Below are 72,089 nucleotides of genomic sequence, written 5' to 3'. Positions count from 1 at the left end.
CACTTTTCAACACTGAATTTTAAAACAATGTAATTGAAAGATCCCATTGCATCTTAATTTCAAGGGAGTCCCTTGGGTATTCCTACTCGAGAGAAAATTTGGATGAACTCCTTTGCTATCATCTTGGACATCATGTTTCTCAGGGGTATGGCTTCCGGGTGATGAGTAGTGTAGTCTAGAATCATGAGCATGCATTGATGTCCCTGGGCCAACTTCTCCAGTGGGCTATAAGGTCCATCACTATCCTCTCAAATGGGTCTTTAATAATCTGTAGGGGTACTGAGGTTGTGGACCTTGCAATTGGCATTCAGGGCAGGAGGTGCAATAGCGTCAGACCTCCATGTGGACTCTTGACCAAGAGAACCTTCATAGGATTCTGTCTAGGGTTTTACCCACTCCTAAATGTCCCCCAAACAAATGATTCTGGGATAGGTCTAATACTGCCCTTTGGTATCCTCAAGGTACTAGCAGTTGCTCCAGTTCTTGCTCCTATAGTCAGATTATTCTATATAGTAAGTCCTTTTCATCACAAAACATGGCCCTGGGCCTTTGCCTTTCCCCTATACTGGGACCCCACTCACTTTGATGACTTCCTTTCTAATATTGTGGTACAGAGCATCATTGACTTGGTCCTGTCCAAAATTCTTGTATGAGGGACTGATATGTCCAAACTAAAGGGGGGGCTATTTCTGTTTCACCCTCAGTATTGGTCTCAGTTGAATTGGGCCCAGCCTCAAGTTCATTAACTATCTGAGTTGCCTCCCTGCCTGCTGGATGAGACTGCTTACCCACGAACACCACCTTTTGATTCTGGGCCAAGATTTTGGTCCCCATTCTTTTGTCTGCCCTCCTTTCCTGTTTAATCTTCTGGGACTTCCCAGTTGAAAATAAGTGCCGGGCTAAAGGGCTAATAATAGAAAATGAGAAGTGGGCTATTTTATGTGGCCATGATATCAGCTCCACGATTATTGCTTTCCTCCAACCCTTCCATTGGGAGTAGATGTCTGGGAAGTCTTGTCCTCTGAGTGCAGTATATAGAAGATTAGGGATTACTCCCGCTGTCACTTTTGTTGTGTTTCCCTGAACCTCTGTTTGTATGGGAATAGCTGGGTAGTAATTAACTGCCCCATGTATGCAGGTTAATCCCATGCATTTGGCTGGAGACAGCTGGTTCCACCCCACCAGTTTCCCAGAGACAAGTGTAACTGCACTTCCTAAGTCTACTAACACAATGGTCTCTGTACCATTCATTCCAACTGGCCACGTAGATAGTGTGTGGTGTATATGTGTATAGTGACTCCTTTTCACTGTCACCCAGACTACACTGCATGGGCCTCTCAATGTTAGGACATTGAGCTGCTATATGCCCTAGTTCCCCACAAGCATAACATCAATACACAGCCTGGGATATCCTCCTATTGTTTGGGCCATTAGGTCTTATCCCGTGGCCTTCTCTTGCCAGTTCCCCAAGTCCCTTCATGCCCTCAGGCCACTCTTTGGCATCCCTCCTCGCCAACATAATTGTATTTGAACTTCTGGAAGTCTGGGCCTTCGGGACTGGGATTGACCTCTTGGTCCAGCACAGATCTTATCCAGTAGTCCAAGAAAGTTCTCGGGCCATTGAATGCCTCGCTGTGAGGGCGACCAAATCATCATAAGAGGAAGGATCATTTTGGCCAACCCACCCTCATAGGTTTTGGTGGTAGTCGTCTCATGAATCTGTCCAAAATCAAGAGTACTTTTCTATACCGTGGGTCTCGTGACACAGCCACTTCTGCATTAGGTGGATCAGGTTGAACAGTTGTGATCTTGATGCTTTGCTCTCCCAGTACCTCCACTCATGGAATCTCTGGGCTCTTACGACTGTAGTCACTCAGGATCTTGCAAGTATTTTAGTTTTCAACTGGGAGTAGTCTTTAGCAGCTTCCACTGCAGTTTCATAGTAGGCCTTTCCACACAGGAAAGGAGTGAGGATACTGGCTCACTGGTACCGGGGCCAGGCCTCACTTAGGGCTGTTCTTTCAAACATGAGGAGATATGCCTCAATATCTTCTGTCATAATCTTTTGTAGATAACTGCTGGCCTTTAGGGATCGTGTTCCATCATGGCCACCTCCCAGAGTGGCCAGGGCTTTCAGTTGTCTTACTACCTCTTGTAGGGTTGCTCGGTCCTGTGCCTCCTGAATCATCAGTAATTGATTTGTCTCTTGTATTTATACAGATTCCTGCTGAGTGGCCATCTGGACTCTGGTAGCCATTGGTTTTACCACAGTGGCCTGCACCAGTACCCTCATCATGTCATCCATTCTTGAGAATTATCTGTCTTGCTCTTGAGTTAGTCCACGGCATCAAATCCCACTCCCGACACCATCTGTGGCAAGACACCTCCCTTGCCTTGTCAGCCTCAGAGTTTCTCCCTCTGGTGATGGGGGTCTGGAGTATATCAATCCTGCTCCGGAGGTTATTAATTCTTCACTTTGGTTTATTTTTTCAGTATTTACAAGGTGGGCATTAGGGTAGGCCTCTTAAGCAAAAAACAAACAACACAAAAGAAATACATTTCCTTGCCCCCTCCCTGGGGTGTTGCTTTATTACGCAGACTTCTAGTTGCTACCCCTTCCCCAAGCAGAAGTTAACTTGGTTGTTTCCCATATAGGGAGGAGAACAGCCTTCCACCTAGGAGAAGTCTTTTCTCCATGCTGCCCTTAACCGTACTGCAGCTTGTTTTTCATCCCTCCTGCCTCTCATCAGAAGAGGGGGGTTTAAAGGTCACCGGCAGACTCAGGTGTCTCTCATTAACCTGAGATAATCTCTTTTTAGTTCATAGAGAAAGGGGCCTTCACCATTTTAGGGTTGACATACCTGCCTTCCACCACTCTCTTACAGCTGTCAGGTCTGACTTTGGCAGAGACCATAACCTAGTTAAGAAAAGTGGTTGAGGAACCTTAATGACGTTCTGCCAGCTATTGGCCTGATTCACCATTGCATTACTCCAACATCGGCATTGCCAGACTGAAGCCAACTCAAGATCCATCTTGCCCAGGATCCTGTCTCTGACAGTGGCCAATACCAGATGCTTCAGAGGAAGATGTAAGAACTCCACAGTTACCATTGTGGGGTAAACTGACCCCCACATAAATCTCCTCCTGGTCTCTAATAGAGATTGACTTAAGCCCTGAAGTGCAAGGTTTAATATTTCTTCCAAAATGTCCATTAACATTAACTATGGTAACTCTGGATATTCTTTATCGCCATATAAATGGCCATTCCTTTTTTGAATCTTGTCACGGTTTTGGCCTCGATGGCTTTCTGTGACAATGGTTCCAGTTTAATCATAGAATTGAGAGGTCATCTAGTCCAGTCCCCTGCACTCATGGCAGAACTAAGTATTATCTAGACCATCCTTGACAGGTGTTTGTCTAACCTGCTCTTAAAAACCTCCAATGATGGAGATTCCACAACCTCCCTAGGCAATTTGTTCCAGCACGTAGCCACTCTGATGGTTAGAAAGATTTTCCTAATGTCCAACCTAAACCTCCCTTGCTGCAATATAAATTGAAGAACATTGCTTCTTGTCTTATCCTCAAGAACAATTTTTCTCCCGCCTTCTTGTAGCAACCTTTTAGAAGCATTTGAAAACTAATATCATGTCCCCTCTCAGTCTACTCTTCCTCAGACTAAACAAATCCATTTTTTTCAGTCTTCCCTCATAGGTCATGTTTTCTAGACCTTTAATCATTTTTGTTGCTCTCCTCTGGACTTTCTCCAATTTGTCCAAATCTTTCCTGAAATGTGATGCCCAGAACTGGACACAGTACTCCAGTTGAGACCTAATCAGCGCAGAGTAGAGCAGAAAAATTACTTGTCATGTTTTTCTTACAATGCTCCTGCTAATACATCCCAGAATGATGTTCGCTTTTTTTGCTACAGTGTTATACTATGGACTCATATTTAGCTTGTGATCCACTATGATTCCCAGATCCCTTTCCGCAGTACTCCTTCCTCAGCATTCATTTCCCATTTAGTATGTGTTCAGCTGATTGTTCCTTCCTAAATGGAGTACTTTGCATTTGCCCTTATTGAATTTCATCCTATTTACTTCAGACCATTTCTCCAGTTTGTTCAGATCATGTGTTGTGTGAGAAACTATTTCCTTTTATTGGTTTTGAATTTCCCACCTTTTAATTTCACTGACTGTTCCCTTGTTACTGAGTCACGAGCCAGAGAAACAGAAGTTCCTGATCTACCTTCTGTAGACTATTCATTATTTATCATATCCTCGCTGTCTGGCTCTTTTGTAAGGTAACAATCACAATCTTTTCAATCTCATTCAATGAGTTTTTTCATACCCTTGACCATTCTCATTTCCAGTTTTATGTGGTGTAACCCTGTTGAAATCAATGGAGTTACATGGGCTTAAAACAGGAGTAATACAATGGTGAATCAGGCCTTACATTTTTATAATTTTCTTTTCATTGTAATAGTCTCTTGGAAGCTTGTAAAATATTTTCTCCCCCTACCAACTTTATCGTTCCTCTTTGGCCAATATTTTGTTTTGCCAGGGTTCCAGTGCAGGAAAAACAAGTGCGAACTAGCTGCTATTGCAGGGGTCGGCGACGTTTGGCACGTGGCTCGCCAGGGTAAGCACCCTGGCGGGCCGGGCCAGTTTATTTACCTGCTGACACGGCAGGTTCGGCCGATCATGGCCCCCACTGGCTCTGGTTCGCCGTCCCGGGCCAATGGGGGCGGCGGGAAACCACAGCCAGCACATCCCTCGCCCGCGCCGCTTCCCGACCCCTGTGCTATTGTGTCACATCTATTTATGTATTCTGTGCTCATCGCCATAGTCTATGACTGGCCACTCGGACAAAAAGTCACAAATCCTGTCTTAGGAAAGTCAGTGGGGGCTCTGACCATTCACTTTAAGGTGAGCACAACTCTGGGAACAGTGTTTGTTATTTTTCAGTCAGAGATTAAAAATCATCTGGGTGGTTTATTCCTCTTAAATGAATACTATGTTAATATAGTACAAATTCTGGTCCTATAAATACAAATTCTGCTGCGTCCGCATTTTCCTTACGTGGGCATAATTTCATTGTGTTTCCTGTGCTATATATTATTGTCTTCACCAGGGGTCATGTCCAGCCATAATTGTGTGTGTGATGTTCCCTTCACTGCCAGTGGAAGGGTAGTATAGAAGTATATGGTAGGATATGACTGAGTAAACTGGAATTATATACCCAGCTGCTGACACCGGGGGCATTATGGACAAATTATGTGCAGGGGGAAACCTTCTTTTGACTATAATAGGGAACGGTGCAAAAAAAAAAATTCTGCCAACCTATACAGAGCTCATGTGGGAGGAAAGTTTACTTTGTAGTAGTACATAGGAGAACTAGCCCCAAACAATCTGTTTCTAATTCCCACTACTGACTTACCAGGGGCAGCCTGTGCTGCGTTAACTACTGCACATGCATGAATGAGGAGTGAAGGTGCATCTGCCAGATTCTTTTATGCCGACGAAAGAAAACACAGTTTCAGAGCACAGAACTGATAGTGTGTAAGGAAACCCTGAAGTAGATCATGTGAAAAAAGATCCCAGTGGGGAACAAATCCCCGCAGTGCTATCTGTTCGTATCGTAAGGTACATTAAGCAGAGCTTCAGCCAGGGCCAGCTCCAGGTTTTCTGCTGCCCCTCCTTCACTCCCTCTCTTCCTCTTCGGCGGCACTTCAGCGGCAGCTCAAAGAGGAAGAGAGGGACTGAAGGACCCGCCGCCGAATTCCCACCGAAGACTCGGACGGGCCGCCCCTTTGTAGTGGCCGCCCCAAGCACCTGCTTCCTTAGCTGGTGCCTGGAGCCGGCCCTGGCTTCAGCAGAGCCAGCTGATGGGTTTTCCTTTGGCTACCGTGATAATGGTTCTTCAAGGCAAGTAGAGCAAGAATGGCCATCCTTAATGGTCCAGGAAAACAGGTCGTTGTATAGCACACTGATGGCTCAATACAGCTGTCCATACCCAAGCACCACCCTCAGGGAATACATTGGGAATGTTTCCTGAATAAAAATTACAGAGTTGGGCACTGGGTAAACTTTGCAAGGAGAAACTAACCAGTCTGATGACAAAGTTGGATCGCTGGCATTTAAATACCATTCAGCTGGTTCTAGCTTGTCCAGGACTTTTCTTTGATCTTCACTCATTAACTGAAAAAAGAACAGGAGTACTTGTGGCACCTTAGAGACTAACAAATTTATTAGAGCATAAGCTTTCGTGGACTACAGCCCACTTCTTCGGATGCATAATAAATTTGTTAGTCTCTAAGGTGCCACAAGTACTCCTGTTCTTTTTGCGGATACAGACTAACACGGCTGCTACTCTGAAACCACTCATTAACTGAATTATGCTAGATTTCTCTAGAGTCTTTCGTGCTGAGTAAGTCTCAAAAGGCATAGAAAAGCCACTTAATGCAGACTTAAGTCTGTTGAGACCATTTAAGAGAGTGCTACAATTTTGATGTTGCACTAATGACACGAAAACAGATATGAGATATTACAAATTAGCCCAAATGAGTGAGATTTTAACACCTTCTCATTCCATATCTTTTTATATAACTTATTTCATTGCTATTTTTAAAGACATTTTATATTGGTGGACTGAGATGTAAATGAGGACAAAACCGTGGGAGATTTTCAAAAGTGTGTTAAGGGTCTAATTATTTGTCAGGGATTAATACAGCATAATACAGAAAGGAAGGTTAATACATTGCTAATGAATCTGGAAGACAGAAGTGCAGCTGGTGAGACTCAAAGATTTTGTGCTTACCCTGCTTGTATTTATATCTGACTCAGAGAAGCTTCACAATTTTCTCTGTATTACTTTAACCTACCACTCATTTCTTATCTGTCTTCTCTGACACATTTTTTGAAGACACCAAGATGTCAATAATTGACTGTACCTGACTGTACATTTGTAAGTTTTAATGTAGAATACATCTTAAATTCTGACAGGTTTTATACAGCCCCTCCACAAAAACAGGACAGACATTGCAACAGTTTCTTCATTTTGTTTTGATCATAGCGTTCCAAAAGTCAGCAAGACCTTAAAGACATTCTGCACCAGCTATAGCTTGGTACAGAGGGCATGTTAGCTAACTATCAAGAAAATTGTTTGTCTTGCCCTGTCTCTCTGGAATGTCTCTGTACCTAATACTGAAATTAGAACACTTCACATCTCCCCTTGATTTAACATAAGTAAAGAGCATTTTGAAAGGAGCTTAACATAAATGCAATTCATACACAAACATATGTGATATATATAGTAATATTGTATATGATATTGGCTAACACTGTAGATCTTACAGACCTTCTCTTATCTGGTTCTATACACACTTTACTAGACACAGAGGGTTGATGGTAGCCAAATACAGCACAAATACCTAAAGGTTTAATGTGTTGAGTGTGTTTCACAAGATATAGTAGTAATCATATTATATAGGCTTATCATTGTTATTGTTGTTTTTTTTTACTCTTACTTTTATAGTAAATGTAAAGGGGTTTACCAACCTGAAAAGTCTGAGAAACAATGGGCTAGATCATCCGCTGGTGTAAACTGGCACAACTCTATTGAAGTCCATCCAGATGAGGATCTGGCCTTAAAATGAGGGTTGGATTTATCTTGACAACACAACATTAATCTCTCTGCCATCTCTTTTCCTGCCTAGTTTGGTCTCTGGGCTGCCTGGCTGACTTGGCTGGGAATTACCATTTTGGCCTTCCTGAAGGTTTATCACAACTACAGGCAGGAAGATCTGCTAGACAGCCTGATCCATGAGAAGGAGCTGCTGCTAGGACGATCCTCTTCACGAACCTTTTTGCAGGATGAGAAAAGTGGCATGATCTAATGTGTAAGCCACTCGACGGTGCAGGTTGTAAATTTTATAATTCATTATCACAAGCTGAAATCAAGAGAATTGGTGAGTGTGTGAAATCATTGCTTTCCTGAACTGAAATTTAATTTAGAATTACAGTCCTTTAATGAGAAATTGTCAGAAGCCATATTTCTGTTAGGATATAGACAATGAACTGTATAATACAGTAGACTTACTTTCCTGTACATACTGGGAGCAGAACTAACTATACCTGTGTATGAAGATGGTTGTCGCTGTCAGGGTTCTAGCATGCTTTTCCTGATTATTGAGGGAAGGATGTTTTCTGAGAACTGTGGTAGCAAAACCTTGCTAAAGACCACCCCTGTAATGTAGTTTGTAGCATGATTTTAACATTGTTCTAGCTAGCACTGTTCTGACCTATGTATGGACAGGGCCTTTGCTACCCCCAAATTTGTTGTATACATACAAAATATTGACAGCAATTTTATAATCCCTGCTCCCATTGATTTGATCACTTTAGAACATATGGAGCTGTGTACCTGACTATATACTTAATGTTACATAGAGTGAAATTCATACAATGACAGGTTATTACAGCATCTTAAACATACTGTATATTTTTGGAGGGATCGTAGAGCCTATTTATATTTATGTTTCATCTTAGACTTTGGCATGGCAAGCATTTATTACTGCTTTGTAAAATGTAGTCTAGCGGGCAGTAACTGCAGCTTGCATAATAAGAGATTAATCTTAATATATTATATTAATGCTTGCTCATTCATATATGTAATTTGATCCCTAGTACTATATACTATTCAACTTCAAGTATTAGAGTTTCCTTGTGCTATTTATCTCAAACAGGATATGTTAAATTATTATAAATAGCTGCATAGACTGTAGATGTATGAATGTCTCTATCAGTATAGTAAACTGTAAAAACTGCTCAGTAATCATATAGCTGGTTCTTTTATGAACTGGGCTATTTTCCCCCGCATTGGCCAGGGGCCTTTAATAGCTGCTCCAATACTCAGTATTGCTACCGTGAAAAGGGAAAAGAGCCATTTACTTTATGAAGTCCACTAGGGACTTTGCTATTGCTCTTGATTTTACACAGAAAGTGCTCAGATGCTAGGATAATGGGTGAGATTATAAAACCCTACAATATATCAAACAATTAGGAACATAGATAATTCAAAGGGCAGTGGAATTATTATGCTTAAGAATGAATGCCTTGCTAATATATAGAGAGACAAGATGGATGAGGTAATATCTTTTATTGGACCAACTTCTGTGGGTGAAGAGACAAGCTTTTGAGTTTACACAGAGCTCTTCTTCAGGTCTGAAAAAGCCTGAAGAAGAGCTCTGTGTAAGCTTGAAAGCTTGTTTCTCTCTCTTACCCACCTTGTCTTTCTATTATCCTGAGACCAGCATGGCTACAATAACACTGCAAACAATAATTGCTAGTATATAGGACTATAGTCATCAGGTACAATAGGAATCTGAGGCCCCAGTTTAGCAAAGTGCTTAAGCAAATGCTTAATTTTAAGCATATGATTAATCCCACTGACTTTTGAAAACTGCTGAATCAATTTGAAGGCACAAAAATCACCCAGTTACAATAGTTCTGTTGCACAGATTTTGCTGTGTTTTTGAGCATCTAAGATTTTATGTATGGACTAACGGCCAAACGGTTCCCATTTGTGGGAAAAACCTATGTAGGGGATGTGAAACTCTGTGAATTGTTCAATCAGGGGAGCTGGCTCTTGGAACCTGCACATCATAGAGTTCCAGACCATTTCCAGAGGCCAGATCTGTCTGCAAAGGGTTTCTAGAAACAAGGTCCATCTACATAGAGGACCTGTTTCCATGCACTGGTTCCTACCCACAAAGGAGCAAAATTCCTGCAAGACCCATACTGCCATGGCATTCTCCAGGTGTGAATTCACATCAGAGGAGGGTTTTAAGAAGATGGAGACCAAGTTAGTTAATGCCAGTTTAAGGTTCAGCATTAAGGCCCCCATCCAGCAAGTTACTTAAGCACATGGCTAATTTTAAGCATGTGATAATATCACTGACTTCCATGGTGCTATTCACATGCTCAAAGTTAACTTAAGTAATTTGCTTCTTGCTGTTGATGTAGAAAGTAGATGTCTGTCCATCACTTCCCAGCCTAGGCAACAGAGGCTGTCCTGTTGGAAATGCTTCCACTGGTTCTGGAGAAGAGTATGATGCTGTGAAGATGAGGCTGTCCTTCCCTCCACTTTCACACTGCCTGCCTCCCCGCAGGTGCCTGGCTGTCTTGCTCCAATCCACTGTCCCCCCAAAAAGAAGGGAATATGTGGCCCAAAGTTTCTAGTCTGTTTGGTTTTGCAGATAACTTTTATTCTAGGAATTAAAGCCCTTTCACTATCCCGTTTGTTCTTCAGCTCAATAGACTAAATCTGGGATTTTCAAAAGAGACTAAGGGAGTCAGGAAGCCAATAGGAGTTGGGCACCTAACTCCCTTAAATTCCTTTGAAAACCCCAGCCCAAATTAATACAATACAAACAGGTGAGAGAACATATCTATTCATCTGAAGCATCCTATCTTCAAAACTTAGTTTTTGGTACATAATTTCTCCAGAATCTTATTCTACCCTCAGTTGCCTGTTGACAAGAGTTCATTGAGTACAATAAAAGACAGAATTTGGCTCCTAAACTTTTAAGCTAGCTTGTTAATGTGACAAGATTCAGAAGACTACTCTGGAGCCAGCAGGCAAAGGGTTAATTCACTTCTAATATACTCTGGTTCCCACACTGGACCAGGTGGAATGAGTTGAGGTAGCTAGTTAGGATGGTTCATTGGGGGCTTAAAAGCAAGGACCTTTTCAAGGAAAGTTCTCTAGTAGTTAGAAGGAAGAAGATAGAGATTAGTAGCTATGAAGCTAGTTTAAGAGAAGGTACTTCTGAGCTAGATTGTCAGAAGTAGTTTAGTTTTAATCTAGCTGGGCCTTTTTGTTTGAGAACAGTTTTGCTCTAGTTTTCAGTCAGTGAGAAAGCTCTCTGCCAGCTCATATTCTAAAACTGAAACACCCAGACCAAACTACTTGTGCCAAAGTGAGGGCTAGGGCAGAAAATATGGCCAGGGATGAGAATGTGAACTTGTTCTTTTATATTTTGCAGCATACAAGTTAGACTTTCTAGCTGTAAATTACCAGGCCATTGTTGAGTTAAGCGCTGTTATTTATGCATCACCATTCTTTGACCTTTCAGACTCTTCTTTAATTTGCATCCTCCAAAACCATGCCTAAGACCCTAGTAGTTTAACAAGGTTGTGCATTTAATGTAACAAAACTCAGCTTTTTAGGATTGTAAGGGGGAAGTGTTTATTTTGCTAATGGGCATATTGATGTTTAAATCAGACTCAGAAGACCACCTTTTTGGCCTACGTAAAATGGCTGATAGTAATGAAGGTAGCGTTTACATGGTGCCTTATTTATTAAAATGCAAATAGATGCTGTTCTGTTGAATTGCTACAACACCAACAAGGTATTGACACACAAATAACCTGCTATGTGAGATACATTCCAGATCCACCAGTGCCCTTTTCCTGTTAGCAAAACCACTTGAATTAAGGAGTTATGGCCACTGCTGACAGGACATAGTGTTAGACAAACCTGATCCAGCTGAGAAACTGTAAAAATCTGGCTTTGTTTTTTAAAACCAAAACTTTTTTTAAGAGAACTCCAGTAAAACAATAGTTTGGAGCAAAGTGTTTTTAAAATGGCAGAAAAGCTTGTAAAGTCCTGTCCCTTAAATATTCAAAGCATCTTACAGTGTTTCATCCCTGAATCTCCCACAGGCATCACGTAGGCAGCTTTGCTTTGGGAATTTAGGGGATTGTGCTTGTTGATGCTGCTGCTGAGAAAAATGTGTATTATAAAAAATGAAAACTCAGATAAGCATGATTTGTTGATGGTGTTCAGTATTAAAGAGGTGGTGGGTGTGTGTGTGTGTGTGTGTGTATATACACATATAGGTACACACACACACATATGCCATGCTAATGGAATTGTTAGGATAATCCCCATTATTAAACCATGATTTTGATGTAAAATCCCCTGTAGACAGTCAGAGAATGTCAGAATAGCTTAAATTTCTACACTGCCTTTTCTTTTTTTTTTTTTTCTTCTCCCCTTTCTTACTTATCTGCATGATGCCACTTAGGATATGGTTGCCTCTATGTGTTATCAAACAATTTCACTGTTAGGAAGTAGTAATCAATCACACTATCCCTCAAGGTTTATCCTCACTTACAGAGTATTAGGGATTACTGTTTATACTTTGTATAATCTCCTACCTTCATCTAACTATGCTATCTTGTTGAAGTGTTACATTTTGTAGATTGAAATACATTGGAATCCTACATGACTGGAGGATGACATTCCCTTTTAACAAAGTTCCTAATGTAACATAAATGTGCATTGACTCTTTGATGCATATTAACTCTTTGATGGAAGTGTTACTATTAATTAGGACATAGTAATTAATGCTTATTCAAAATAGGTGACAAATACCTTAAAGTATATTTTCTTAAAAGCCTTAATCCTTCAATTGTCAAAACTGATTCTTCTTCTGCAACAGCCTAGCAAATGATGTAAAACCCAAAGCAATTAGCATGTTAAAAACAACAACAATGATCCACTGATTGGAGAAGAAAAGTAAATGCAAGGAAGGGAAGAAAGATTTGTATAATCTGCGATTACACACTGGTAGGACTGTAGAGGGGAAAATTAATTTTAAAACCCATTGGTTTTATTCAATTAGATGAGAATCAGAAGCCAGGTCCCCAGCTGGTGTAAATTGGTGTTGCTCCATTGAAGTCAATAGAGCTATGTTGATTTACACTAGCTGAGAATCTGACAACTTATATTTAAAAGCATTTGAACACTTGTTTCCCCCTTCAGAGCCATATATGCAACTATCTGGTTAAATTGACAAGGGCTTTGGTACTAAGTCACTGAAATGGATGAGGAAGCTGGTCAGTCTCTGGTGGCCAATTATATGGTATCTGGGATATCAGGACCTTTCTGAATGTATTTGTTTTTCTTAGAGTACTCATTTAGGGCCTGATCCAAAACAGAAATCCACTGGAGTGTTTCTACTGCCTTCGTTGGGCTTTGGATCAGAGCCTGATCCTACAGTCTCGGTGCACTCAAAACTCTCATTGATAGAGAAAGATAATTGAGTGCACAAGGAGGGCAGGATTGGACTCCGTTACACTGAGCCTCTATTGAATTTCTAGTCACAGAACTTCTTGCTTCTTTATACAGATTTACCATACTCATTTCCCAGTGCTGCTGCTAGCAGTTAGCCTCTACTGATTTTTGAGATGCAAGAAATCAATGACAGACTGACATTGTGTGAAATATTGATTTTCTGCATTGTCTTTAAACACATCAATCCACATAAGTTTTGTAAAGTACAGTTTAAAATGAGAAACCTCCAAACCAGAATGATCTGCAGACTATTTAATACAAATCACGTGCATTTTGGTGTATGGGGTGGTATGCTGTATACAAACACCTTGTTTATAACTCCTCTCCTAGAATGTTTGCATCCCAAACATTCTATGTAAATCACTCACAGCTGCTTGAATGGGTTCTCCTTTATGTATAACAAGAGACAATTTGGCTGATCATACAAATGGGTCAGAATTACATTCTCTTATGCAGATTTAGTTTGGGGTTTCATTAAACTTTGTCTCTATTTCCAAATCAGAGCCCTGGGAGTGAACATGCTTGAACTCAGAGGAAAGTTTATATTTGGATGAAGATCTGAAATCTGCAGCTAGGGCTGCCCAATCACTAATCTTTGCTGATGGAAATGTTCTATTTTGTCTAATTAGGCTGTTTGTTCTACAGGCAAAAACCCTAGAGACTGCAGTGCCCTTTTTAAAGTTTGTCCTAAGAGGAATACCAGTTCATGCACATTCAGTTTCTACTTTGCACACAATGAGAAAAGGCACATGTACCTAACAGTGTTGGAAATCTCGTTTTAAAATGATTTTATCCCTGATTTCCTCAAGGCCAAAATGCACTGCATTCCCATGCTTTTCCTCCTTTAAAAAGAGTAAACTTCTTCTGCATCATATTTCAGCCTTCACAGACAGATACACAGCTCATAAACACTTATATTTTTTTTAGAGTGACCAAACCCTGATAAATTATTTTGATCCTAATGCTTTATGGAGAAGGACAACCCTCTGATTTATTCCAGGCACAAAAGGATCAAGCAATCATTTCAGTCACTCAAAAATCCTAATCATGGTGTCTGAAATGCATAACCTGCAATGTACATTCACCTAATTTATTGCACAATGTATGTATTGCAATGTAGCCATAAAGCTGGCTGATTGATAATGCCTCTTTATCAGTGTTGCAAGTGGAATCCATTTCTTACTGGTATGGGGGGAGGGGTACCACGGGGGGCACGTGACCTCCTCATGTGACTCCTCCGTGCCCCGCCCCCAGTCTGGGGCCCCCATCCCCTCCCCATGATCCAACCCCCTTACCGCAGGAGAAGCAGATGGTGGGGCCACCCAGTGGCCCCATGCCCACAGCTCCTCCAGTGCGGCTGTACTGCCCTAGTCCTTCCATGCAGGGTCTCATCCGTTTGTTCAGCAGCCAGCCCCGCTGGAGGACAGGACTGGGGTTGGGGGCAGTACAGCAGCTGCTCCGGAGGAGGTGCTGGCATGGGGCCACCCTGTGGCCCCACGTTCTGCTCCTTTTCCCACTGCGGTTCCCAGGAGAGCCTGGCAATTCAGGGCTCTCCCAGGAACTGCAGCGGGAAAAGGAGCAGAATGACGGCAGCTCATCTGGCGGCTGTACTGCCTCCAGCCTCACCCCCCACAGCCCTGTCCTCCAGCATAGCTGCTACTGGGAGCCGGAGGGGGGACAGTTCCACGGAAGGGCAGGGGGCAGAGGTGGGGGCTTTGCTCCTTTCCCCACTGCGGTTCCCGGGAGAGCCCTGAACCGCAGGGCTCTCCTAGGAACCACAGCAGGGAAAGGAGCAGAATGTGGGGCCACCGGGTAGTCCCACACCAGCAGCTCCTCTGGTGCAGCTGTACCGCCCCCAGGCCGCCTCCAGCCCTGACCTCCGGCGGGGCTGCTCTACGGACTGAGGAGACCCTGTGTGGAAGGGCTGGGGGCAGTACAGCTGCACCGGAAGTGCTGCAGGCGTGGGCCACTGCACGTTCTGTTCCTCTGTCCGGTACACTGTACCAACTATAAATATCTTGCTAGTACAGTGTACCGGACCGGGCCACCCTACTTGCACTGCTACTCTTTATGCTAATATTGGGAGAAGTATTTGTACAATAGTGCTTTCTCGTAGAATTCTGTTAAATGAAGCTCTTGAGTATCTTATGTCTGGACAAAAGATTGTGTTTAAAGTGATATTGAATTAGTGTGAATGTAAATACCCCGACTCTTAAATATTTCTACCTCTAATAGCTACTATAACTGTTTAAAGTATCATGGCTCCAATTTTCAAAAAGATCCAACTAAGTCCTATTTTTCAAGATGAGTTAAATCTCATTGACATCCAGTGAAACTTTGGCTCCTAAGCCAGTCACTTTTGAAAATGAGGCATACGCTCCTATTTCACTTAGGCTCTTTTGAAAAATTCCCCAGTTCTTTCATAAAAGCCCCAAAGCTGTTCTTATTGAAGTTAACTGTAAAAAGCACATTCATAGATCCATTGGGGCCAAATTCTCTGCTGGCATACCTCCAGTGAAGTCAAAGGAGTTAGGCTAGTGGAATAGTTGACCCATCTATTTTGGCTATGTCTACACTATGAGCTAGGGGTCTGATTCCCCTGCTTGTGTACACATACTCACACTAGCCCTCATTGAGCTCGCAAGAGTATTTAGTGTAGCTACAGTAGCATAGGTAGTAGCAGCGGAGGCTGGGTATGTACTCGGCACGGCTAAGTCATGCCTACGCTGCCACTACTGCTACCTGTACTACCATGGCTACACTGCTCTTAATACGCTCACTAGCTCAATGAGCAGGGGAGCCACACCCCTAGCTTGTAGTGTAAACCTAGCCTTAAAGGTTCATCTAGCATGATCTCCTTCATCATGAAGTCCATAGAATTTCACCCTGTAATTCCAGCAGGAGAATCAATTATTCTTCCCTACTAAGTACATGAACGCTATCAAGTCCAATAACTTGTGCACGAACTAAAGCATATCTTTTAGGAAGATATCTGGACTTGATTTAAAGACTCGAAGTGATGATGTATTAGCCACTTCCCTTGGTAAAGTGTTCCAATGGTTTTAACTCTCACGTTAAACATTGACTTCCCTGGTGCATGATCAAGCCCCTCAGAGCTGAATATACTCTTCTTGTTATACCATGGTCATCAAAATCCTCTTGCAAATGACTTTGAACAGCTCCTGCTGAATAGCATCCCTATGGGGAGAAAAGACCGCATTGGAGCTCATAACCACTGCAGAATGATGGTATTGCAAAGGAAACCCATTTAAATAGGGCAGGAAAACAAAAGGGGTTTGGCTGTTGATCCTGAGGATACCTCATGGGTGTTAGGTTGCAAAGAAGATTTGGCTCTACTGCCGTCTAATTGATGTTACTCTAATCAGTGAACCAAACTTATACTTTGTTTCCCAACTGAAACGGTGCAATTTAGAAATCAATAGTGTGATCTACAGCACAGGGCTAAAAGGTTTCTGCAGGTTTATAAAAAAAAAAAACACAATACCACTGACCTCTTCTCCCTGGCTCATTTCATCCTCAAGACATCCCTGCAAACTTTAGAGTGCACAACAGACCATAAAGAGTTGTACTGACATTATAGAACCACTCAATCCTTATTCCTTTGTGTCTATTTGAGACAGGGACCGCTCATGGGAACTGGAGAATGCAGCATCCACATAAATCAGAATGCAAGTGGATAGCAAAGAAAGTTGTTAATGTATTTCACATGAGGAATTTAAACATTCATGTTCAAAGCATGAAGGTCCCAGTTCTTCAGTCTCTAAGTAGCCAAAAGTAAGCAGTCACTTTAGTCTTAGCGTTGCCCATGTGATCAGTGTTGGTTATAGCTTTACATACTGCAGGTGAAACAAGTCTTTTTGAGAAATGTGCTGGTCTACTCTCAGCTTTTGTAGGGCTTTAACTATAGCAGCATGACCCCCTAGTATAGACACAGTTATACTGGTGTAAAAGTGCTTAGGTCAATATAACACCCAATTTTTTTCTGAGTGAGCAAACTGAAATATCTCTCTGATTGATTCTGAAAGCTGTGCCTTTAACTTTGGCATTTCAAAGTATAAGAAATAATGTACGACTGGGCCTTTCCCCTGGGTAGCTGGTGATTTGTGAGGTAAAACAGAGTGAGTGTTCCAAAATCACTGTAAATTTGCCATTATTAAAGGGAGAACATTAACAAGGTCATTGTAGATTTAAAGGGTGTGTCTTTAGTATGTTACTGCCTGCAGAGATTGAAAGTGTACCTTTACTTTTCGTTTAATGCAAAGCCTGAATGCATCTGAACCTCTTCTAAATAGATGTCCTGTGATTTACATATTTGTGAACTACTGTCTCTTCTTTTCTTGTATCCACTTGGAAAAAGCTTTATGAGAGCCTAGATGAACATTATTTTTTCCTGCTACAGAGGTCTGTGCAATAGATTCTTTAGGACACAATTTTAACAGTTTTCATAATTCTTTTAATCTCTAAAACCAAGAGTGGGCCAGATCCTTAACTGGGGTATGTGGCATAGCTCCATTTACATCATTGGAGCCATGCCTGTTTACATCAACTGAGGATATGACCCAGTGTATTTTAAATATTAGCACTCATGCGTTATGCTATCTATTGCTGTGTTTATTAACTGCTGATTTGGGGGATAAACTGCATGCAATTTCACAGAACCGCAGAGTCTGAATAATGTTTATTATTGTTTTTATGCAGTAGTGAAAGGGATGCAGTTTACTTACATATGGAAAATCAGTTACTAGCATTTTAATAGAATACTTTATAAACATTTGGCAAAATGGAAAGAATGAGCCTGATCCTTCTGCCAGCGAAATCACTGGCAAAATTTGCACTGGCTGTGAGGGGAGCAGGATTGGGTTCAGTGTAACTAATGTGCTCCAGTATTATTGATATTGAATGAACGTGTTTTTATATTGAATGCTTTTTGCTGGACCGTGCATTGCGCTTTTATGATTTAGTGCTATACACAAATAAATTATTTGAAAATTCAGTGTTTTCATGCCTGTCTTTTGAACTTCTACTGGAATAATTTTACTGTAGGGCCTTATTCTTAGCTAGTGAGCTCCAAGAGTCAAAAGAGAGATCCTAGTTTATAGTAGCTGAGATTCTGGCCTGCAGAGTTTGCAGCCTATCTGTGTAATCTGCCTGTCTGATAAGGACAAAATGATCCTTGCTAGCAGTACATGTTTTAGATTCCTATTGCTAATATTGTACTCATTCTGTATGTGTCATTTCCACTGTCTGGCTCCCTGTCCTCATTGCGAAGCTTCAATATTACGAACATGCTGGTGACTCCTGTTAGCCTTCCTGACCTATGAGAGTATTTTCATTCCCCCTATAAACTGTTGGAAGCCTTTGCAAACTGCATTACCTGATCTTTCACCGGGACTCATTTCAGCTGAGAAAAACTTGCATCCCAGTCATATAGCTGAGGTAGAAATGCCACGTCCAGTGATGGGGGGCTATCATTAAAAAACAGCAGCATCCAGGATTCAGTCCACCAACCGTGGGTCCTTTCAGTTCCAATCCAGTCATGGGTGCCCTCTAAGTGTAGCTGATGAGGAAAGGATGCTGTGATTTCTATATACCATGGAGGACCAAGCACTTACTAAGTATCATAGTGGTATCACCTTCCTGCTTGAGGCAGGCCCAAAATCTGAACCGTGACAAGTTGATTTTCTCTTTGCGGCATAAAGAAAGTAAATAAATGGGTATGCTGCCCTGCATGGTGTGTTCAATGGTTGCTGAGAGCCAGGGCTATTCTGGGATAGTGAATAGTAAGGAACTAGTCCATTTAAAGAATGCTTGTTATTTACCTCAGCGGTTCCTCAACTGTTATTCACAGAACACTTGATAATTCTTCTGAGAGAGCTGTCCTCTCGCATGGTGCTGGCATCTCTTTCCAAGTGCTAACATGGCATTAAATGACAACTAAAATGACTGTAATGGGCTGCCTGTCCCCCATTAGCTGGGCTGCAAGTGGGTGTGGTTTGAAAGAGAAAGCTGAGAGAACAGGATTAAAACTAAATGTTTGTTTGGTGGGTGGGGTTGCCTGTTACCAGCTCTACAGGGGGCAGGCATTGCTGTGTTACGGCTTGTGATGCATCAAAAGTTTGTTGGATTTTTAGACGATGTGGTCTCATCTCATTCCTTGAGATACTCCCGAGGTCACAATCCATAGGTGTTCTCCTAGTATTATGTTTCCAGGTAAGCAACTGCTATAGTAGTGACATAAGGGATATGCACTCATCAAGGGGAGATCAGACAGAAAGCCTGCTACCCAATCTGTCTACTAACGTGGTCCTAACTGTGAAAAATATTGGGAACCCCTGATTTATCTCGCGAAGCATATTGGTCTATTGGTTACATTGCTGACTTCATGCAATCTCAGCAAGTTCTCACAAGGAATTAAATTAATATGAAAAGTTTTGACAATTTCTGATCAATCACGTATTTTGTTACAATCCTCAAGAGGAATACAACCCATCATGACCTTTGTCCTGTGACTGCCTGGCACCTTTTTAGCTTTTCTGATTTTATGTCCTATTACTCTTCACCTTTTGACACCAATCCATCTAACATTAACAACGAAGATTCCAGTCCAGTTAACAATGGTGCAAGTACATCTGGTGATGAATAAAGAATAGTAAGAGAATAAACAAGTGAGTCAGACAATGTGTGTGTGTGAGAGAACGTCTGAGGGAATGAATGGATTGGGCATCAGCTTATGTGTGAGGAGAAAATAGAAGGGATAACAGCAGAGGGGAAGTATGGTCTAGTGGTTAACCAAGAGATTTGGGTGCCCAAGTTAATGACCTGTCTAACTTTCAGAGGTTCAAATATTCCAGGAGATTTGTGGTCAGGAGATTTGGGAGCAAGGAGTTGTGGGATCAGAGATTCCTGGCTCTGTTACTGACTTGCTGTCTTAACTTGGGCAGGTCATTAGGTTTATCTGAGACTTCTGCTGTAAAAGGAGGATAATACCACTTCCCTCAGAGGAAGTGGATTAGGTTTAAATAATTTCAAAGGCCTAAAATACATACTGAATACAATTTGTTTGAGACTGAGATAATCTGTTATGTATAACTGACCTCAAACATTTTTAGACCAGTTTTAAAGGCGGTTTCCTTCTTGTAAATAAATAACATGCTATTAAATGTGGATTTCATCCCTGCTTCTTGTCCTTTCCAATCCTTATTCTGGAGTTGCCATTTTATCTTCTTAACATTTGTTTAAAGTGTAAAGCATTACATTAGCATATCAGGGTGGTACAAGCTAGCACGTCCCCTCCCAGACCATTGAAGTTGCTGTATGTATTACCTGCAGTACTACGCCATGGCTCTTGCTGAACAAACTGCCCTTTCAAAACAAGCTCCCTGTTTTCAGTGTGCCTCTTCCAGAAATTACAATTCAGCTCCAGAAAAGGTGAGCTAAACAGGGATCAGTCACATCTGTGTAGACGGAGGGAGGGGTTGAAGGTTAGTGCTCATCTCACTAATATACCATTTCCTAACCTTTCTCAAGAAATGTTTTAATGAGTCACTCACATAAAAGTTATAAATCTCTCACCTTATTACTTAAAAAAAGGAAACGGGGAGCAAGGCGATGGTACAACTTACTCCCATTAGACTGAACCACACAATTGGTTTGTGTAAAAAGTCACAGGGATGAATACACCTATGTGAACATCCTTTGACCCCCAAATTGGCAGCTTGTCTGATGCAATTGCCCATGGGCCTGTCACAGCCTATGGTGAGCATCAGATTAGCTGCTGAAGTACCCTCTTTCTGCTTTTGAGGCTCAATACCGTAGTTGGTTTCATCCATTTTCAATTGAGACGAGGCATACATTCCTTAGGAGAAAAGATTGCTTCTCCCTGTTCCTATTTAATTCTTTGCCTACTTTAAGTTGCCTGGAAGATGATGTGCTGTTGCCCCTCAATACCATCTGGAATATTCTTTATCAGTCAACAATAATATGCACAGTGTTTTGTTGGTTGTCACAACAGGGGACTTTGGGATCTTGCAAGCATTGTCTTCCATCTTCTTCACAGGGTTTTTTCTGCTGTTGCAGATTCTCAGGTAGTCTTTATCTTTCTGAATACAGTAGGGCACTTGTCAACATATTTTCTTTTAATTTTACTTGAAAAGAAGGCCAGGCAAAAAAGGATGTTGCTATTTATGCCTATGGAGAAAATAAAGTCCAGGAAGCTAGTGCTCACAGGCCAGATGAATTTGTTGGCCCTCTCTGAGACACACTTGGATAGACACATTGGGGTCCACTTTGACACATACAAGAGGCACTCAGCATTTATTGCACTATCATTGTTAAAATGATCCCCTTCAGAAATATCTTTACTGTAGGATATTAATGGGGGGGCCTCCCAAAACAATGGAGCTTTATCCTTGCTACCTTCATAAACACTCAACTGTAGCATTATGCAAAGCCTTAAACTATAGTTGAGCATGCATGGAATGAATACATGGCCCCCTGACTGAATACAAGCTATAAGTAAATTGAAAAAGTTTGTTGATGTCACAAACCATGTAAACTTGGCTCATGAGGTTTACGGACTGAATCAAACTCATAGGATTAAACTACTGACTTGATAATTAACCTGGGATTCAATTCTGTTATGTGTGATATTAAGCAAATAACCATAGCCTGTTTAAATGAGTTTCCATTCTCTCTTCCATGCCTGGGAGCCCGGTGAAACATTTCCAAGAGCTATCTTTTGCCCACATAGGAGAAAGCTTGAGGGGAAATGAGAACACCATCTGCCAAGGTTTTACTCCCAATCATTTCACATATGTGTAAAATACAGCACTGCAGAGCCCTCGAACACAAGTAGTAATGCTTGCACACATCCCAGTAGCAAAACCAGAGTGGAATGATGGTCTTGTGATTAAGCTACTGACCTGAGACTTGATTGACCTGGGTTTAGTTCCTGGTATTATCTACCTATGTGACCTTGATTGAATCAATTAATCTCTGTGTTTCTGTCCCTTTGCTTTTTCTTGTTTCTTCAGTTTATAAGCTCTCTGAGGCAGGGACTATCTCTTATCAGATATTTATGTATTGCCTAGGACAATGGAGCTCTGATTTTGGTTGCAACCTCTAGGTGTTAGTGTAATATATACAATAATAATAAAAGAAATGGAAAACAAGTGGCTACAGGAAAAGGTAAATGTACAACAGGGTCAGCTCTATTAGTCTTCAAAGGGAAGGCTGGCGCATTCTCTGGTGTTTGGTTTGAGTGGGCTGTGAGCCTTGTGCTGCAATATACGTTTAGATGTTATCTGCTAAGATCTTTGTCTTGGGCCATGCACAATTCCACACGTGTGACACTGTTATTGCCTCATAAACCAAGTCCAGCATTTCAAAGCAACGCGTCTTATCTGAAGAAAGAAGATAACGAGCTGGGATTGAAATTCTTCCAAGACTTTGAAATTCTGCTTCACGCTGCTGTAGTACAGACTCACAGCCAGGATCAGCACTAAACAAAGCGAAATCCACAGGAGCAAAGGCAATCCAGCTGATGGCCTGTCATGTGCTGGGAGAGGTTGGGGAGAGAAAAGAAACAAGCATTATTTTAGTGTTGTCTGAAACAGCTCCCAAATTTGACCCCCACTGCTGCCTTTGTCCTGGTTTTCTGGAAACAGCAGGTTAGGCAGAGCTCTGGTTGTGAGTGCTTCTATATGCATCAGTTAAATGGCAGCAAGTCACACCTCCCTACAGAGGCTACTGAATATAAAAGATGTAATCTAATGGAGCATTTCAAGGGTTTAATTATATACAATAAGAACAGGATTACCATAGTTAATGCATGTTCTCAAATTTCCTCACAGCAATTATTTTTTATACATTTAAGCAAAACACTAGGTTAAATTCTAGAGAATATTAAGCAACCACGACTAATTATTTAATGTTCACAAATGTTCCATAAAGAGAGAGGAAGTAGATGACTTGCCTTTTCCCTGTAACATTAACTTGTTACAGGTCCTGCTAATTAAAATAAAGAAGGAGATGTGCGTGTGTCAACTGAGCAGCACATTTACAATGCTGTCACAGGGCCAGTCTGCCTCTCAAGGTTAAACTTGCTAATCACACTGGAATGTCCACTGTGCTTAATCATAAAAAGGCGTATATTGTAAACATTTCTTCTTGCTTGTAAAAATAATCTGAGGAATTTCAGATCATTGTGGGTCAGGCATACTACGAAATCATTGGGCTACATTTTACAGCTTGGGTGCCATTCTGCTGTCTATTATAGCCGGGCTATGCCATTGCAATGTTCTCAAAGGGTCTGGTCAGGAATAACAGGGGCAAATAGAGATTTAGATATGAGAATGCACCTTTAATGAATCTTTCTGTTACCCCATCATGATACGAGAAGTTAGCCAGTTTTCAGGGTCCTGCCGATTGTTTCCACTAAGAGGAGAAATTGATATGGAGCCAGATATTTCTTTGGGGGCAATCCTGTTTATTTAAGAATATACAAAGTCCAGTTTCCCTGAACACAGCAGGAAATAATTTCTTTGCTCATAGTTCTAAGCCTCTTTTCTACAGCACTCTGCCCAAAAAACTCTCTTACCCCTTTTTCAGGGCCACATCCCTAGTGCTTGTTCTGCTGTCCCCTTGGGTTTCTTCTCCTTCTCTATGTCTGGTATGTGGTGTTTCTTTCTTACACAGGCCCCAGCACCTGCATTTGCTATATCAGTCCCCAGCAAACTCCTTGGTTCACATAGTTAAACTTCTACTCAAGCCTTGCCATGTGCCTGTGTTCTGGGTGAATCTGTTGTTTCTGGTTCCATAAAGGAGCTCATTTGTTTTTTACACTTATCCTGAGTGACAAGCGCTTGGTACACCCACCAGTTTAACCTCACCCATAACTTTTCCATGGTATATCCTATCACTACCATGATGACAGCCCAGGGATTAATGGGGGCATAACCCCCTTATGTCCAACCAGTTGGGGGCCATTGGGCATAATCTCCTTCCTTCCAACCAATTGGGGGCTAATAAGGGAGAGGTGGCATTACAACATCCCTATCCCACTGGAAGATACACTCAGGAGGAATTCTCCACTGGCCAGTTAAGCTGGCACTACAGCAACTTTGCGCCACTAGTCTAAGGGCGAGGATCTGGCATCAAGTGTCTAGGGTTCCCAGACTTCTGAGGACAGGTGCTTCTCATTGCTTAAGAGACCCGTGCAATAGGTTTGTACTGTGCTTCTGTGCCTTATCCTAACCGGAGGAATAGGCTGCCATAAAAAAGATGGAGAAAAGTTGTTCTCTCTTGCCACAGAGGGCAGGACAAGAGGCAATGGGTTCAAACTATAGCATAGCAGATTTAGGTTAAATCTCAGGAAAAACAGCCCAATTGTAAGAAGAGTAGGACAATGGAACAAACTAGCTAGAGGAGAAGAAGCTTCTTCATTGGAGGCTTTCAAAAGGAGGCTGGATAACCATCTGTCTGGGATGGTTTAGACACAACGAATCCTGCATTTTGGCATTACGACCCTTGCAGTTCTTTCTAACCATATGGCTCTATGATTCTAGAGAGCAGCACAACAAAGTGGGAAGGAATTGTACATGCTCCCTGCTGCAGCATGGGTCAGTGCAGTGTATGCAGGTCATGCTGTGTATGGGGGAAGGTTATCAGCAGCAAAAGGAAACTGGGAACACAGACACGGGCAGTGATTAAAGTAGATCAAAACAAGAGGGGGATCTGGCCAGTTCTGTTGGGTGGCGTCACAGGTGTTGACATTAGGTGCAAGATCCTCAGCTGTTGTAATTTGGTGCAGCTACCTTGAATGCAAGGATTGTTACTATTCTATGTGTCGGCATTTCTGTGGTGGGCATCTGAGTAAACTCTGCCTGCCTGACAAGCTGAGACTTGCAACGCCCCAGTGGATCAGAGAAGGGCCAGCCTCATGATACAGGCAAAGAAACAGGCACACCAGGATTAGAGCTAGACTCTAACTATAGAGTCTCCTTTGAGTAAGGGGCAATGCGTAGGGTACTTCCCGGCTCCTCCCCACTTCTCTGGGGTAGGAGTAAGTTACTTCACACCCTCTCCTGGAACAGCTCATTATTCCCTGTGTGCCTGGTCATCTACTGTGGATGGCAGGTTGTGGGGGCTGTCTTGCTACTTCCCATCAATTTCCCTGACTCCCCTGATCATTTGCCAACGACAGGGAGTATGGTGGTCTCCTCATTGCAGCTGGAGTCATAGTCTGAGCAACGGAGTAAGCCAGAGGGCACGCTATTCCTATCTTGTTCTCTGCACTGAAGTAACAAAAGCTTATATGTAGCAACGAAATTAGGTTTATTTAAAGATTACAGCACTCTAATGACAGAAATCAGGGCCTGATGTCCACTGCAGTCTGCCGCTCACCTGGTTGTATTCCTGCAGCCCAGAGTCCCATCCTTCACTATCGAAGGTGACCCCTTTCGGCCTCTGCAGCCACACTCCATATCCTACCACAACAGCAGCTGCACCAGACTCCCTCTCCTTTCCTTGCCCAGCCGAGTAAGGGTTGGGGCAATCTAGTCACACAGGAAGCCTGTGATATATCTCCACTCTCTTAATTCCCAGGCTTGTGTTTAGCCACACACCATCCTTCTTTTACCCCTAAACGGCACGTGTGAGCTATTTCTGAGAGTGTAATGGCTGCTCTGTTGGTCTGCATGGTCATTGCAGAGTCAGTATTATTTTATAAAGCACTCTGAGTATTAAATGTGCTCTCAAACCAAATTCATGCCTGAATAAAAAGCGAGAGTGTGCAACTATTTGCCTGGCATATGCACATAATCAATAAGAAGATAAAAATGTGGTGTGTATTGTTATGGGTAAAGGACTGACATTAGCTGTTGCGTATTTAAATTAGCTTCTATTACCAACCCTGGAATACATAGCAGTCAATTAAGCTGTCATACAGATGTACATAAAGGAAGGTAAAAGTCATAAAATCAAGCAACAAGCACATAATAATGTATCAAAAAGTGTGTGGGGAGAAGGTAGAATGTTAATAGCAATCATTTGAAAGCTCACCAGAAGCCAAATCGATGCTCTATAATAGAGTTGGGTGAATTATTTGCAGCAAATAATTTCTTCATTTGAATGTAGCCCTTCTTTCTGCTTGTAGATTATCTGTGAATAGGCTTCGATTTTTATAAATTTGTCTGTTATTTGGAATTATTCTACAAAAGGTTTATGTGAACATATTTTAGCCTGTGGATTGCTCACCAGCTCTTTCCAGTGAAACTATGTGCTGTTCGATATTTCCAATGTGTGATTTGTCTCTCGAATCACCTGATATTGTTCCTCGTTCTTAACTGGGTGACAGACTTCAATAAAAAGGTCACAGTTAGTCTTATAGTAGTGAAAATGATTTGGGAACTGATTGTGTGAATTGAGAATCACATTTTGATTCAGGCCTTTTTATTCCCTCTCCTCTGACGTTCTTGCAGAGGGTTTATAAATCACACAAATGTTACTCTCTGCCTGGTTTACAAGGGATTCACACTTCAGATATAAATGTAGATATTCGTTAGTCCCCAGTCATGGGGGAAATGCTCACTCCCTGCTTATAAAGTTTCAATGAGGGAACAGAAAAAATTACGTGTGAGGATATGTCTGTACTTTGAGCTGGGGGAGTAATTCCCTGCTCAAGGAGGCATACCCATGTGCTTGAACTAGTGTGCTAAAGATAAAGCGTTGCGACAAGGACATGTGAAGTGGGAAAGGCTACGCCCCGAGATGCTAGGCATGTACTCAGGTCAGCTAACCTTTCCTCCTGTTCACTCTATTTGTAGCATGCTAGCTCAATTAGAGCTAGCGCTGGTATGTTTTCTGTAGCTGGGAATAAACACCACCAGCTTGAAGTAGAGCCAGACCCTGAGCTCAACAATCAGATCCTATGAATAATGAACAGTGCACAGGTATAGTGGAAGTGAATCCTGATAATTGAAAACAACCTTCAGGCTTAACTATGGTTGTTGTACAATTGCAAATAAATTCTTTAAAAAAAATCAGTCTGCTCATGTCTAATTTGGAAACAGAAAAGAGGGCTAAATTCTTGAACTGATTGGTGAAACTTCAAAGGAATTGTTTTCCCTCAGAATATGTAGTTCAGTTTAAATCAAAAAGCTTGGTGAAAATGGGTACATTTTCCCAGAATTTTGTTGTTAAAAATGAAAAAAAAGAAAGTTCTTTTTGGAATGAAATGTTTCAATTTTTTGTTTTGAAATTAAATTCTCATTTCAAAACATTTTATTTTGTATTATTATCATCTAGTGTAGTACAAGAGAAAAAGAATTTTAAAGTGGAATTTGACAACTAGACAGTCTGAGTTTGTTAAAACACAACATTTCGAACAACTCAAAATGAATTTTTTTTCTGAAATTTTCCATCATGGAGAATTATGTAATTTTCAGTTTTCACTGCAATTTGTAACCAAACCAGATTTCAAAATTGAAAAATCCTTTGTGAAATGGAACTTCCATCCTCCACACAGCTCCATTAAACCCATTAGCTGAACTGTTTGTTACAAATAGCATACTCAGCTCCAGAGCCTTTAATAATAAAGAGGCCGTTGGTCTCTGACAGAGGTACAAGACTGGCTCACAAGAGCTCAGGGTTCAATTCCTGGCTTTGACACCGATGTTCTGCGTGACTGGGGGCAAATCACTCCTAACCAGCTCAGCTGATTTAGACCAGCTGAGGATCTCATGCAGCATGTCTGAGTCTCAGGTCCTCATCTGTAAAATGGGGATAATAATACTTCCTTTCTTCTCCCTTTTTTCTAACTTATCTATTTAGATCGTGGGCTCTTCAGAACAGGAAGAGCTCTAACTATGTATGTGTACAGCACCTGGCACAATGGGTCCCAGTTAGGGTTGCCAACTTCCTAATTTCACAAAACTGAACATCCTTGCCCTGCCCCCTTCCCAACCCCCTGCCCTCTCCCTTCTCTGAGGCCCTGCCCCTACTCGCTCCATCCCCCCTCCTTCTGTTGCTGGCTCTCCCCCACCCTCACTCGCTCATTTTCACCAGACTGGGACAGGGGTCTTGGGCTGCAGGAGGGGGTGTGGGCTCTGGGGTGGGGCCAGAAATGAGGGGTTCAGAGTGTGTGTGGGGGGTTGGGGTGCAGGAGGGGGCTCAGGCCTGGGGCAGGGGGGTGGGATGTGTGAGGGGGTGTGGTCTCTGGCTGGGGGTATGGGCTCTGGGGTGGGACCAGGGATGAAGGGATGTGGGTGTGGGCTCCGAGAGGGAGTTTGGGTATGAGAGGGAGCTCAGGGCTGGGGCAGGAGCTTGGGATGTGCGGGGGGGGGGGGGGTTCAGGCTCCAGCTGGGGTGCAGGCTCTGGAGTGGAACTAGGGATGAGGGGTTTGGGGTGCAGGAGGGGGTTCAGGCCTGGAGCAAGGGGTTGGAGTCTGGGAGGGGGTGCAGGCTCTAGCTGGCGCTTACCTTGGGGGGCTTCCTGGAAGTGGCAACATGTCCCTCCAGCTCCTAGGTGGAGGCGTGGCCAGGTGGCTCTGTATGGTGCGTGCTCACTGCCTCCACCCACAGGCGCAACCCCCGCAACTCCCATTGGCTGCGGTTCCTGGCCAATGGAAGCTGCGGAGCTTGCGCTCGGGATGGGGGCAGCACATGAAGCCCCCCGGCCATCCCTCTGCCTAGGAGCCGAGGGACATGTCACCGCTTCCGGGGAGCTGCACGGAGCTGGGTAGGGAGCCTGCCAGCCCCGCCAATGAGACTTTTAATGGCCCGGTCTGCAGTGCTGACTGGAGCCACCAGGATCCCTTTTTGACCAGGCGTTCCAATCGAAAACCAGACTCCTGGCAACCCTAGTCCCAGTTTTGGTTTTGCGAGGGCCTCCAGATCTTCCTGAAATATAGGTCAATAACACTTGCACACAGATTTGTTGGAGTGTTTCTGCAACTTTTGTTTGCCTTGAATATTCTTGCACACACAAGAAGAGAAAACCGATTATTTTAATTATTTCCTCCACATCACCACTGTGTTAATGAACTGCATATTCACCACGGGTAGAAGTCAGCCGAGAGAACTACAGCTTAGCTTACGGGGGCTTCACTTCCCTATCTCAGTGAAAAACCTGGACCCATTTTATTGCCATAAAATGTATTAATTATGTTTAAATTAAACATGGCTCCAGGGACAGAATTCTTGTTTCCTCTATTTGTCTTACCTTCTGTTGGTTTAAAATACTGGAGCAGAACTGATCACCTATTGTGCTTCATGCACAGACAAAAACACTGACAGCATGAAACAATTCCTATTCATGGAGTATCGCTGCATAATTAATCGCAGCAGCAGGTAGGCAATCTCAGGTTAGTGCCAGGGACGGCCCACAGTTATAATGTAAAACTTCAACTTACCAACTCTGTAGTCCCAGCAGGAAATGTCTAGAAAAGAGAATGAAAATGTTCTTACACGCTAACAAAGGCTGCCTCAGGGTAGCAGAGTGAAATAGGAGCTAGGAGGCCTGATGAGAATCTGGGCCCTCTGGCCCACTAAGTGAAAGTTGCTACCTAAAATGGCAAGTGTGAAAAGGTAGAAGCATTTCAGGAAGAAATGGAAAACAGACAGTGATGGAGCAGGAATGTAAGATCCAGAGACTGCTGCTGTTGTGATTGGGATGAGAGGTTTCGTAGCTGTTGCCGAGAAGGAACGCCTCATCTGAATCATTTCCAGCATGAGAATGAGACAGACCAGCAGGCTGAGGTAGGAAGTTAAGTTTAAAACAAACACTATTGTAACATGGATTCCTCATCGAACAATATCCCGGAACCGTGCCTATTTGGCAAGGACAGCTCGAGTACAACCCAGCATGAAAATACAGAGAATGGAAAAATGTCAGTGGCGCCAACAAGCTTTCTCTTACCAGCCTCTAACTGAATTGTATTAATAGCACTGTATGGACAAACAGCAAGGGAGGCTTAATCACAGGCTGTTGCAATAAGGAAAATTAGTTATGGCTCTTGAAATGAAAGACTGGGACTGATTCTCCTCTCAGTTACACTTCATTGTGAGTCAGGAGTAATACGATGGGTTAGTTTGCAGCAAGGGAGATTTAGGTTAGATATCAGGGAAAACCTTCCAACAATAGGGATAGTTAAGCCCTGGACCAGGTTACCTAGGAGGTTGTGGAATCCCTGACAGAACAGAATAAACAAACACCTGTCAGGGATGGGCTAGGTATACTTAATCCTGTCTCAGAGCAGGGAGGATAGACTAGAATCAGTGGTTCTCAAACTTTTGTACTGGTGACTCCTTTCACGTAGCAAGCCTCTGAGTGCGACCCCCCCCCTTTATAAATTAAAAACACTTTAAATATAATTAACACCATTCTAAATGCTGGAGGCAAAGCAGGGTTTGGAGTGGAGGCTGACAGCTCGCGACCCTCCATGTAATAATCTTGCGACACCCCTGCGGGATCCCGACCCCCAGTTTGAGAACCCCTGGACTAGATAACCTCTTGAGGTTCCTTCTAGTCCTACATTTCTAGGATTCAGTGGAAACCAGCATAAGCAATGATATTTACAAATTCATGGATGACAGGAGAGGTCCTGGAAGATTGGAGAAGGGCTAATGTAGTGTCCATCTTCAAAAAGGAGGGAAAGGAGGAGCTGGGGAACTATAGATCAGTCAGTCTAACTTTGATACCTGGGAAGCTACTAGACCATGTATAAAATATTCAATTTGTGAATACCTGGAGGATGAAAGGGTAATTGCTAATAGCCAGCATTGATTTACCAACAACAAATCATGCCAAGCCAGCTTGATTTCCTTCTTTGGTAGGGCAACTGGTCTGGTGGACAGGGGGAAGCGGTGGACATAATATACCTGGACTTCAGCAAGACTTTTGACACAGTTCCACATGACATTCTGATAAGTAAGCTGGAGAAATGCCGGGTTGTCAGAACTTCCATTAAGTGGACACATAATTGGTTAAGCAATTGCAAACAAAGAGTAATTATTGATGGAATGATGTCAGATTGGAGGGAGGTCTCAAGTGGGGCTCTACAGGGATCTGTTTGGAGTCCAGTGTTGTTTAACATCATTATTAATGTCTTGGATGTAGGTAGAGAGAGCATAGTGATCAGATTTGCAGAGGACACAAAGCTGCTGGGGGGGCGGGGGAGGTTGTCAACAATTTGGAGGGTAGAGCTAAAATTCAGAGGAATCTTGATAAATTGGAGAACTGGGCTATGGACAACAAAATGAAATTTAACAAAGACAAATGTAAGGTGCTACACTTAGGGAAGAAAAAACAAATGCACAAATACAGAATGAGGGAAAACTGGTTTAACAGCAGCACGTCTGGGAGTTGTGGTGGATTACAACCTCAACATGAGTCTGCAATGAGATAATGTTGCAAAAAAAAAAAAAGCAAATGCAAATTTAGGTTGTATTAACAGAGGCATAGCATGCAAGTTACAGGAGGTGACAGTACCATTCTACTCAGCATGGGTTAGGTCTCAGCTGGAATAATGTGTTCAGTTTTGGTCACCAATGTATAGAAAGGATGTAGAGAAACTGGAAATGATCCAGAGGTGAGTGACAAAGATGATCAAAGGGATGGAATGCAAGCCATACAAACAAAGGCTGAAAGAACTGGATATGTTTACTTTGGAAAAGAGGAGATTAAGGGGGAACATGATAGTGGGCTTCAAATACTTGAAATGCTGCCATAAAAATGGAGAACAGTTTTCTCTTGTCACAGATGGCAGAACAAGAGGCAATGGATTCAAACTACAGCATAGCAGATTTAGATTAAATCTTAGGAAAAAATTCCTAACTGTAAGAACAGTAGGACAATGGAACAAACGGCCTAGGGAGGTTGTGGAAGTTCCTTCACTGGAGGTTTTCAAAAGGAGGTTGGAAAGCCATCTGTCTTTAGACACAACAAACCCTGCATTTTGGCAGGGGGTTAGACTTTCTGGTCCCTTCTAACCATGTGGTTCTATGGTTCTAAATGAGAGGAGAATCAGATCCTTTAGAATTCCATTCCACACCTCCCAACTTGCACTAGAGAGAAATACTTGTCACTGTTGATATGGACATAAATGCTCAGAGTGAGATGGGGAAGAATAATTTCTCCTCAGACATGTGGTGTTAAGCATGCAAGTGGACATCACAGAACTTAGGGTCAACTTACTGGATCCTTTGATGTGCCAAATTCTGAATGACTAGAAAGCCCTACAGATAACGTGATCCTGGCCAAAGCCCATTGAAGTCCCAGGCTAAATCCCTTTTGCTTCAGAGTGACATGAACAGCACATAAATCTGTCCTAAAGGGTCACCACCTCCATCCCTGGCCCACAGAGGGGGTATTCTGGGATGGGATGAGATGGGGTAAAAAGGGACATGACCAGAACCTACTGCTCTGTCAATCATGAGCTGTTAGAATACTCCTTTAGGGGACTGTTCCAGGAGGTCAGTGAAAATAGCTCTGTGGTTGTTTTAACTTGTGCCAGGGCCTATTTTGCCACTAGGGAAGGCAGAAAGGTGGATCACAGCCACCTGTGCTGAAGATTGAGCTGAAGGACTGTGCCCCAAGAAACTGGCCCAATTTACACAGATAACACAATGAATAATGGTAACAGACATTGGTGAGGAGGGGGGTCTGAAAAGATGTGGAAACACTGGAAAGAGAATGCCACTCTTGGGAGAATATAAATACTTTTAATATCTTAAACATACCATATCCAGTGATCTCTGGCTCACGAAATCGAACCCTTCTCTCTGCTTTTCGCTTTTCGCTCACAGCTTGGTTCACGGGTGGCCTTTTTCTCAGTATCGAAGGCGGACATTTACTACAATTCGTCTAGATAATTGATCAAAGCACAAAATGCCATCGTTCAAACTGGAGCAATGCCTTTTGAATGAAGCTCTGAACTTTCTTTGGCTATATAGTATTTATATGGTGTCCTTCAAAAGACATGATCTGAAACACACTTGTTGCGACATTGTTTACACTCAGATCATTGCAGTATTTACAGTGAAGTAACACTGCACTTCCTTTCAGAGTCATAGATCTAGAGTTCACTATAAAACTTGTCATCACCAGAAGGAATGACAGAACAGAACTTGGTTAAAACATAAAAATGCAAGGATTGCTATTTTTGGAACAAACTGATTTAATTCAAAAAGGGATTTTTCTTAATCTGAAAGTACAAGGTGCTTAAAAAAGCCGCAGCGTCCTAATAGGATAGAAAAACACAAACACGATATCAAATATATGCATCTTATTATAGGGGTGTCTTTCAAACTATTCTTCCAAGTTAAGCAGCTGCATGGTGGATGAGCACATATCATTGTAACAACTGATATGACACACTAGTCTCATGTTTGTGCATCATCCTGATGTGTATGTTATGGAAACTCATATGCTTCTTAAAACTTAGATATACTTATATTGTCTTTCTCACTTTTGCTTGAAAACAACATTCAATCTTAGATCATAGAATCAGATTATTGTGGATCCTGTGGGCAAACAACAAACAAACAAAATAAAATAAAAATCCCAGTTTCCTCTTAAAAATGCACTTTATCATGATGTGGTCAAAGTCTATAAGTGAGTCCCAGGCAGATGAGTTAAGAACTGTGCACTGCACACATGCACCCAGTGAAAGTGGGCGAAGCAGATGTACCAGTCTATATTTTGACAAGGCCTAACTGTGGTGATGGGAGTTTTCCGTGCTACATTATTGCTTTGTGATCGAAATCCAGTGATGAGGATAAATATATTTGCTCACATGTGTCCATCCTTCCTCCCTTGAGAACCTGCTGGGCACGGTGAAGGTAGCGCCTACCACAATGGGCTCCTGGTCTATGACTAGGGCTCTTAGGGTCTATGGTAACACTAATAAAAATAATATTGGTTGATGCTGTTTCCACTGTTGTAGCCTCCCTTTCCTGTTTCATCACTTTGGCCCCTCCATTTTATGTTCCTTTCATCCCCATCAACCAACTCTGTTCTATGCCCTCTTCTTTCCCTAGTTTAATCTTTCTACCCCTCACTGCCTGTTCCTTCTGCCCATTCACACAGATCAAATGCCTCACCCCCCCCCAAGTGCACACACATATCAGGTTGCAGACACTGGGTTAAGACATACTACATCATGGGCAGGGCTGTGTCCCAGCTAACTCTGTCTCCCAAAGTAGAGAGGACATGTATCACACCAGGGTTCACTGGCTTCCACTTCAATCAAAATCCCATATCAACAAATGGAAAAACACACATACAGAGTTTGTCAACATATATGGGTAGAGTTCAGCATCCCTGTCCAAACTGCACAAGTCAGGGGAACGATGTTCGTGTGGAATGATTCTTTTTGGGGTTAGAAAGGAGGAAAAAAGAGCTATAAACTTGCCACCAAATCTTGCCACCAAGTCTTTAATCAGGCCTAACTCAGGTCTTTAAGCATTTAAGCGCATATTTAATTCCCTGTGGTGTCAGGAGGACTTGTGCGGAAGGGCTTCAGTCAAGGGGATTAATACTTGAGTAAGGTCTATGATTGGACACCAGGGTGCTCATTTATAATTCCGGACATGAATCTACCCTTGGATCATACCAGGATCTAGGGAAAAGTCCTATTCACATCATTGGGAGGGAATAATAAAATAAGGGGTCATGATCTGAAAGGGCTAAAGATAAAATGTAGAAGTGTTACCTAGAGAAGATCCTTCTCATAGGCTCATAGGAATCACCATATCAGATCAGACTAGTGGTCAGTCTAGTTCAATAGCCTGACTCTGACAGTGTCCACTACCGGATGCTTCTGAGGAAGATGCAAGAAATCCAGCAGTAGGAATAATCTTCACATAAGGGAAAATCTCACAGATTCATAAGTGTTAAGACCAGAAGGAACAAGCATGATATGCAGGAAGTCAGACTGGATGATCATAATGGTCTCCCTCCTGCATAACACAGGCCATAGAGCCTCACCTAGCAATTCCTGCATAAAGCCCATAACTTCTGTTTGAGCTACATCCAGGGCCGGCTCCAGGCACCAGCTTCTCAAGCAGGTGCTTGGGGCGGCCGTTCCGGACAGGGGCGGCAGTTCCAGGTATTCGGCGACAATTCGGCGGAGGGTCCGTCACTCCACCTGGGAGTGAAGGACCTCCCGCCGAATTGCCGCCACAGATCGCGATCGCGGCTTTTTTTAGATCGCGATCGCGGCTTCTTTTTTTTTTTTTTTTGGTTTTGGCTGCTTGGGGCGGCCAAAACCCTGGAGCCGGCCCTGGCTACATCCTCTCTTTCAGAAAAGTATCAAGGCTTGATTTAAAGACTTCAAATGGTCTAGATTCCACATCATCTCTAGGTAAGTTGTTCCAATAGTTTTCTTTCCACCCTTCATTTGTCAGACTGACTTAAGTCCTGAAGCATGAAGGTTCATATGTATTTTCCAAAATTCTTGAGGTTTCCCCGCCACAATCTTTTCTATTATAACCGTGCATGTTCTTGGTGACTATATAAATGTCCAGTCCTTTCTCTGGAATCTTTCTGAGCAAATGGCCTCAGAGATATATCACAGCAATGAGTTCCACTGACTAGATATGAATATGAAAAAGTATTTCCTTTTATCAGTTTTAAACTTGCTGCCCTTACGCTTCATTGCATGCTCTCCAAGAGAACCACCAGCAAGTGAATAGATATGCAGGAAAAGTGGCTGGAGTAGGTAATAAGTGAATTTAAGATAAGTATGGACATATCCAACAATTCTACTTAGTGCTATTATTGGATAGGCAACTGAAAAGTGAGGCTTTTCTGCTAAGGGGAAAGGAGTTAGATGGATTAGATCACAGACAAATGTCTCTACGTCCATGCATGTAAATAAGGCTGTGTTTTTCATAATGATTGTTGCATTTCTATGATTATTTTGGGCTTTCTTTTTAGAAACCATTCCCAATCTCAAACTCTTGCAAATAGCCCAGCTCTTAATCTTCCTTCTGTTGATAATATGTGGGTGAAAGTCATCAGGAAATGATATAGCTGTGGTGGGATCACATCTATCTCTCTCCAATACAGTTATGCCCTCACGTTACACGTTTCACAAATTAGATCCATTATTATAGTAATAAAGTGGGATTTTAACATTAGAATTTTCTACAGAAATTATAATAAAATCATTGATAGAATTTTAGTTGGGAAGAGATGTGATTCACTCTCAAAGGGGCTTTCACAGCCCCTTGTCAAACAGTGAAGGCCAGTCATCATTAAATATACATTTTTCCATCAAAAACCCCAGTGCTGATCATTGAAATATGATATTTTATTGTTTTACTGCATAAATAGCACAAGCAAAGCTTATTGTTTTGTTTTCCCGGGGCTATTTATCCATGATGGCATGCCTACCTATTCTGCTTTTCTGCTCTTCCATAGGACTTGGTGAAATCCCCACAAAGCAATGCTCCTTAGACCTGGGGCAAATTTATTACTGAGTGGGATGAGTGGGCTTAGTTCTGCTCTCAGTTACACTGTTTTGATAACGAATCTCAGCAGGGGAAAATGGGGCATATGTTGTCCTCTTGTTACCCACCTCACCAACTGGGAGAAGAAGAGCAGCCTCTGCGGAGCTGCTACTCGCCTTCCTGCACATTGTAGCAGGCAAGGGTGGGAAATGGACAGAGTCTTGGCCCTCTCCATCCAATGCACTGGCCAGCATGAATGAGCTGACATACCAGGGGAAGAAATCTGTGCTGGGGCTACGGGTGGTGTTCACATTTTTCACTGAAGATAAAGCTCTGTTGACGTACACCACCTGAGGACCTGCCAAATGTCTGCACCATTTATATAACTATAAACCGTGGGCTAAAAGCATGATGGTGTAATGAACTTTGCTTTTCACTTGCAGACAGGAAAGCAGCATTCAAATTAAGGCAGAAGCTAGTTTTTGATGAGCTGGGATTCTCCACTGAAAGCTGATGTAAATAGAGCAGTTTGAAGTCACTCAGATACTCGCCTTACCTTCTCTTTCCTGTACATTGGAGAGACCGAAGACTCTTCCTCATGCTGCAGCAGGCTAACAGCTGCCGGGCTTCTAAAACTCTGCCAATCCACTCTCCGATGCCTCTTGCAAGGATTTCACTGTGTCTGGAAGTCCTCAATTGCACTGTGTCAACACATTCTTTAGGGGGGAAATTTCGTTCTTAAAACTGTTCATATAAGACCCTATGCAGGCAGGTTGCTGAGGGCTTCCTGGTTCAAGGGACCTCAATTACCAGGGACTTCCTTGGGAGATGAAGTTACCCAGGAGCTCCCCAGAGACCCTCAGCACATCTAAGGATCTAGTTTGTAGGATTTTTACATGGAATTTTAACAGATGCCCAAATCAGTATGAAGCCATATGGCTAGGCTCTGACTTGAGGCACAGCCCTGAACAAGGAAGGGTGCATAAGCTGCATTGTCCCAGAAGTACTAAGTCACAATTCCTCCCTCGGTTCCTCCTTGCCCCAAACGGGTAGTAATTTGCTGCTGGTCTATACCAGCACCCATATGCTGACTAAACTACTCTGGCCAGCAAGTACAGAGGTGGAGCCAAATATCCACCCATTCCCCACCCACCTGCCCCAGGACAGTAATAAGCAGGGGAATATCCTCTCTTACCTCTATACCCATAGTATAGACTAATGTAGCCTATGTAGATGTGTAAAGGGGGGGGGGTATCTTTTATTCCAGCTTATTCTCGTGCACAGATGCATAGGTCAAGCCGCAATCTAGCCCTAGACATTAGAACTGTGGGTAATGATTTCTTTCCCCATAAAAAAATTCAGTGAAAACAAAATTCTTTTCATTATTTACAAAATTGGTGGTTGTTTTTGGGGAGGGGGTCTTCAAAAAAGTTAAAACAAAACATTTTTTGGTTTTCAGTAAATGAAAACTGACAGTTTTAGGTTGGGGGGGGGAAAGGTTTTAATGTTCTCAAAAAATGAAAAAGCAATAACCAGTTTGACACCCTCCCCCCCCAAATTTTAACAAAAAGAAATTTTATTGGCAACAATAAAACAACAATTTACTTGAAAAGCCATTGTTCATTAAAAAAATTAGTATGGTTGCAAAATTGCCAATCAGCTCTAAGAAAGGATTATTTAAAATTGCCACTCTAACTATTCACCTTTAGATGCTTATAACATTGACAGCAATAGTTGTAAATGTTTGAATAAGCAGTGGTTACCTTAGCCCTCGCATTCCAGCATGAAAAAATGCTATAAGCTCAAACTTCATAACAGCAACTGATCCATTCCTGCTAAGTGTTTCTGATTGCAGATTAGTCACCTAAAATTGCATATACATTAAGAATCAAACAGAGTTTAATTTATGATATGAAGGATTTCATGAAAATAACTTCAGTGAACGTTTAAGGTGGTGCTAAGAGAAGAAGTGAGTGCTACCATAGTGGGATAGATTACTTTGTAAAGATCTGGAGTGTCTTCTCCAACCTCATCATCCTATTTTAAGTTATTTCCTATCAAAGTGGTGATCTCATTTCACTCAACAGATATCAGAAGTAAAGCTGGACAAATAATTACTAATGAATAATTTGTCTGATGAATTTCACCTCTTTTTCACTTTGCTAATTGTCCATGAACAGAGGGTGATTTTTGTAAACATATTCATTTTTCAGATATAAACAGTGGATAATTTCTGGGACTAATTCTATGTCTGTAGATTGCTGCAAGTCGTTTGTTGCAAGTATTCAAGAGTCAAAAAAGAACCATGTTTTTAAAACCAAACAAAAATATTGTTAGCCAGTGGTTGAGGACTTAGGCCAAATTCTATAGTGAAGTTTGAATCATTAAAGCCAACACATCCTCCACAAGTTACCATGACTATTTTCTATCTTAAACAGAAGGGAAAACTATGGCACCACAGAGAGCACTGTGTTGGCAAATGCTGGTTTTAAGGACTTGCAATGTGTATGCAAATGTGTCTTTGCAAGAAAAGGAAGCTTAGGTGTCTGCTCAGCAGAAAAAAATGACCCCCCCCCCCAAACCCTCATGATTGACTTCTCAGTGAATAAACATGAACAGCCTACACAAAAGGACTGACTGCACATACAACACTTTCCTGCAATACCCCAATGGAAGATGTCTAGGAAATAAACATAACACGATAAAACAATTTTACGCTCAGAGGATAGCAGTGTAACTGTATGAACTCTTTTTCCATTTCCTCCAGCAGGAATAAATATTTTAGACAAGCAAAGTACTTTGTAAATGATGCCTTTGTGGGGATTCATCTGGCCTGGTTCAATTATTTCGAAACCTAGCAATTTTCTCATATCATTGAATCTGGTTTTATTGCAAATAGGGTCATAGAAATAGTCACACATTGCGATAATGGACTTAGTTTATCTTAACTATTAACACTTCCAATAGGTTTACACACACGTACATATACAATATTTATGTACATGCACAGTGCATATATATTAATAATGAAGTAACTTTATCTTGAACAATCTGAAAACAAAATCACGTAATAGCATACAGCAAGGGGTGCGGTTGTAACTGGACGCTGCGGATCAGTATAACAAAACAGAAAGGTGATTAATTAGAAGGGAGTCTTCCATATCTCCTCCAACTTCCTGAGTGTCAACCGATCCTTCATTCAGTATTCCACCGTTAGTGGTTCTGTGTACACGCCATTAATAATTTAGCCATGCAGCTGTAGGCAGCGAGATGAGTTTTCATGATGGTCAAGTGTGATTTTCCACCTTCACGTAATACATCAGAAAAATATTAATTGCCCCAGAGCACTTAATTAACACTGAAAGGTGTACTATCCCTTTTTTGCCTCTGGAGAAACAAATTCACTGCTGAAAGATATCCACACAGCAGGACACCCACACAATGGAATACAGCCTAGCTCTTACTTGTAATATTTATCAGAAGGGAAGTCCTGCAAAAATCATGTTCTCTGGGAAGAATATGCAACAGGATCATGCATTGTGGGTAGGCCACCTACACTGCAGATCAGAATGGAGAATTTGCCGTGTAACAGGGTATTACCAACTCTATACTGGGGAGGCAAGGGTTAAACAGCTGTTCTGGGCCCAAGGGGCCACACCCCTCATCTCTGCTGAGTATGGTCCCCGTGAAGGGAGCATTTAAAAGGGTTTGACTCAGATCAGTCTGGGCTGACTGCAGAGGAGAGCGGTTGGGTGCAGCAGCCTCCTGCCGGGAAGCCGCCAAGGCTCCATGCCACCAGGACCGAACCTCATAGCAAAGCCTCTGGGAGCTGGCCAACCCTGAGAGTCATCAGGGCCAGGGCCAGCGGGAGAGTTGCCGGGGACAGATCAGAGGGGAATACCTCATAGCAAAGCCTCTGGGAGCTGGCCAACCCAGAGACTTGCCAGGGCCAGCGGGAGAGATGCCGGGGACAGATCAAAGGGGAATACACGAGGATCCCATGTCTGTTCCATGATGATGCCAGAGGCACTGGAGCAAGGGTAGGCAGTGACCCAGGGAGAGAGCCTGAGTCCTGGATGATGGCTACTGTTTCTAAGGGCCCTGGGTTGGAACCTGGTGGAGTAGGGTAGGTTCAGGTTCCCCTGCTCACCCCCATTCTCACAAGTAGACGATGCTACTCCTGAACCATAGCCGTTAGGTGGAGTGGCCTCTGGATTCTCACCATAGGCAGTGCTACCTTGAGCTGTAATGGCCAGAGAAATTGACCCTGGGACTCTTGCCATTAGGCATCACACCTTGGATTACCACCATTAGGTGGTACTGCAGGCCTGGAGCACAGTCAAGCCCTGACATGACCCTTTAGGATCTGGCAGAAAATAATTTAATTTTTTTTTAGAAGAGACTGGGCCAAATTCATCCATGGTGTAACTCAATTGACATATAAAGGGGTTTGATCTGACTCCATTTCTTACCACTACCCCTTCTCACTCATGCTTCTTTCTGGGTAGATAGTAAAACTGTGTATTCAGGATGATGTCTAGTACATATATATTAGAATGTCTGTGCCACTGAAACAAACTTTCTTAGCCACAAAATGTTTGGCACATCTATTTGATAATTAAACTCTTGGAATCACAATCAAGCTCTCATTTGTGACCCCCCAGTGCATTTTGAGATAAAAATGTCCCATAAACCATTAGATTTATTTCACTTGATGTTTTCCCCTCCATTCAGTTTATCCTGCCACTGGGATCTAAAATGTAAAGTATGTATTGATTAAAAAAGAGTTACCAAGTAATCAAATGCTAATATCTGCTCTCTGCTCATTGCTTCCACATCGGTCAGTACTCCTGATCTGAATGTTGCAGCTGAACAGAGCTTAAACCTGGCTGGAGAGGGCATTCAGAGTGACCTTTCATCTCTCAGTTGGCATACATTAGGGGTTATTTTAGTGTTAAAGTAATCTCTCTTTAAAGAATCCTGGATTGTTGTTAACTGCAGTAGTACTATCAGCAATCTTACTAAACAGAATGATCTCACTGCCAGCAGGTAGATGGCTGACTTGAGATAAAATAAGAGGAGACAAAGAGCATGAAAAGAAAAACCTTGGAAATAGCAAATATATTTGTCATAGAAATGTAGGGCTGGCAGGGACTTGAGAGGTCACCAAATCCAACCCTCTGCAGTGAAGCAGGACCAAGTAAACCTAGACCATCCCTGACAGGTAACTGTCTAATCTGTTCTTAAAAACCTCCAGTGATGGGGATTCCACAACCTCCCTTGGAAACCTATTCCAGAGTTTAACTACCCTTATTTTCCCCCTAATATCTAACCTAAAATCTCCCTTGCTGCAGATTAAGCCCATTATTTCTTGCCCTACCTTCACTGTACACTGTCCTCTTTATAAACAGCCCTTACCATACTTGAAGACTATTATCAGGTCCCTGCCCTTAGTCTTCTTTCTCAAGACTAAGCATGCCCAGTTTTTTAACCTTTCCACACAGGTGAGGTTTTGTTGCTCTCCTCTGGACTCGCCCCAATTTGTCCACATCTTTCCTAAAGTGTGGCACCCGCAACTGGACACAACGCTCCAACTGAGGTCTCCCCAGCACCAAGTAGAGTAGGACAATTACCGCCTTAAATATGACACTCCTTTTAATACACTAGAATGGATGGAGTGTATTATTTTAAGGGAGTTCAAGTTGAGTGGCAATTGCTTTTTATTCTTTGTTTTATAAAATTAATTTCCTCACAGAAATTCAGTTTAATTAAAATGCACATTAATATCTTTGCAGGAAATAATCTGAAACAAAGGGATTAAGGTCTTGAGCTAAATCCTGTGGAAATCAAAGGACTCCTATTGACTTCCAAGGACCTTGGATCAGGCCCTAAATGGATCTGAGAAACGTGGAAACCATTAATGCCCAAACTGATTCTACAGATGATAGAGGGCAAGCAATTGGACATGAGAAATATGGAAATAAAAAAGGCCAATGGCATTTTCAGCTGTATAGTCAAAGACATCACAGCATGGGCTGAGTTGATGCTATAACTCTCTATATGGCACTGATGCTGAAACGTGGCATTCAGGTTTGAGCACCTTGTGGAAGAGAGATTAGAGAAGAATAAGACAATGATTAGGGCAATGGAGGGATTGATGTCTGAGAAAGATGGAATGAGTGAAATACATATAACCTGCATAAGAGTGAGGTGCATGTTAACAATCTACAGGCATCTGAATGCTGTACAGACCATGAGTCAAGTTCTGCCCTCACTCAGGGCTGATTTACAATCCTGTGATTCCATTAAAGTTAAGAGTTTTTCTGTATTTACACTGTGGTAACTGAGATGAGAATCTTACCCCCCACAATGGAGAGGGATGACCAGAGTGTCACAGAGGGGTATAACTAGGAGTAATGGGTAACATTTTCAAAATCGCCCATGTGGTTTAGGAGCATGAGTCCCATTCACTTTTCATTTTACCCAACAAGAATAAATTAAGAAAGGGAAATTTTAGGAGCCACATTCAGGAACACTTTCTGGCAGTGAGATGTATAAAACTCTTGAGCAGTCTCCTCTAGGGAATGGTGGAAGCCACGCTGCTAATGGCCTTTAAAACTAGACTAGACTAAACACCAGTAATGCACTGCATTGGGTGTGTGATGGAGAGGATGAGCTAATATGGCTAGAGGGTTTTTTTGGACAAAATCTCAGATGTTCGCTGACCCTGTGGCAGCACTCTGGCTACCTCGGAATTCCTTGGCAAGGGAAATGTGTAGGTGGCCTCGTTGCAGTCTATCACCCTCAGTTACACCCCATCATGCAGGGGGCATTTCTGAGAGAAATGAGGTGAGGCTGGAACACTGCTGTGTTCCACCTACTCACAGCTGTTGAAATAACCCCTTGGAGCAGGGGGCGGCCAGGGAAAAACTGGAGTACTGTTTGTGCCGCTCTAACTTACGCTAAGGGTCAAAGAAACCTAACAGAGCTTCCAAAATAAGGGAGCTGTAGAGGTGGGGTAAACCACTTTTTTTAGGGTGACCAGACAGCAAATGTGAAAAATCGGGATGGGGATGGGGGGTAATAGGAGCCTATATAAGAAAAAGACCCAAAAATCAGGACTGTCCCTATAAAATCGGGACATCTGGTCACCCTACACTTTTTCCTGCTCCTGTGCCAAGCACAGCTTTGCCAGAACTGTGAATCTGGGCCTCTCTAACATCTGTGTTGTTCTGTTCCCACCTAGACAGTCACTAGCACTGGAAAGTGAAAACATGTATTTTTCTTGTGCTACTTTATCATCTGCCATATGGCTAATGTCAATGCTGGGAAATAAGACATCGCTTTTCAGTGATAAGAAGTCGTGTTAGCTTTCCTGACGGACACCTGCTGTTCCAAAGCAAAGAGCGGTTCCTGTGGGAACCTGCGTGACTGATTTCCAGGAGAGTTACCTTATGTTTGACTGAGATAAATTTCTACCAAGAAACCCTTTTGGGCTATGCTTTCAAGAGATCAAATTAACGGTATGCACTGAGGGTCCGATTCTGCGAGGGCTCCACAGGCAGGGAGTTGTGTGTGTAACACTGGCAGGATTGGGCCCCTGCTATGTTAGTCGATGTAACTGATTTGATCTGCTTCATTTGGCAATAAACCAATTTGCACACATGGGTTGGACCAAATGCTGTTCTTAGTTACACCCAGGCAATTCTCCTGAAGCCAGTGGAAATTTGTGAAGGCGTGAGAGCAGAATTTGGCTCTCTACATTCAAGTGAACTCCTGAAGCTTCATGCAACATATTTTCATGGACAAAATATGATCAGTTCCAAAAGTGAGGTGGAAAGTTACTTTCCAGACAAGGGGCATGATCCCTCATTATCTTTTCTTTAAAATCTTCTGCAATATGATAGAAACTGACTGATTGCAATGCTGAAACCCTGCTCGGGGTGCACTCTTGTGCCAAGTGGCTAAAGGGTGTCTCTGCAGTTTCATTTGCTATACTATGGAACCTCCCAAAAGTAGTTGTCCTTGCTCCTTTCCTCTCACTTGGTTATTATCACTGATCAACTACTAGCATTTTAAGAATGGGCTATCTCAAAAGCTTTCTATCTCAGCAATACACATAACATTCCCTGGATGAGATACCTCTTCCCCTCAACACTCAAAATATCCATCAGTTCCACACTCTCCTATTTCCTCCTTTAAATCTATGAATTCCATACTCTTTCCCTCCCAACTCCAGCTGCCCCTCTAAATGGACATGTACCCCCACCTTCAAGCACAGTACCTCTTCACTCATCCTATTTTCCCCTCCCCAGCATCACTGATGCTCTTCTAGGTGACTCCCTAACTTGACAGCTGTTTCTCACAGCAGCAGTAGTGGTGGCAGGTGACTTGTCTGCAGACTCTGTTGGCAGTGGTAAGGGCACACAAGTTGTCCGGCTGTCTCTGGCTGTGGGGTTATGTGGGGTGTAGGTCCGTGCTGGCTGTGGGCTAGGTGGTCAATTGGGAACTGATCCCACTTTTGGTTCTTGAGGTGGGCAAGTCTCTCTTGACTGCTGGATGTCTCCATTAGCTAGGGTGGGCGAAGAGCTCTCAGCAGGCTGGTGGGGCAGTGAAACTAGTGAGTACGAGGAACAGGATTCCCAGATCCAATACTGTACCAGCTCTTCAGACAGTGGGAAGGCAGTGACTAGTATGGGGCAGCCTCAGTGGTTGAATGGAGAACTTAGCAATTGCCAGGCCAGTGAAAGGCAAGATGCTCAAAGGACTGTGGGGCCCCAGTGCTCCTTACTGTTGCATCAAAAAGGAGCAGCATTCATTCCTTCCAACACTTATTTCTGACTGGATCATATGTACAACCTCAAAAAGGATGACCAGACCCTGTTGGCCATGCCCATGCTCTCAAGAGAGCACTAGGGGCCAACTCGTTGGCTCTGATATTCCTTTGTCCCATGGAGTGGTGCAAAGGGACCTTAAATGAGACCGAAAAAGGCTGATGAGGGTTCTCCCAGTATAAAGGGCACATCTGGCTTTATTCCACATGCTTCTGTTTGCCAGGAGTTGGGGTAGGAAGGCATTGTGGCAGGAGCAGGAGAGGGCAGGGCAAGACCAGAAAGGGGTGGAGCAAGAGTGCATGGTATTTTGGCCAATCCTCAGCCAGCAAAAGGGACTACTCCAACTGGGATACTATAAAGCAGCCCTTTGGTTGCTCTTAGTTACAAGAGCTCATGTTGACCTCTGGTGGCCCCAAGACCAGTGGAGTGGAAAGGTTTCTGAGGACCAAGTTCCCTTCCACCTCTCAGCTGCACCCAGCACAAGATCTCCATAGCTAAACTTATGGCCCTAGGAGTATATCCTACTGCCCGAGTGTTTTGGTAATAAGTAGCTATCTATTAGAAGACAAACTAGAGAAAAACCCACATGTAAACAAACCCCCCACCATTGAAATCTTTGCTCTAGTTACGCCAAAAATATACCAAGTAAATCGTCTGAGATGCATTTAAAAATAATATTCCTGTATTTATGAGCCCTCACAACCCCCTTTATTCCAAAATATTAACATTTGAGTAAGAATAGCAATTGGACAGTGGGGCACTCTGATTACAGGCAAACGGAGGATAGTTATTGTATCTGGAAATGGCACCGTGATCATGACAGGCAACTTTCCAACAACACACGTTGCTAAACTGCTCAGACTTTTTCTGTACAAAGTGTGACACTGGGGGTCTGAAATATTATTAACCCTATTGCTAACATCAACCCTTTGCAAATTGCGATTTAAAGGATGGATTTTACACATTATTTCAGACAGATTAATAAACCCTCGAAACAGTTTTTTACAAGGAAAACAATAATATGTTAGTGTCCATACACCCTAATAGAGATTGAGACCCTATAGCACTGGCTGCTGTATAAACACAGATAAAGACAGTTCCTTCCCTGGAGAATCTATAAACTAAAGGAGCTATTCTGATTGACACCAACTGAGGAGGTGGCCTTTGGTGTTAATAGAAGACTGAATAATACTGAATAATAAACTAAGAAGCTACAGCATTTTACAGATCCAAGTTAAGCAGCTTTAAGAACAAGATGTTCATTGCAATGACCTATGCAGGCAAGAACACAAAATCTGTTTAGACATACCTGTTGCTCATGATGAAAAGTGTAGGCAGCATCTCATAGTGGCACGTCTAGCTTGGGAGGCCTGCTCAGAAAAATCCTTCATCAGAACAGCAGCTGTCTCCTTCCTTTGTGCAAATTCCTTTAAAGCTGTCAAAGATCCTGTAATCAGACTAGGTCATCAAACCCAGGCCTTATGAGGGCTGGAAATAAGATCCAGAGATGAGCATTCAGCTGCATGGGCCAGGTCTAAAACACTACAGTTTCCATTGAAATTAAAGGAAGGGACTTTAATTGCTGTGAGAGAAAAGCAAAGCCATAATTGGAAGAGCCCGAAATCTTTCAAGATACCTCCTGAAATGATGCTAGCTGCAAGGCAGGAATCTATGTGCCACCTAACAGAATCTGATAGCAGACCAAAACACTTACTGCAAATCCAACGTAGTTAACTACTGGAGCATTTATCTGTGTGATTTCAGGAAGTAAAGGCAAATTGTAATCTAGATTTCACCATACAGTTGAGTAGTTTTATTACTTGATTAAATAAAAGGGTAATAAGGTAATAAAAACAGATTCTTTTTCTTCTCAGTCTAAAAGCCTGAAACTGCAGTCAATATGTTTAATAATTTGTAGAATAGATTGGAAATAAAACAATATAATTTGCTTATTTGCCACTGGGAAGTGAAAGTACGATTTTAGTGCCACATTTGTGTATAGGCCTGTGCTAGCACTTCGAATAAACCATTTGGTATAAAGAAAGAGAAAATGGGCCAAATTCCTCCCTGGGGTAATATTTATTGACTTCCTAGGAGTCAGGAGTTACACCTGGGATGAAAGTGATCTGGTGTGAATAAAGCCATTCTTGAATAAAATTAAAGGGACCAGGGCCAGTTTATATCAACTGCGAATCTTGCCTAAAGTAGCTGAACTTTCGTGACAGGGATGAATCTCAGTTGAGTAACCGTGGTTCAGCGAATGGGCCAAAATGCATCCTTGTTGCAATTCCATTGTTATAGATGGAGATACAGCAGTGTTTGATTTCAATCTATTTCTGCTCTGTAGGATTTTAAAACCAAACCATCCTAATTTGTGGTTCAGATCCTTGGTTTGTGATAGAAAAATGAAGTACAGGACAGGCACAGCTGGCAAAATCCTTGTCTAGTTTCATTGCCACATAATGCCCTAACTTTCAGCCTTGTGTCTTGCATAGCTGGGTTTGCAGCTAGGTAGGGCAAACCACACAGCTCCCCGGCCATCGGAAAATGGACTTTCTAAAAGGACAGATGCTGATTACACCGTAATGACTTCGAGTGAAATGATTCTGAAGGCGCTAGGCTTCTCCTGTGGGCATTGGGCAGTGGTGCTGCAGCCTGCCTAAGAATAACACAGCTGCAAGTATTTAAACATTGGGAGCTGCAGAGGGTTTGGGAAAAAAGGAACGATTAGGTAAAATATCCACCATGAACTTCTAAATAGGATAGGCAGGAGGAGAGGCTGCCAAGGCAGGTAAGCAAGTGAAGCCATGTGTCCCAGGGTGGCTATGGAATGCCTGAAGCAATTAGAGAGATTCCTGTAAAGAATGACCAGGGGACTGTGGGTGCTGGCAGGTATGATGAGGTAACAGGAGGCACAAGAATGCTGGCGGATGATGACTCATGAGAAGATTGCCAGTAGCGTTAACAATAACAATGAATAATTATTAATAACAATTAATAATTTCCACTTATCTGGCCGCTTTTATCTAAAGCTCTTGTGTGCTTTACCACGCTGGATACAAGTTGTTCCTTTCATTTTACAGAAGAAGGACAGAGGCACTAGGCTGTTTAAGTGACTTTCCCAAGGCCACACAGCAAATCAGTAGTTGAGCAGGGAACAGAACCCACGTCTCCTGACTACTTGTCCTCACCTCTTGCAAATACACCCAGCCCTCGCTGCGGAGGATTGGTTATATCTACCACTCCTCATGTGAGCACAAGGCAAATGAAAGTTTTACATACTGTGTAGCTCAATGATATCTGGGGAGAGAATATTATGCCTGATCTAAGCTTAAAACTGAGGACCATGTTGCCATAAATCCTCAAGCACACAGAGATGGCAGGTGGACACCTTTGCGGTCAGGGATAGCAAAGCGCAGAGGCGGTAACAGAGAGGTGGATCTGAGCATATATAAAGTCATGTACTTGCCTGAGCCCTCCTGCACAGCAACACCCGTCAGAGGCACTGCACGCAAATGAGCCGCAGCGCTTTCTCCTCTGTTTATACTGGTGAAGGATGTTTAACAGTCCTGTCAATTGTCTGAAGATCAAGTGGAAAACTGCAGTGCCAGAAAACTAAAAAGGCAGAGCCAATGCAATAAACACAGGGCTCGCTTGACTTTTTCAGGTGTCTAATTATATACATTCAAAATGGCCAGACTACTAAAACCTTAAAGTTGCTTTTTCCTTCCTCCCAGGGTTCAGTCTTCAGCTGATAAAAATATCTTCATTCTCTAGTTCAACAGCCCCTGTGCCACAGGAAGATTTAGTTATTCATTCCTGAATTGAATTTGGCAGCATCCAACATTTCCAAAGCTATAATTATAGCATCTCGCAGTAATAGAAATAGCAATGACCCTCACCACAGTACTGACCCGCCTGCTTTACAACTCTCCTAATCTGTCATGCACACCAGCTCTTCACAGAAACAGAACAACTGCGCAGTGGGGAGAGACTGAAGCTGACATTTTGCATTCTGGCTCTGCACTCCTGGTCTATAGCTAGTGTCTGATGTATACACCGCTCTTCTGTAGCCCCTCTGGTTACCACACGTCTTGCCTTCTTCTGTACAGTGCCAGCAGTGTTCGAATTCAGCTGCCAAAGCGGTGGAGGGGGAAAGAGCACTTTCATTTATTCTGACATTCCATCATCCTTCAACTAGCAGGGCTCAGCCCTGGCATGGTTCCATGCCCGACTGGGAGAATAGCTGTACTATATGAACTATATAAACTATATAGCGCACGAGGGGGAGGGGAAAGGGGGGGAGAGGAATGTGTGAAACTTGTCTCTTGTGTCAATGTTTTATTCAGTTTTGATTAAGGTGGATTTCTAGCCAGATCATGAACTATGGCGCAGCTCGGTTGTCAGGGGAGAGTCGAGACCCCAGCATCAATTAGAGCAGCCAGGAGGGTTGCTTTAATTTATGTGATTGTCTATGGACCCAAGGGGCCGTTTCAGCAGCCAGGGATCACTGGGCATAAGAAAGCCCTGGTCACATCCCATTGACCCCACCCCTCTGCACCCCAACCCAGAATCTATGCTGGCAGCATAGAGCCATAAGAACCGCTACACTGCTAGTCTACCAACCAAGGATTCCCACATGCTGGAGGATTCCTGGAGTGGCTGGCTAAACTAGTTTTTAGGCAACTTTGAGCTGATGGAATAGTTCGAAGCTGTCCCAAATGTACTGGAGAATGGGACTCTATGAGTTTCATTTAGAGAAACCTAAACCACAAAGTAAATCTCAGCCCAAACATCAAGCTTTCACCAAAACATTTTTCACACAGTTTCAGCCAAAACATAGATTTCACACACAACCTGACCCAAGTGATATATCATAAAGCTGGCTGACAAATTTTGAACTGTGAAATTTCAACAAATATAAACCAAAACAAGATTTTCACCAAAGTATTCATGAAATGTTATTTGTTTTGGATTTGTTGTTGTTGTTGTTAGATCCATCATTTATTTCTTGTATGGACAAAACCAAAACCACCCTTGGCTTCAGTGGCTTACCTCCTGATTTACATTGGTTGAAGGTGAGAGTAGACTGAGGCCTAGAGGGAAGAAATGATCCCCACCTTTGTTAGAAAATCACCTGAACAAACAGATTTTACCAGTTGTTGCTTAAGCCAGGTTTTGTTCTTTGTAAAGTGATTAGCAAGTTGGAAAGCTGGAAAATCAAATCATGTTAATTTCCATTAATTGGCAAAAATCAGATTAGCAATGGATCCGCAGCCATCTGAATTGAATACACCTAAAATACAACTTAAAAAAAAAATAAAAAGCAGCTTGTTGAAAGTCAGTAAAATATGCAGCGATTCTGCCCCATGTGAGACTGATGGTTACTACCAACAATACAGTTCATTCCACAGAAATGTTGTAAGCTTAGATTGGTCATCATTTCTTCAAGAAAGGTCAGATCGGTCAAAGCACTTGGGGCAAGAGGAAAAGTAGAACGGTGTTTTTAAAAGAGTACTTGCAAAAGGAATGATTTTATAGTACTCTCTTAAGACGGAAGGATCTGTGGGTAAAACTCATTGCTGGTGAAACAGGCACAGGGAACCCCCAATAGTTAGGCAAGCAGAGAGCTCGGCATACTGTTTTGCTGCTCAACTCTGTGTTCTTTGGAACTTGTTCTCCTAACCTACTCCTCTCCCCTTTGTCACCAGGTCACACTCTGTCTGACATCTAGACGGTAAGTTCTCTGGGGCAGAGGTGTTCGTCTTTGTCTAAACAGTCCTCAGCCTTGATGGAGACACCTAATGTAGTAGTAGTAATGATGACGATGGTGATGATGCCAGATTCTGAACTCTGATATGCATTTGCATAAATCCATTGAAGCCATCTTTATATTTTTCACTGTTATCTCAAAGAGTTTTTTTGAATATAAAAGAATCTGTTTCACCCCTTTCCAGGTTTTCTCTTTATTTACCAAAATGTACTGTAGGTTTTCTTCTATGTGTGCCAAAGCTTTCACATTTTCCAGCAGTGTCTTGTATTTAGCTCTAGTTAAGAATAGGTTGCCAAGTGGGTAAAGCGGATTTCTGATTTATGGGGGGAGAGTGCATTATCGGTAAATTCAAGAGACTAAATCTGCCATGGAGAGGACTTCTTTTGTTTCCATCATCAAGTCAGCTATTATGTCCTGTCAAACATTCCAAGGGGTGCTTTTGCTCCAGGCACCTGAAGTAATAACTCAGTTCAGAAATTCCCTGAATGCTAAAGTCTTCATCTCGAAATGCTTTCAGCTCATGTTCCAAACTCAGCATGCAGCAGAGGGAGAGAGAGAGATTTCGAGTTAAATCTTTGTCCCTGCTTGTCAACTGGGGTCCCCGTTCTGCAACAGGCTATGAGGTATTCCCATGGAGGTCTCATTGGAGGGCGTTCTCCCAACACTAGTGATGGTGGTTACTGGTTGATGCTGTGTCATCTTAGCTCAGCATTTTCCTCTAGTGACACATTGTCACATATAAACATAACTTTGCAATGTCACAGCATTCTTAGGACTATTTTGTGACTTTCCAAGACATATCCCCTGTCCTATGGCATCAGAAGGGAGTTTGAAAGGGTGTTTCTCCTTTCTCCATTTTCTCCCTAACCTTTCCTGGATGATGGGATGGAGAGGTGGATTCTCTCTATCTCCCTCCCTCCCCTTCCCGGCTGCCATGATGTATCTTGTTGGTGTCCTCGGTCCATTTGCTCAGTGTTACCCACACTGCCTTCTCAAACATCCCAAGAAGCACGAGGAGTCCCTCTGTGATTAGAGCTCCTGAAATCAGGTGAGTGATCTGTGCTTCATCCAAACCCATCAGCTCCTACAGAGCCAAATGTGATGCCCCAAAGAACCACAATATGTCACTAGAGTTACACATCACTGTTATACAGAGCTATTGGATTGTGGACCAGATTCTATGGAGCTATGTCAATTTATATCAACTGTGGATTTGGCCCTGTGTTTTTAATGGTCCATTTGTTGACAGTTTCATTATTTTATGAAGTCAGTGGGAGTTAATGTGGCAGGAGAATAGGGAAGAAAAATGTCTCTAATCAGTAGATTAGAATATCTCCCTTCAGGATATTTCTTGGTACCCAGTTATTGCTTCTGTGTTGTGCATATTTTGCTTCTATTACATTGGCCGGTGATAACCAACATCTAGTCCCCAAATGCATGTTAACCAATGCACATTTTAACCAGGCATTATCTGGATTGATCCAGATAGACTGATCAAGACTGCCAAGATCTCTCAGGCTGGAGATGAGTTCAGGGGGAAAACATAAGGATGTTACCCAGGATCTCTTCCAGCTTATAGTAGGGTTCAATGACCAAATGGAATTCAACATTTCAGAATGATTTCTAGAACGTGTGCAGGAGTTATAGATCAATAGTGACCCACTCTTGATATCTCTGACTAAGGCTGGCTGTCTAAAGCATACACAGAATAAACCGGCTACAGAATATGCTCTCTCATGATTCCCACAGAGCTGCCAGCAATTTGTGAATAAATATGTCTGTTGAGTGTGGGAATGAAATAAAACAATGGGCTGGCAATGGATGACAATTTAAAATACATTTATAACATCAGAGGCTCATCACTCGAATAGCACGATCAACCCAAGCCAGGGTTTTGGGATTACTGAACCATCCATAAAGCTTGCCTTGCTTTCTGGGAAACTCGTTCACTGTATCAGTTTTCATTATTTAAATAAACTTGATAATGTCAGGTGTGTCTGGTTTCCTCTAATCAATGCGTTTTCCATCCCCATGAAAAAAATATGCAGGCTACGCTCCATCTTATGTACTTCGCAAGTGGGGCAGGTACATTATAAGGTAATAATGTCCAACCGCCCACTACCTTGGACGGAGTGTAATTTATTTAATAATTTTGGCCATTTGTTTTCAGTTGCTGATTCTTTTCACCATTGAGTTTGGAATTAAAATATGTTTATTCCCTATAAATGGGGTCCTACCGAATTCACGGCCATGAAAAATGCAGCAGGGACCATGAATTCTGGTCTCTCCCCATGAAATCTGGTCTTTTGTGTGCTTTTGCCCTATACTATACAGATTTCACGGGGGAGACCAGCATTTCTCAAATTGGGGGCCCTGACCCAAGAGAGAGTTGCAGGGGGGTTGCCAGGTTACTTATGCACTGCCTTCAGAGCTGGGCGGCTGGAGTGTGGCGGCTGTGGGCTGGGTGCCCAGCTCTGAAGGCAGTGTCCCACCAGTATCAGTGCAGAAGTAAGGGTGACAATATTATACCATGCCACCCTTACTTCTGCGCTGCTTCCTGCAGAGCTGGGCAGCCGGAGAGTGGTAGCTGCTGAATGACAGCTGGGGTTCCAGCCAGCAGCCACCACTCTCCAGCCACCCAGGTCTGAAGGCAGCGCAGAAGTAAGCGCGACCCCCCCTGCAACTCTCTTTTGGCTCAGGACCCCCAGTTTGAGAAACGCTGGTCTCCCCCATGAAATCTGTATAGTATAGGGCAAAAGCACACAAAAGACCAGATTGTCCTTCTTTGTACAGTAATGTCAGTATGGTATTGTTATTTATTGCTGTTATTGTTATCATAATGCCTAGAAGCTCCAGTCATGTGCAGGGTACTGTACAAATACAGAACAAAGGGATAGTCCCAGCCTCAAAGAGCTTGCAGTCTAAATATAAGACCATACAACGGATGGATTCAGACAGACTGATGGGGGGGTACAAGGAAACAATATTGATCAGTATAGTGGGCAGTGGTCTCAGCACACTGGCAACTTAACAGTTGTCAAGTTTTTTTGCAAGTCTCACAGCAAAGAAGAGATCTGAAGGGGGACAATATGGTAGCTTTGGAGATGATTATGGGGAGCTCCTGCCAAGCATGAAGGGAGAAAGTGCTTGTTTGAAAATGTAATGAATGGGTAATGGAAGCTAGCATCAGCTGTTCAGAAATGGGAGTCGACCTTTTTGATATTGAGTGAGAGATGATAGGTAGGGTGTGTGTGTGGGGGGGTAGGTCGTGAAGGGCCTTCAAAGTGAAGATAAGTATCTTATGTTTGATATGATAGAGAAGGGGGAACCAGTGGAGGGATGCAACGAGACGGGCTAGGAAAATGGTCTTTGTAGCAGCATTGGCATAGATTAACGGCTACCTTTAGATTTTGGGAACTAAGAAGCGTTTGTTCAATGGTAGGAGTTAGAATGTGCTACCGTAAGGAACATGGAAGTAATAACCACTTAAGCAAGGGGTGATGGATATGATAATGAGCTGAAATGGTAGTTACACGTATTAATACACTAACCTATAGAAGAAGGACCTCAACTTTAGTAGGATGAGGAAATACAAATAAGGAAAGGGGGAAAACCCCTACTAAATATGCATTAGATATAGTGGCATTAGCAGATTAGAATAGTTGCATCCCAGCCTGTGGGCAGTAGGAGAGAGAGATGTAGCCCTTGGAAGGTGCCAGAATGATGGCCACTGGTGATGAGGAGAAAAGTGATGGTGATGAGGAAGATAATGGCTAACTTTTCAGGTTGTTCTGCAAGGGATGATGTCCAGATTTATATTCTGTAGTCTCTCTATTCACCTCACTGAATTAGGGTGTTTGTGATTTTCTTAAATGTATTGATAAACTGTATGTAAATACAGAAGAGTTCCTATAGTGTGAGTGTTGCAACCGTGCACATCGAGGTTCCCAACTACATAGTAATTTTAATAATAATGAGCGTGATCTTGGGACAAGAACCTGTCAGCCCTCAAAATGATAACTGGGTATTCTTCAGTAATCAATATAATTAATACATAATCAGGCTACAGCTTATAGAAAGATGCACTAAAGGAACAGATTCCCCAGAATTTTAATTTTCCTGTATGAATGATTTTTCTGGTGCTGCCCTTTCTGAGTCTTTGTCACCCAATGCCCTATTTGGGCCTTTACAGGTTGTTGAGAGGTATGACTCCCAAATTACACTGGTGGAAGTGAGAACAGACTCATGGCCTCTGTTTGACGCATTATGGATTCACCAGTATGTTCCAACTGCTTTACTGCACTTCACTGGTGCAAAGCAGCTGTAAATCCCGCTTCACTAGCCAGTTACATTGGGCCTATGGCTGTGTTGCACCCACGCAGCATAAAAGCTGCTAGAACCTACTGATGACTCTAGTCCTGCACACAAATATATATGTGAGGGGTCTGATTCTGATCTCACACTGGTGTAATTCTATCGACTGCACTGGACTTATTCCTGATTTACGCTAGGGTACGTGAGATGAGATTCTGGCCCCAAATGCTTATAGTTTTTTCTTTCTTTTGTGTTTTTTCTTATTTCATATCAGCACAAATCCTTTTTCTTCAGGCACAAGTTTTCTCTCTCTCTCTTCCTCCCTCACCCTTTTAGGAGGTGATAATTACTATCCTTCAATTATGAATAAACATTGAAAGGGATCAGATATTCAGGAACTAGATCTCCTGCATGTTCTGATGGTAGGGGAAAGGTCCGGTCTTTTACATGCCTGTAAAGCACCCACGCATCCCTCTAGCACCATAGACATAAGAATGAATAGATATTAAATTAAAATAATATTAAAAAAAAACCCATAGCCTGAGGCATCATCCTGTGCTGAATTATCAGGGTTTTCAGTGATGTTACTGTGCTGTGAGGAAAAAGAGGTGTTCAGATGGAATGTACAATGCTATTATTTGTTGGGATCTATCAATGGGCTTGGCCCTGTACAGATACCAAGGAAGACACAGTCTCTGCCTCAAGAAACTGGTAATATAAATAATTCCTCGGACCCAGTTCTATCAGGGAACCTTCAAGTCGTCAAAATATATGTGGGCTTGGAAGAGACCAATTTGAAAGGATAGTGCCTATGGTCCTTTTGCTTTAACCAATCTTGAACTATTACTCAGGATGCAACGTAAAGTGCGCAGGAAAATTATTCTAGACCCTCCTATTGTAGTGTTTTTACAGTTCTCTCTTAAGCATCTGGTACTGCCCATATCAGAGACATGACGGTGGACTAGATGGACATTGGATTTGATCCAGTATGGCACTTCCTATGTTCTTATCTGATTGCATGAGTGTGTAGCAGGGAGAGAAACAGTCCAGAAGGAATGAGAGGAGAGACAAGAATAGGAGAATTACAAACAAACATAACAGTGAAAGGTTAGGGGGGGGGTTGTTGTTTTTTAGTGGGTGAATTTATTGTGGCCACTTTTGAAAGAGAAATTGTAACTATTTCAATAGGAACTTTCATTTCCCAAAGTCATAGGTTCAGAATTCCTTTCTTTCCTAACTTCCAAGATTAGAGCTGGTTGAAACTTGGAATTTCTGACATTTCATAATTTCCAATGGCATAGATAGCCTGATGCCACCTGCAACGCTCGTGCTTGGATGTCTCATGCTGATGATCATGGATTCTTCATGGTCCTTTCCAGAGGCTCAGATAGAAGTTGAGTTTATTGCTTGTTTGATACGGTGTTTTGCATTTGACCTCCGTATCCATAAAAACACGACAAGGCTCAGGATATGTTCACTTCATCTATTCTTTATGTGAGTTGTGATTGGCTATTTGGGGGGCTTGGCATTTAAAATATCTCTGTGACCCAGAAATTCTCTCATCAACCCTTTTATTGCACATCAGGCAACTGCAATTTAAAGATCCCTCCATTTTGTTTTACTCTGTAAACAAATGTTTAGAAGTTTAATTAGGAAACAAACCATATAATCAACCTTCTGCAGGCAAGGAGTAACTATATTTCAGTTTCTTTGCATGCCATTGGTACAGTGGCAGCGGCTGACTTTGTCAGCATGTTGCAGCTCTGCTGGCAATTAGCCTGTAGTTTTCTCAGTTAATAACTATGAAACAGCAGGCGATCAGCACAACGCGACTAGTGATACTGCACATATAACATGGTGGCTGTCACTATACTTATGTCTGTAAACCTACACACAAATAAATCATGCCTAAATGAAAATGGCTATGCGAAGAAAGCACCTGTCCCTGATTTATGTTTGATTTCCATGCCTTTTATTTCAAAATTCCCATTAAACGCTTTTGCATGCTGTGTGAATTACACCAAACCCATCAATACAGAATTCTCGAAGAGCAATCTGGAGCCCATCTGGTAGAAAGGTGGGATAGTACATGAGCCTCAGGCACTACAGGACTCAAGGCTAGGCCTGGGGGATTGTTGAGTAGGAGGCTTACTCTTTGCACCACCACACTATGGGGCCAGGATAGCTGATACCCTGCAAACAGGGGTTACACTCATGACTCAGCAGGATCAGGTGACTAGCAGCCAACTGTTGATTGGTCACCTCCTAGCATAAAGCCTCTTGTTCCTGCCACACCCTTGTGTGAGCAGCTAGTTGCTAGGTGTGCTGCTGACTACATCCCTAAGACCAAGTTCCTGCCTCCTTACCACTCCTTGTTCCTTCTCCCTCATCCTGACCCATATTGACTCCAGCTTTGATTCGTGGTATGACTTCTGGCACCAACTATGGCTTAACCCTTGGCATGGATTCTACCTCTGACCCCAGCTGTGACCCTGGGTGTGACTCCCAACCCTGACTCTAATCTGGGCTTTGACCATTAGGTCAGTCTGTCCCAGTAGGGGCCCTGACAATAAGCAGGATAGTGGTTTAAAGCATGTATCATTATAGATATGCAATGAAAACTGAGGCACAAATGTCAAACATAGGAAATTGCCTAAGAACCCAAAAGCCAGATCCTGGTCCAATAATCTGATCCACTCAATGCGCAGTGGCAGTCAATCATTAGGAAAGGGATAGATAATAAGACAGAAAATATCATGTTGCCGTTATATAAATCCATGGTACGCCCATATCTTGAATACTGCATGCAGATGTGGTCGCCCCATCTCAAAAAAGATATATTGTAATTAGAAAAGGTACAGAAAAGGGCAACAAAAATGATTAGGGGTATGGAACAGCTTCCATATGAGGAGAGATTAATAGGACTGGGACTTTTCAGCTTGGAAAACAGATGACTAAGGGGGGATATGATAGAGGTCTATAAAATCATGACTGGTGTGGAGAAAGTAAATAAGGAAGTGTTATTTACTCCTTCTCATAACACAAAAACTATGGGTCACCAAATGAAATTAATAGGCAGCAGATTTAAAACAAACAAAAGGAAGTATTTTTTCACACAACACAGTTATCCTGTGGAACTCCTAGCTAGGGGATGTTGTGAAGGCCAAGACTGTAACAGGGTTAAAAAAAGAACTAGATAAGTTCATGGAGGATAGATCCATGAATGGCTATTAGCCAGAATTGCCAGGGATGGTGTCCCTAGCCTTTTTTTTTGCCAGAAGCAGGGAATGGGTGACGGGGGATGGATCACTTGATGATTACCTGTTCTGTTCATTCCCTTTGAAGCACCTGACATTGGTCACTGTTGGAAGACAGGATACTGGGCTAGATGGATCTTTGGTCTGACCCAGGATGGCTGTTCTTATGTTCTTATCCTTTTACAGAGACGTGGAAGAGGATACTGGCCATATCTGCCTTTCTGGGGATTTCTTCAGCATTGGGAAAACTCCCAGCAGGTATAATGCTGGCACAGCGAGCTCTTAGATCAAAGTGTGGCACGACCAATGCAAATAGCAGTCTAGATCGGGGATGGCTGGGGTCTGTGTTACTAGATACATGAAGCCCCTCACTCATGTGCAAAGCGGGAAATGGTTTTCCCCTTTGACACTTTTTTAGATTTTGGAAATGTTTCTGTAATGCCCACAGACCCCCTGTCGTCAGCAGATGGGATCGAACCTGGGGCCTCTGGAACTTAGTGCATGAGCCTCTACTGCATGATGTAAAAGCCAACTGGCTGTTAGCTAAGGCTGTAGAGCAAACTCATTAATCTCTCTCTCTCTAAGTGGTCTCGGTGCCACTAGATAGGACAGAACACCACACCCAGGAAGTGTGTGGGTTACATACTTACCCTGTCCGAGGAAGTGCATCCTGAGCTTCAGAGACTTCCCAGTTGAAATCCTGGACAAGCCCCCACTTGTAACACTGACAGACCCCAGTCGACAGTGGGAAGGATTGAACCGGGGACCTCTGGAGCTGAGTATATGAGCTAAAAGCCAACGGGCTGTTAGCTAAGGCTGTAGAGCAGATTCATTTTATCTCTCTTTCTAAGTGTGTGGGTTACATTTCTGGTTCCACTTTGGGACTACCGTGAGACCTTTGAATGTTTTTTGCAAAAAACAGAGTGCAAGAGTCCACATACCTCAGAACCGCCAATAGCCCAGTGGTTAGGACACTGACATGGGAAATGTGGGTAAAAGTCTCTGTTCCAAATTAGATAGAGCAGGAACTGGAATGTAGTTCTCTCACATTCGAGGTGAGTGCCCTGACCATTCACTCTCTCTAGTTTTGACTGAAATTACATCCTTGACCTGAGAACGTTTTGCTGAAACAGACTTTTTCCCTCAGAAAAGTCTCAGTTTCCACAAGTCAGCATTTTCCAACCAAAAATGGTTTCTTTGACAAATTCCCAACCTAGCCTAGCCCTTGACCAGGAGTACACATGCAGCCTTTAGATCTGTGACAGGCTGCCTATGATTTCATGGACGTTTCACAATGCTGCCAACCAGCGGTAAGTTCAACACCATGCAAACCGAGGCTAGTCAATGCGAGAGAACATTCTCTTTGTAACATGTTGTTAATGCTGAGCTCTACTGTTGCCCAAGCTGAGCATCAGAAGTGCCTTCAGAGATACTTACTTGTTAGCTTGATTTTGACAAACTCGGTCCTCTAATGCTGTTCCGCAGACAGTTCAATAGCTCCACATACTAACTCTTCTTGACACTTGGCTTTCCTCGGGGAATTCAAACTGCAATGAAACTTGAAGGGAGCTTCTAGAGCTTTGTTGTACTGATTTGGAAATTATCATTTTATAAACTGGAACAGAAAGGATATAAACCTGAATGGGGACCTTTATCTTTACCTTTACCTAGTGCAGCCAGGTGAAACGATAACCAGGCACAGATTGGTTTGCGGCGTGCAGCACGGGAAGATCATTGTAGTTCACTGTCTCACCTGAGAGGTTTTGCTTCAAGATAAGTAAAAACAGGCATTAGACAAAACTAATACAGTTCTGCATGTAGTTTTGGATTGAAGAAGGATAAGCTAAGGATACATGATCCATGCAAGACAATTGCAAAGATACTAACATGATTACTGATCCGGAAGGAAGGGAAACTATACAGTGAAAAGTTGCATGAGCTTACTTATACAGAAAAATGTCTCTGTGTTCCTGGCAACTCAGATTAGGTCAAGGCACTAGCTAAAAGACAATAAAATTGTGGACTAAACCAATTCAAATTATTTGCTTTCTGGGGATAGGAAACATTCATAGTTTTATGGATTCATCGATTTTAAGGCCAGACAGGATCATTACATCAGCCAGTCTGAACTTTTGTCTAACACAGGCCATAGAATTTTACCCAGTTTCTGTGTTTGATTAAAACATAGTTTCCAGAAAGGCATCTGAACCTCATTCACAACAGAGGATAATTGAAAAGTCTGAGGCCTGGTCTACACTGTGGCGGGGGGATCGATCTAAGTTACGCAACTTCAGCTATGTGAATAACGTAGCTGAAAGCGACGTACTTAGATCTACTCACTGCGGTGTCTTCACTGCAGTGAGTCGACTGCCGACGCTCCCCCGTTGACGACACTTGTGCCTCTTGCTGAGGTGGAGTACCGGAGTTGACGGGAGAGCGCTCGAGGGTCATTGACCCCTGTGTAATGCACAACTGGCTTTCTCGAGCTTTGCACAGGTGCTACTGACTACACAAAACATGACACAGTGAGAAAAAGGCCCAAAGTCCATAAGGGTCAATCACAGTCCCACAGGCCATTAATTCTCTGGCCATTTATCTCACATCCAGCGTAATGTTCATTTACAAAGTAAGCGCCCAATATACTCCATACAGCTGAATGTCTGCCATTACTGAGTAAACTTCCCCACAATGCTCTGCCAGTACACCTCATTTTTGACCAGTTGCACCTGGCTCTTTTAGTCCTTGACCTTCCTTGAGCAGAGACTGGGGATTTTGCGGAGGTGGTTTTTGTGAGCTGGACAAACGGTGTCTCTCAGGAGACCCCCAGACTCATTTTCATTTGCAACCTTAGCCATAAAGTAGAATGAATACATAGAAATGGAACATAGTTACCCCTCACTTAGTTGTCACTAAGGAAAAACTAGACCCAACAGTATCACTGCTTTATCCATAGCTTTCTGCTGGCTGTTCCCCTTTTTCTGACAATTCCCCCTCACCTGCAATACCTGGAGCTGCTATATCCAGTATGGTGATCCCTTCTGAGGGCCACAGTTGCAACAGCAAACACCTGGCAGATGTTCTAGAGAGTAGGAACGCAGTGAATCTTCTGTTCTGCGCAGGCCTTTTATGGATCCCAATGGGCCTTTCAATCAATGTTCACTTTTAATGAGCCTAATTATGTATATCTCTCCAGTGCAGGATTATGAGGATTTGAAAAGAGGGTCAATTAGTAATGATTCTACCGGTGGTTGCAGCTACCTGCAACTTTAATGAAGATTTATTGAATTAGCAGCACAGGGTTTTGTAATAATCCAAAATTCATACCCACAGTTAATTGGAGTTGTTGGCCATAAATTCAACAACTGGTGGAGTTTCTTATGTCTTATGCAAACAATAGTGATCCGCTATATAGGCCCAGAATATTTAGCCAGAACTTTGCTGTCTGTATCCTCACGCTGTGGGAAAGTTTTATGTTTGATATGCTTCTTTTAAGCACTTTGCAGTGAGGTGCTGCTTGTATTTAACAAGGGCCTCCCACAAAATGTTTTTCTTTAGCCTGTTATAAACCCTTCACAGTATGGGTGCATATGCATGCAGAGAGTACTTGGGAACTGAGTTGGGAATTGATTCAATTTTTTCAAACTAGTACAATAAATTAATGCAAAGACAAAAGCCAAGTCATCTTATCTACTCTAATGAAGTCACTCAAGCATTAAGAGGAAAATGTCATCCCACTATTTACGGGAAGAATATTCATATAACAAATCGGCCCATTAATTACACCTGTTCTGCACATTTCATCATCTTAAACAATATAGATCAATCAAGGAGCCCAAATCTTCTTATGATATTCAAGACAATATTAAAATAAAATGCTTGGGACAGACTCTCAACTGGTGTGAATTTTCACCAGCTAAGAATTTGGCCCCAAATATCAAGGAAAAATACAGGCACCTACCATTATTTCATGCATTTTATCCGATTTTAGACTCTCCATCAGGAATGTACATTAAGGGTTAGTTTCTCTGCTCCTAGTGAACTGTACTCAGCAAAAGTCTTGATAGGAGAGTCAGAGAAAAAGGTGGAGTCATGTCCTACCCCTGGGGTTGGACCAGGGTTTTGGAAAATCCTTGGCATAATTTATCCTGGGTGCTCATGGCTGCAAGGAACTATTCAGCATCTGAGGATTGCTAGGATAGAGAGAGGAAGGATTTTCCCATGATTACGGTGCTAATCTGGTGTTGGAAGATTCAGATTTAGTTCCCTGCTGTGCCAGAGACTTTATGACCTTGTGCAAGTTACTCGTCTGTCTGTGCCTCCGTACTCATCTGTCAAATGGGCATAAGAGCATAGTCCTACCTCACAGGGATTTTATGAGGATAAACATGTTAATGATTGAGGTGCTCAGATACTACTGTAATAGGGTTCACATAAGTACCTAAAGATAGAGGTAGTGATGCCCCTGCTTTGACTTCAGTGGCTAAAAAAGGGGCTATGACAGCTCTGCATCATTGCAGGATTCCTCTAGGTGGGAATTATGGCTGTTTTACTTTGCAGGTCTGAGGATTTGGCCACCCAGACCTACCACCAGTTCCATTTTTGCAGAAAATATCGGTTATCTGCTCTGGATCATTTGTTTTACTTCTGAACCCAAATGTTCTCATAAGTGTAACATAGGAATGAGGCAACACTACTTGTGGAACAAACTCATATTAAGTGCACTTACAGTAGGCATGTTTATACCTGAGGTTCCTTTATATGGCACTGTGCATTTTGATGGTATATGTTAAGAGCACTGATCTAGCACAGAGTTCAACTAGTACAGTGTGAGGTAGGGAGGTGGGGTGAGGACTTTGAAGGGAATTCCAGGAGGATCCTCTCTGGGAAATTGTTTGAAAACACTAGCTGTGTTGGTGCAATCTGGTCCATTGCTAAGGCAAAAGAATTTGCACTCCTGATGGTGTTCTTGGGCTCGATCCTGTGAGGTGCTGTGGGAGCTGAGTGCCTTATCGGATTGGACCCTTTATGAACTCCAAAGATAATCACCTTTCACAGGGATGATGTAGCAGCATCCAGAGAGGGTGGTGAACTCTACCAGGGGCAGGGAAATCACTCTGATCACGGCAGAATTATAGCCAGGGACACCCCCAGGAGGCCCCTACCTCACTTCGCGGTCACTCTTGTTTCCACAATATCCTCTCACTTTTCTTCCGACCTCTCACTAGCTCCACCTTTGTGCCTGCCATTTAAAAAGGGCTTCATCTGAGTAGGTTTAGATTTCCTCAGGTTCACATATTCCCAAGTAGAGCTTGACACTGGAGAGAACGATTCTACAAAAAGCAAGAACAGGCCTTGTAAAATAATGGTGATAATTGGTAATGATCCCCCTGGGTATTATGTCCTCAGACGACTTGTCCATTTCAACTGGGAACAGTTGCTGGGGGATAAGGGACATTGTAATTGGAATCACAGAGGGCCAGATTCTGCTACCCTTGATTTCTACTTAAGATAGGGAGGATGGTCTAGTGGTTAAGGCAATGGCCTGACAATTGGGACTGGGGGTCAATTGCCAGCTCTGACACAGACTTCATATGAGACTTTGAGCCAGTTATTTAGCCTCTCTGTTCCTCTGTTCTCTGGGGGAATAATAGCATTGCCCTACCTCACGGGGGTGTTGTGAGAATACGTCCATTAAAGATTGTGAGCTGTTCTGATATTACAGTGATGAAGGCTATACAAGTGCACAGATGTATAGATGGGGTGCTACTTGACATGGGCAAAGAGAGCGGAATCTGGCTCTGATCGACTGCCTTTTGTCTTGCAATATGGTACATTATTTGTGATGTTCAAATAGTAGAGAAGCCTGCCATGGTGTTAGATATTTTCCAATTTAATTTTGATGAGAGAGAAAGGATGATTCAGTGAGTAGGATACTCATTTAGGGTGTAGGGAGATCCAGGTTCAAGTCCCTGCTCTGCCACATACCTTCCTGTGTAACCTGGGGCAACTCACTTAACTTCTGTCTGCCTCAGTTCCCAGCTGTAAAATGGGGATAAGAGCATTTCCCTGCCTCACAGGGGTGTTGTGAGAATAAATACATCAAGGTGCTCAGATGCTATGGAAATGGAAGCCATATAAGTATCTTACAGAGATAGCACATCAAAAGCTGGGTTGTTATTTCTAGCACAATGATGTCTGGATTATACAGTGCAAAGAGTATGAGCTGTGACCAGTCTTAGTGCATAAGCGATAGCTGCCCATTAGAAATGTTAATCTATGCTCTTTTTATCAATTTCTTTCAGCGCTAAACAGGGCCAGCTCCAGCTTTCTTGCCGCCTCAAGCGGCGAAGAAAAAAAAAAAAAGATAAAGCCGCGATCGGCAGCACTTCGGCGGCAGCTCTACCGTGCCGCTTCATTCTTTGGCGGCAATTCGGCGCCGGGTTCGTCCCTCCGAGAGGGACTAAGGGACCCGCCGCCGAATTGCTGCCGAAGATCCGGACATGCCGCCCCTTTGTATTGGCCGCCCCAAGCACCTGCTTCCTTTGCTGGTGCCTGGAGCTGGCCCTGGCGCTAACAAGAGGACTTGCTATTATCTTCAGGTGACATGGTTCTCTGACCTAATGTATTGGGACTTAAGCTCTCTCATGGGTCTGTGAGATCTGTAGTACTTACCAGCACAGTAGAAACCACTGACAGGTTGCAAGGGCTTTTTTTTTTTTTTAGACATTCATAGGTTCATAGAGTTTAAGGCCAGAACAGGCCATTAGATACTAGACTAACTCCCTGTATAACACAGACCCTTAAATTTCACCCACTATACTGAGCCCAATAATTTGTGTTTGGCTAAAGCATATCTCCCAGAAAGGCAACCAGTCTTGATCTGAAGACTGAGAGAGATGGAGACTACCACTTCCCTTGGTTGGTTGTTTCACTGGTTAATTGCCCTCATTATTAAAAATATATGTGTTATTTCCAATTTGAATTTGTCTGTCTTCAGCTTCTACGTTCCATGTATATTCTATGTTCAGGCTTGTAAGGCTTTGGGATCACATATATCACTGTTACAAGTGGGAGGATCTAGGTTTAAGTTTACATTTGATGTTCATCTAGCTGTAGTCTTAGAGTCACTAGTAATCCATGGAGCGCTTCCTGGTCACTTGGTGCTGGTTCCTCCTAGTTTCTAGCTGCCAACTTGAGTTAAAAGAAGCTAAAAGTATATCAAATGCTTTCCTAATGTTGCTTTTCCCTGGAGGAAGTTGTTGTAGCTGCCACAGGGATGTTACTCAATGATGGGAAAGGAAATGGCCATAACACAGTGTCTCTATTAAAAAGTGGTGCATGCTATGGACAGTGTGTGAGAACTCTTCACTTAGTACATTTGCTGTGCTCAGAAAAGAGAACCATGACCCCATGACCATGGAAGAGAGAACTTTTCCCACTGCTCAGTAGCTATGATTAAGATGCTACTTGAATGTGTGTGCAGGAGGGTGTCTTTGTGTATGTAGCATTTTTTTGTTCTTTTAAAGGAAACCAAACAAACAAATAACTGACCTTGTCAGAAAGTGGTTGGAAGCCTGCAAGAAAGTACTTCAGAGTGGCCTCAACTCCCCTCCCTGGTGATTGGCTGCTACTGCAATTCCTTACTTATTTCCATGGTCAGGATTTGGGGCTGTAGCTGAGTTACAGGTCTACATTATTTTCAGCTGGATATTACTGGAAAAAATATTGGACTTGTTTGTGTGCAAATGTATAAAACTAAAAATAAAGCTACTTCTTGTGGTGAATGAGGGTTAGCTAAATATAATGATGCATTTCTGTTAAGATCTCTATTCATAACTAGCACTAATATTAAACCCTTCCACAATGAAAGAGTTATTTTTCATTGCTTCCAATGCAGATACAGTAGCCACATGCAGAAAAGAACTGTTATTTAAGCAAGTTTAATAAAAACCTAGCAGAAAAAATGAAATTAAAAATTTAAGTTACTATAGCATAATCAATAAGTTGTTGGGCTGTCGATTAATCGCAGTTAACTAACGTGATTAACTCAAGAAAATTAATCACGATTAAAAAAATCAATCATGATTAATCGCACTTTTAAACAAAAATACCAATTGAAATTCATTAAATATTTTTGGATGTTTTTCTATGTTTTCAAATATATTGATTTCTATTACAACATAGAATACAAAGTGTACAGTGCTCACTTTATATTATTATTTTTTATTACAAATATTTGCACTGTAAAAATGATAAAAGAAATAGTATTTTTCAATTCACCTCATACAAGTGCTGTAGTGCAATCTCTTCGTTGTGAAAGTGTAACTTACACATGTAGTTTTTTTGTTACATAACTGCGCTCAAAAACAAAACGATGTAAAACTTTAGCGCCTACAAGTCCATTCAGTCCTACTTCTTGTTTAGCCAATCGCTAAGACAAATAAGTTTATTTACATTTATGGGAGATAATGCTGCCTGCTTCTTATTTACAATGTTACCAGAAAGTGAGAACAGAGATTCGCATGGCACTTTTGTAGCCAGTGTTCCAAAGTATTTACGTGCCAGATATGCTAAACATTCATATGTACCTTCATGCTTCAGCCACCATTCCAGAGGACATGCTTCCATGCTGATGATCCTAGTTAAAAAAATAATGCTTTAAATTTTGACTGAACTCCTTGGGGGACAATTGTATGTCTCCTGTTCTGTTTTACCCACATTCTGCCATATATTTCATGTAATAGCAGTCTCGGATGATGACCCAGCACATGTTAGTTTTAAGAACACTTTCACAGCATATTTAACAAAACGCAAAGAAGGTACCAATGTGAGATGTCTAAAAATAGCTACAGCACTCGACCCAAGGTTTAAAAATCTGAAGTGCCGTCCAAAATCTGAGAGGGATGAGGTGTGGAGCATGATTTCAGAAGTCTTAAAAGAGCAACACTCCGATGCAGAAACTACAGAACCCAAACCACCAAAAAAGAAAATCAACCTTGTACTGGTGGCATCTGACTCAGATGATGAAAATGAACATGCCTCGGTCCACTCTGCTTTTGTCCGTTATTGAGCAGCACCTGTCATAAGCCTGGATACATGTCCCCTGGAATAGTGGTTGAAGCATGAAAGGACATTTGAATCTTTATCGCATCTGGCAAGTAAATATCTTGCGACGCTGGCTACAACAGTGCCATGCGAATGCCTGTTCTCACTTTCAGGTGACATTGTAAACAAGAAGCGGGCAACATTATCTCCTGCAAATTGTAACCAAACTTGTTTGTCTGAGCAATTGGTTGAAGTAGGACTGAGTGGACTTGTAGACTCAAATATTAAACATTGTTTTATTTTTGAATGCAGTTATTTTTTGTACATAATTCTATATTTGTAAGTTCAGCTTTCGTGATAAAGAGATTGCAATACAGTACTTGTATTAGGTGAATTGAAATATACTATTTCTTTTGTTTTTTACAGTGCAAATATTTGTAATAAAAATAAATATAAAGTGAGCACTGTACACTTTGTATTCTGTATTGTAATAGAAATCAATATATTTTAAAATGTAGAAAACATCCAAAATATTTAAATAAATGGTATTCTATTATTGTTTAACAGCATGATTAATAGTGATTTTTTAAATCACTTGACAGCCCTAATAAATTGCTAATATAATTATACATGAAGGCCCCAATCTTTATCTAGGGCATAGCTCAGAAGTGTAGGTACAAAGCATGCCTTTGAGTCCCCCTTGATCTGAGGCTGACGGGGTATCAGGCTGGTCCCTAGAACCCTTAGAGCAACCTGAAGGTCACTCTAACTTGCTACAGCTGCCAACAGTCTCATGGGGCTGATATCACAGCTGGGAATAGCCAGAGCACAAGGAAGCCCTGGCCATGCCCCTTTTGCCCTAGCCACACTTAGTCCATTGAGGAGTTTCCTACACTGGGGAATGCTCCCGTGGCTGACTAAGCCAGCTTTTTACCCAGAATCCACCAGTGCTGCGGAGCAAAATGGCCACATTAAAGCAGATAATCAGGCCCAAAATGTGTAGGTTAGACTCAGCATTAAATCTATTAGACTATCACTTGCCTATTAGCTATCATTAATTTGATGGGTAATTTAATGAATAATAAATTATGCTACGGGAGTTTAGGAAAATATCTACCAGGAAGGCACATTCCCTTTAAAGAAAACAACATGTAACCCGAGACTAAATAAAAGTCAGGGAAGAAATGAAATTATGAAGTTAATTAAGGGTAATATGCATTTGGGGTCCTTTTAATACCCCAAATCTGCTCCCACTGACTACATTTGTCCAGGCTTGTCTCCAGGACAAGAGTGAGATACATTAGTGACATAATTTGGGGAAGCTTGCAATGTGGGTGCCTTATCTGTACTTGCTCTGGGAATTAATAGAGGACTTCAGCCTCCAAGGTTATCAGTCCATTACCCTTCCCTATAATTAAGATCAAAATTAGGAAAGCACATTTTAAAGTCTGTCTCTATTCAGGGCAGTGCTTAAGCAAGCACATAACTTTAAGCATGTGCTTAAGTGCTGTCCTTAATAGGGACACTTCCCTGAGTCAGGTGCTAAGTTAACACAAACACATGAAAAAAGATACTTTATTTGAAAGACCTGATTTTAAACATTTTAGTGCCCTATACAGAAAACAAGGCCTGAAGAATCCAGGAGACTGTAGTGCCATTCACTACCAATGCAAGGAATAAAATATATGAAGGTAGAGAAACCACAGCAAAACGTTAAGAGGAAGGGATCAAAGACCTATCTACCTTAGCAGCAGAACATATTCAAAGGAGTGAGCCTAATAGGTAGAGAGCAGATAGGTTGGAGAGGATTGATTGCCAGTGGGTCTTGTGAACATCTCACTCCAGTTTCTATAAAACTTGGTAACGAACTGGATAATTGTTCCAATTATATTTTAATCCAATATTTGAGTGTAGTCTAGTTCCTATATTAAACTAGCTGATAAAAGGCAAACACTGTGACTCTTCTCTATTATCATAAAGATTATGCACCAGATCCTTAGCTGGTGTAAATGGGAGTCACACATTGGCTTCCACAGAACCACACTTGTTTACATCTGCTGGGGATCTGGCCCTGTTATTTACTAAACACTTTGCCTCTTCATTGCAATTATTTCCTGGTGCTAATGGGCACAACACACCATACCCTTTCACTTTGTGTTGAATTATTTTTCTGTTTCCTATTTGGGAACAAGGAAAAGAATGTACTATAGTATATTGTATATGGAGTGGAAGGTTGCTCTTGTAGTTCCATCTCTGAATTGGGACATGGGAAACCTGGGTTCAATTCCCAGCTCTGCCATGATTTCCTGTGTGATCTTGGACATATCACTTAATTGGTCTATGCCTCCATTATTAAAACAGGAATAATAATCCTTCCTTTCTCCCACCTTTTGTCTGTTTTGTCTATTTGGATTGTAAACTCTTGGGAGCATGGATTTTAAGTGTGTGTTTGTATAGCGCCTACCACAATGGGGCTCTAATCTTAGTTGGGGCAACTAGGTGCAATGGTGAAATAAATAACAACAACAACAACAAAAACAGCAAAGCATCTCTAAGTGGGTATCTTGCCTTGGCATAATTTAATGCTAACTGTGCTGCATTTGACAATGTCAGTCTGTTTTCTTCTAACACACCATTTTCTTGATACCACAATATAAACCCGACATCTATTTCTGCATAAGTGGCCGCTCAAGCACTTCCCTGCTTCCTAGAAAAACGAATGTAGTTATGACAAGTCTAATGATTTCACGAGGGCCCTTTTTTTTTTAACCATTTGAAGGTAATTTTTGCATGGTTACAAGTGTAAGTGGTGGAACCACCTGCCATCCACTCAGCAAGCCTTGGATCCAGAAGTCCATTTCTTTAGTATTTATTTTCAGGATTGGTCTTTCAAGGCGTCTGAGCAGAGGACCTATGCACTGCCTTTGCACCTCTTAACCCTGGGCACTTAAGTGGGGGGCTTGGATGGGTGTCTGCTAGGAGTGGATTTCACCCCCAAATGAAGGTGACTAAGGCCATGTCTACACTACCGCTTATGTTGGCAAAACACCCCCCTAAGCGACATAAGTTTCACTGGACAGTGCTATGTCAGTGGGAGAGCTTCTCATTGGAGATGGTTTAATTATGTCAACAGGACAGCTCTCTCCCCTTGCATAGAACGGCTACACAAGAGATCTTACAGTGGCGCAGCTGCATCGGTACAGCTGTAAGGTCTCTAGGGGAGGCAGCCTTAGAAATAGATTTTTCATAAAGCTCAGTGGCATTGTTCTTACAGTAAAAGCCACCTGCCCCTTAAAGAAGAGCAAAGTACGAGCTAACTCATGGCTTTGTCCCAAGCAAGGGGCAGGTGGCGTTGTGCTACTTTGGGGTGGTTACTCGGAAGGGAACTATCCTGCACCAGGTCTATTCTCAGCACAGTGTACGTCCCCCATACTGCTGGTGCTCCTGTTCTAGCGTATGCATTTGGAGAGGAACTAAGACTCTGCCTGTTCCCACATGCTCCGCCCAGATCATATGCATGTTGTGAGGATCTAATGTCCCCCCGACGTTGCTTTCCCTGCAGTAGTATAGGCCACTCAGGCAGGGAATAAAGGCCTGTAAGTTAAGCACGTGCTTAAGTGCTATGCTGGATCAGGGCCAGAGTGCTCAGCACCTTTCTGTGTTGTTGATATAATGGATATATACAGATTCCAAAGCTCATTCCCAGATCTATCTATCTAGATCTGTAAATAAACTTTGAAAGCTGCTTATGTCATCTCCTGCCCCCCGTTTATCTGTTAATAATCTTTGGAAACCAATGTCTTTGCCAATAAATTATATCTTGGCATTAGATCCATGCTTCTGGCACTAGTGGTTAAAGAACCATGGCTAGAGATTTACTGCATGTTTTACTTTAACCTGCTGTTCAAGGCTACGGTGATTGAACATTGGCTTGTAAACCCACTGCCTATATTTCTTATACCATTATAGCTTTTGCTGGTGGTATTTCCCTAATGTCTTGAGAACATACATCACTTTCCCCAAGAAATAACCACCTGTTTACATATCTATACTGAGAAATGGTATGATCTGACACTGCATTTAATCCCTAAAAGGGTGTTTAGTTATCTGATGTATAGGAAAGGATCATGCATCGCAATTCACAATAGAGGGCCATTTACCAGTCAAAGAAACATTCATACTGAAAAATCAGCAGGATAGAAACAACAGCATTTTCATTTCTCTCTCACACACCCCCTTTATGGTAGTTACAC

General features: G+C 42.4%; 2 protein-coding genes across 2 annotated transcripts in view; one reads left to right on the top strand and one right to left on the bottom strand.

The window, feature by feature from the left end:
• The window catches only part of TMEM179 (transmembrane protein 179), a 23,493-nt gene extending 14,847 nt beyond the window's left edge, over window positions 1–8,646 (top strand). Inside the window, exon 4 of the mRNA XM_054027905.1 lies at window positions 7,716–8,646. Within this exon, the coding sequence (XP_053883880.1) occupies window positions 7,716–7,895 (180 nt within the window). The 3' untranslated portion in view covers window positions 7,896–8,646. The remainder of the gene's footprint in view (window positions 1–7,715) is intronic.
• Window positions 8,647–21,456: 12,810 nt separating this feature from the next.
• C4H14orf180 (chromosome 4 C14orf180 homolog) lies at window positions 21,457–47,122 on the bottom strand. Its single transcript, XM_054027968.1, has 6 exons — window positions 46,757–47,122; window positions 38,377–38,477; window positions 37,170–37,329; window positions 32,900–33,023; window positions 29,572–29,598; window positions 21,457–22,718 (listed from the first exon to the last, which is right to left on the bottom strand). Exons 3-6 carry the CDS (start codon window positions 37,185–37,187, stop codon window positions 22,516–22,518), a joined length of 372 nt encoding a protein of 123 aa, XP_053883943.1. The 5' UTR covers window positions 37,188–37,329; window positions 38,377–38,477; window positions 46,757–47,122; the 3' UTR covers window positions 21,457–22,515.
• Between the last annotated feature and the right edge of the window lie 24,967 nt (window positions 47,123–72,089).

This window comes from Malaclemys terrapin, chromosome 4 (assembly GCF_027887155.1).
Source record: "Malaclemys terrapin pileata isolate rMalTer1 chromosome 4, rMalTer1.hap1, whole genome shotgun sequence".
In the NCBI taxonomy this organism is placed as follows: Eukaryota; Metazoa; Chordata; order Testudines; family Emydidae; genus Malaclemys; species Malaclemys terrapin.
The sequence above is the reverse complement of the archived record's forward strand: the minus strand, read 5'-3'. Positions and strand labels throughout refer to the sequence as shown.

Coding starts and splice junctions, on each gene's coding strand:
- C4H14orf180 (XM_054027968.1), bottom strand. Junction 29,599..32,899: donor GCCAGAGATCACTGGATATG/GTATGTTTAAGA, acceptor TCTCTTTTCTAG/ACATTTCCTGCTGGGACTAC. Junction 22,719..29,571: donor CTGCTGGGACTACAGAGTTG/GTAAGTTGAAGT, acceptor AACCTCTCCCAG/CACATGACAGGCCATCAGCT.